The 69,027-nt window shown below is 59.3% G+C and overlaps 1 protein-coding gene across 10 annotated transcripts; it reads right to left on the bottom strand.

The window, feature by feature from the left end:
- Nucleotides 1-11,077: 11,077 nt before the first annotated feature.
- On the bottom strand, nucleotides 11,078-40,520 carry TLE3 (TLE family member 3, transcriptional corepressor). 10 transcript variants are annotated; one of them, XM_064455982.1, is made up of 21 exons: nucleotides 40,132-40,520; nucleotides 39,567-39,700; nucleotides 39,375-39,475; nucleotides 39,190-39,253; nucleotides 38,260-38,304; nucleotides 29,943-30,005; nucleotides 29,378-29,482; nucleotides 22,557-22,761; nucleotides 21,169-21,185; nucleotides 18,171-18,290; nucleotides 17,867-17,917; nucleotides 17,546-17,701; nucleotides 17,274-17,406; nucleotides 16,791-16,987; nucleotides 16,057-16,133; nucleotides 15,563-15,812; nucleotides 15,146-15,393; nucleotides 14,674-14,821; nucleotides 13,293-13,443; nucleotides 12,768-12,844; nucleotides 11,078-12,517 (listed from the first exon to the last, which is right to left on the bottom strand). In XM_064455982.1, the coding sequence occupies exons 2-21, from the start codon at nucleotides 39,588-39,590 to the stop codon at nucleotides 12,410-12,412; spliced, it is 2,340 nt and encodes a 779-aa protein (XP_064312052.1). In that variant the 5' UTR covers nucleotides 39,591-39,700; nucleotides 40,132-40,520; the 3' UTR covers nucleotides 11,078-12,409. The 10 variants fall into 10 exon arrangements, with proteins under 10 accessions (XP_064312052.1, XP_064312050.1, XP_064312055.1 ...); XM_064455980.1 differs by having other exon boundaries at nucleotides 40,191-40,520; XM_064455985.1 differs by having other exon boundaries at nucleotides 16,806-16,987; nucleotides 40,191-40,520.
- Nucleotides 40,521-69,027: the final 28,507 nt, after the last annotated feature.

The following is a 69,027-nucleotide window of genomic DNA, read 5'->3' as shown; positions in this document are numbered from 1 at the left end:
CACCAGTGACCCGGAGGAAGAAGAGATGTTGTTCCCTGGGGGGTTACAAGGAGCATGAAGGAGTGGGAGCTCCCTGAGCGTGTGTATTTAACCCAGCCAAAAGTGAAACCCCCTCACGTAGGGATTGGATATTGGAAATGTGGGTTTTGGGGGGGTCTCTTTGGGGATGGGCAGGGGTCGGCTCGCTCCTGGCTCTGCTGGGGGGCTGTGGCTTGCAGGAAGAGCAGAGGCCCATGGCCGGCCCCCAGCACGTGTGTCCCTGCGTGTGTGTGTCCCCAAAATCGGTCTAGTTTGGGGGGGGGGGCATGGTGGCAGATGGCCCTCTGCACAGCCGTAGATATTCCTGCCCCTGCTGACCAGCCTTATCAGCAATCGAGATGCTGCTGTGCCCAGCTCCTGACACGCACTTCTGGGGAACCTTTTATTTAAAGTATTAGGCAGGTTATAAAAATGTCAGTGATGATTTGCTCATGTTTTCTAAACTGTCGTTAAAAATTTATAGTCAGGACAAAATGCAAAAGGGAGGGGAGGAAAAAAAAACCCCGCATGTTTTAAGCTGAGCCTCTCCATAAATTAAAGAGATTTGCTTTTGAGGGTGGTCCGCAGAGCTGCGTGCCAAAATTGTGTGTGTTCAAAGACTGAGGATCATGAGGTTAAGTGTTAGGAAAGGGGAGGGGAAAACCAACTTATTTAAGAAAGCGGTGCATAAAGCAGGCAGAGGTCCTTGCATCTGCCAGGGTGTCTGTGCCGTTCCTGGGCCAGGGAGCTGCTCAGGGGGTGGGACACCGGCTAATCCCCGCTGCCCTCCCATTAGCATGCAAAGCTGTGGTCTTGCTTTGAGGAATTTTTGAGCTGCTTTTGGGGATTACAGGGACGTCAGCCGGCGGGGGCTGCGGCATCGAGCTGCAGGGGCACGCACGGCGCAGACCTGCAGAGCAGCACCGCGGCCGTCCTCACCCCATCCTCTGCACCGGGATGGGGTCTTGGGCACAGCAGGGGGGACGAAGCAAGACCTTTATAGAGAAAATAGTCCCTATTTCTGCTGCAAGAAGCAAGCCAGCTGTAAGGGAGCACAGTTCCCATTTATAGACAGGGGTCAGACCGCTGCTGTCTCTCCAAGGATGGGTTTCACGGGTTTGCACAAGCTGGGCAGGCTCAGCTCTTGTTCAGCCTGAGACCAGCCCTTGCAGAGGGCAGCAGGGGTGGTTTGATGGCTCAGGAGAGCTCCTGGGCTCTACGTTAGCTGGGACACTTGCGTTGCCATTCAAGTGGCTCCTGTTCCTTGGAAGGTGTTTATCCAAATAGAGATAAATCTCATTAAAGCTGAGCAGGGGTTGCAAGCACGGTGCGCGAGTGCCAGCTGGTTTCAAAGGAGCATCGGTGCTTTTGGGAGGAGCAGCAACCTCCAGCACGGCCGAACCCAAGCTCGCCGGGAACCCCGCGGCCAGCGGCACGGCCTCTGCCACGTTACAGATATCTCCCCTTTATTCTTGCAATGTTACTAGGAAAAAAACTAAAAAGGAGCCCAAAAGAGCCCCAGCTTTGCCCCACGGGAGAAGTGGGGGCTCACCCATGAAGTTATCCTGGGGGGCTGGCTGGGCTGGGTGGGAGCTCCCCGGCCGGGACAGCAGCACGGGGGAGCATGCGGCAGGGACTGCCCCAGATGTTGCTTCCACAGATGTTTTGAGCTCTGAGATACTGCGCAGAGCAAAGCAGCGGCGGGTGGGATAGTGTCAGCCCTCCGCGAGGGCTTTGATGGCTGCGGACCCACAGCGCTGCCTGGCCCCGCAGCGGCCGCCCCCCCGGGCACGGTGCCAGCGATGCGTGCACAGCTCGGGGCAGCACCGCTGCCTCCCCCAGCCCCGTCCCACCCCCAGCACCCCCCCAGCAGCCATGGGACGGCCACCCCCCACGGCATGAGCCACCCCGGGAGCTGGAGCCGCTCCGGCCCCACGCGGCCGTCCAGGCTGCGATGCTGCAGTTTGACCTTGCTGCCTTTGATCTTTATCTTTCTTTGAAAGTCAGTGTTTTCAGAAACATGCTGACTTTTACAGTTTTCCCTCCTACAGAAGAGCAAGCTGAAGGCAGCTGGTGGCTTTGCGGTTTGTCCAGCAGCGATCGGGAGGACACAGCTGACGCCAGCGTGCCGTGCCGTGCCGTGCCGTGCCGTGCCGTGCCGTGCCTGTTGACCTTGCAAGGGCCAGGCAGGGACTCCCAGACCTGCTCTTGGTGCATCTGATGGAGCACCATCCCGCTCCCACGCTCCGCTCTCCTGCTGACCTTGTGAAGAAGACAGACTCATCCCTGCTTTGAAATTTTGCACCTTTGCCTTCATTTCTATTATCCAAACTATCAGGGGAGTGTTACGTGTACGGATTGAGCAGCGTCGGTGGAAGACTGCCCCGGCCCATCGCCTCCCCCTCCGCCCCCCTTGGCAGGAGGGGTGAAAGCTGTTTCATAAAAATGAGTGGTTAAGCAAAGGAGACAGACCCATCGCGCGCTGGCTGCGGGACCAGCGACCCCGCGGGGAGGGCAGTGCACCGGGAGCAGCTCTGCCAGGTCTCCCCGTACCCGTGCCCAGCCCCCTCGGCTCCCCGTGGTGCCCAAGGCCGAGTGACCCTCCACCGAGGGCGGCTGGGACACCAAGGACGTGTCCCCGCCACGCTGGGATCAAAGCAATGAGCCTTCATAAATACCGCATCTCTCAGCACATTGCGGGCTCACTGGCTCCCCCAGATAGGCTGTACCAGGGGATAATATATTTATCTGCAAGTAAGGTATAAGGCCGCAAGTCCAAAGCTACAAATCCTCACAAGTGAGTATTAATGGATTAGGCCTCAGCAATCCATTGCATGTTCTAGTTATACAACAAAAATTGGGATAATAAAACAGCTCTTAGTGTCAAAATGTAATTAAACTGCTTCAATACGCCTTGAGAACAGCACAGCTGCTTTGTGCTGCCATAAAGCATTTTAAAACTGCTGGGCCATTTGCTTGGGTGCCTAAACGAGAGCTCCTGCATTCAGCCGTGGCTCCCGCACCCCGGCGTCGGCGGGGAGGTGAACCTCTCCTCCAATAAATCAGCCCTGTCGTGCCTGCGTGTGTAAACGCGGGTCCCAGCACCCCGCTGACGGATGCTCTCCCCCGCCAGCGCCCCAGCGTGCTGCTGCAGGGCGCGGGGGCCGAGCCCCAGCCCTGCTGCCGCGTCCTGCCAGCGGCAAAGCCTTGCTCGCTGCCACGGGGACGGTGCTGCCTGCGCTGGAGGGGGATCCCCGCACCCCAAAACGTGCACGGGAGGGGCTGCTGCCGGTGCCGGTCGGAAGGTAAATGCCAAGTGAACAAGACCTGTCAATAGACTCTTGTTTAGTTCTTCTGGGGGATAAATGAACCGTTAATTAACCTCCCAGCAGAAGTTATCAAACCTGCACGCATGAAATACCAGTCACCAGCCAGTCGCAGCATTTATTCTCATCAGCCTCATCAGCGTCCCAGGTGTGTCCGGGGCCCGCGCTGCAGCTCCCAGGGGTAGCACGAGGTGCTGCCCACGCCGCCGCGCGCCCCCGGCGTCCCCCGGTGTCCTCGTCCCCGACCCCACCGCGGTCGCTCGTGGGGCCAGCCCTGCCGAGCAGTCCCGCCTCGGAAGGTGCCGGCTCCGCAGGCGAGGGCGTGGAAGCAGAGCGACGCCGGGCATGGCGCACCAGGCACGGTTCTGCCCGTGGGGGCTGCAGGCGAGGGGCTACGGCGCGTCCCGCTACCCAGAGTCCCACTGGTTCCTTGGAGACGTCTCCCTGGCAGGCACACGCTGGGCTTGTGGGTCCCCGAGGCTGCCCCACAGCACCCCCAGACGCCGCAGGGTCCGGTCCCGCTGCCGAACCTGCTCCGGGGTCTGTTTTTTGTTTTAAATCTTGAAGTCTATAGCACAGGACCCCCACCCCCGGTGCCCAAGCCGCCACATGCAGGATGCCCAGGCTGAGCCGCCCGGTGCTCCTGCATCCAGCTGAGACCAGGGCATCCCTGACCGCTGCCCAGGAATGAGGGCTTTTCCCCATGGCACGGCCTATCCAGGGTTCAGGAATGACAGGATGATTATCCTGGGCTGTGGGGGGGCACCTTCCTCAGACAGCCGTGGGGGGCAGCCGCGTCCCGGGGGCTGCAGAGGAGCGTGTGCCTGTGTGTGTGTGTGTGTGTGCGTGCACACGTGCGCCCGTGCACGCAGTTACCTTTATCATCTCACCCATCTTCTCCCCAGGGGTGCCGGGGGTTTTGACTTTTATGTGTAACAATAAAAACTTTCATTGTAGCAAAACATTGGCTGGTCAAAATTAGACTAGTTAATTCCAGAGAATTGTTTCATCTCAGCTCAACAGTAATAATGAATCTTTTTTACAAGATGAATTGGTGAACAGCCAACTTCCTCCGGGGCAATTCCTGTGTAGTGTTGATCCCGCTGGAATTTACCTTGGGAAAAAATAAAAAAGGGGGGGGGGAGGAGAAAAGAAAAGAAAAAAGAAAAGGTTTAAAGCTATCAAATGCTACTATTCATAACAACATGTTATTTAGCTCAGCCATTTACTGACAGCGTACAGATGGAGCCAAGTCTTTTACAAAAAACGCTCACACAACACTTTTCTCCTAAGCCAGCCGCAGCCGAAAAGAAATATTAGGTGCACACAGGCACGTTATTATCCTCGCAGAAGCCAAGAAGCGTGATGGGCGCTCACCGAATGCAGAGCTGCCTTCGAAAATTAATATGATCTTGGCCTCTACCTCAAAATTCAAAAGGGTCCTCCTTGAAGGCTCGGTGCTCCCCTGTCCCCCCGCAGAGCTGCGTCCCTTGGTCATGGATTGAGACCCCCAAATCTGCAGGAGTGGTCCCTGGGGGTGCGGGGCTGGGCTCGTCGGAGTGGCTGAGTGCTTGGAAGGTATTTATCAGAAAAGAGATAAATCTCAGTAAAGCACTGCTGCACCACCAGTCCCCCACCAAAGCTCTGGCTTTACTGCAATTTTTTTTGAGACTTTTCATGCTTTAATAAGACTTTGCATGCATTTTAGCGCCAGGAGAGCATGCAGCAGCCACCTCACCCAAGGTGTTTGCAGCAGAGGCGGTGGCACGTCGGCTGGCACCGCGTCCCCTTTCATTCCCTCCTGGGTTGCTTTGCAGGGGACAGGCACGGTACGCGCCGGCACTTGCGGCGAGTGGCCGTGACCGAGGCTGGCAGCTCGCCTCCGCCGGCTCTGCACCGCGCTGCCCACAGGGCGGCGGGTCTGCAGGTGGCTTTGGGAGGATGCGGACGGAGCAGCTGGGCCATGGGAAGAGCAGAGCTTCCTCCTTGGGGGCTGGCATCAGCGCCTCGCCAGCACCCGTGCACCCTCGGCAGGGCCAGGAGAGAGCAGAGCATCTCACCCCAGCCCGCTGCCTGCATCCCAGCGCAGGGGGACGTTGGCTGGGAAAGGCCACTGTTTCCCATGTCGATAATACCCCTTTCCTAGAGCAGCAGAGACCCTTGAAGCTACGGCGAGTCTCCACGTTGAAGCTGGCCCTTCGGGTGCTCCGTAAGCACCAGCACGGAGGATTCCGGCTGGTTGCAGCGGGGTTTAGCCATGTCAGGGGCTTTGCAAATGGCCCAGGTGAGCACTGAGATGTCACCATCAGAAACAGCCCCAAGGGCTGGGGCCATCCCCACGCTGGGGTCCTGATGCTTCCCTGTGCCCCTGTCTCCCAGCCCGTGCCAGGAGCAGCCCCGTCCCCAGCAGCAAAGGCGAGGGCGGCTGCGAGCACCACGCACGGGCCAGGCGGTGGGCACGGGCAAAGCAGGGCCAGGCGCCTTTCCCGGGGCTCCAGGCGCCCGTGTCACCTGCAGGGCGGCCCGGCTGGCAGCCACCAGCCCCCCAGCGCAGCGAGCGGCGGCTGGCAGGGGCGAGCCCCCTCCGCGAGAGGCTCCCGGCGGTGCCGCCTGCCGTGGGCGGTGTGTGTCAACCCGCGCTAATGATTTTTTTCAGCGGGCAAAAGCGCTGCAGGGTTTTGTTTTTTTTGGTTTTTTTTTGCTGTTGTGGTGTTTTGTGGGTTTTTTGTGTGTTGGGTTTGGGTTGGTTGTTGGTGGTTTTTGTTTTTTTTTTTTTTCAAGAGGGATTAAGCCAAATTAGTTTTTATCTGTTTCTGCAGTTTTCCGCCGGGATTCAGTGAAGCACCAGTGCCTGAGAACAGAAAAACGATAAACATCTAAACGCAGACACTCTGAGTACTGTTTTATCTCTGCCATTTGAAGTGATGACACCCTTCAACCAGATAAACAAAGCAATGAGGAGGGGCATGTTGTTAGATGGAGTGTGTAACGAACAGAATACTCCCTGCCACATTACAGACAATGGTAATGCACAATCATTCATTATAACTCAATTACAGTAATTAAAACTGGTGGGATGCAGAGGCAGAACAGACGAAGGGAGTAGTGCCAACAGAATTTACACTCCGTGTCATCAGCTAGCGATAACAACAGCTGATGGTGTCCCAGAGCCTCCTCCCGCCATCTGTTCGGAGAGCCGGCGACGAGGGATGGCGTTAGGTGCTGCAGCAACCGAGCGGGCGGCGGATGAAAAGGGGGTAGGAAAGGGCTCTGCGCCCCCCAACACCGGCACGGCACCCGGCCCAGGCGCTGCCCCACACACCCCAAAGGGTGACCCACCCCGCCGCCCCGGGGCCCAGAGCCCTGGGAAACTGAAAGGGGAAGGGGGCACCCCGTTGTCCCTGTCCCCGCGGTACAAACTGCACGGCCGGCTGCCTGGGGAGCGCAGCCCGCAGCGGTGGGGTCTGGGGTGGGCACGGCACGGCACGGCACGGCATGGGTGACACGCAGAGCATGGGAAAAGCTGCTTGGCCAGGTTGGCTCCTCGGGGCAGGCGTTCCCGGGGGGTCACCGTCCCCCTTCTCCGCCTGCTCGGGCGCCCCATGGGCTGCGCGGGAGCCCCAGAGCAGCTCTGCCGAAGCCCTCGCTGTCGGGGTGCATCAGGGTGACCGTGAGAGCTGCAGCATGAGCATCCACCCCACAACCTCAGGCCGTTGGGTTGGTTAGTTATTTCATGGCAAGCTCACAACCTCTGCCTCAGCGCTGCAATTTGATAATTACGGGTTACTCAAAGCGCAATCCGGGCTGACTGCCGCCCTGGAGAGCTGGGCCGGGGAGCGGGAGCGCTGCCCAGCCCCGGGCGGCTGCGGAGCCGAGCACCCAGCACCCAGCCACCGCACCCTCTCAGTGCAACCGCCGTCTTCACCTGCGAGGGCTCCGGGATCGGCACTGCTGTGGGGAGTCAGCCGGGAGGGGTGTCGGGGTGCGCCCGAAAGCGCCACGGCTAAAGGGTGCACCCAAAAGGGTCATGGCTAAGGGTGCGCCCAGAAGGGTGATGGCTAAGGGTGCGCCCGAAAGGGTCATGGCTAAAGGGTGCACCCAAAAGGGTGATGGCTAAGGGTGCACCCGAAAGGGTGATGGCTAAGGGTGCGCCCAAAAGGGTCATGGCTAAGGGTGCGCCCAAAAGGGTCATGGCTAAGGGTGCGCCCAAAAGGGTCATGGCTAAAGGGTGCACCCAAAAGGGTGATGGCTAAGGGTGCGCCCAAAAGGGTCATGGCTAAGGCTGCACCCAAAAGGGTCATGGCTAAGGGTGCGCCCAAAAGGGTCATGGCTAAGGTGCGCCCAAAAGGGTGATGGCTAAGGGTGCGCCCAGAAGGGTGATGGCTAAAGGGTGCACCCAAAAGGGTGATGGCTAAGGGTGCACCCAAAAGGGTGATGGCTAAGGGTGCGCCCAAAAGGGTCATGGCTAAGGGTGCGCCCAAAAGGGTCATGGATAAGGGTGCGCCCAAAAGGGTCATGGCTAAAGGGTGCACCCAAAAGGGTGATGGCTAAGGGTGTGCCCAGAAGGGTGATGGCTAAGGCTGCACCCAAAAGGGTCATGGCTAAGGGTGCGCCCAAAAGGGTCATGGCTAAGGTGCGCCCAAAAGGGTGATGGCAAAAAGTGCACCCAAAAGGGTCATGGCTAAAGGGTGATGGCTAAAGGGTGCGCCCAAAAGGGTGATGGCTAAAGGGTGCACCCAAAAGGGTCATGGCTAAAGGGTGCACCCAAAAGGGTGATGGCTAAAGGGTGCGCCCAAAAGGGTCATGGCTAAAGGGTGCGCCCAAAAGGGTCATGGCAAAAAGTGCACCCAAAAGGGTCGTGGCTAAGGTGCGCCCAAAAGGGTCATGGCTAAAGGGTGCACCCAAAAGGGTGATGGCTAAAGGGTGCGCCCAAAAGGGTCATGGCAAAAAGTGCACCCAAAAGGGTCGTGGCTAAGGTGCGCCCAAAAGGGTCATGGCTAAAGGGTGCACCCAAAAGGGTCATGGCTAAGGCTGCACCCAAAAGGGTGATGGCTAAGGGTGCACCCGAAAGGATCATGGCTAAAGGGTGCGCCCAAAAGGGTCATGGCTAAAGGGTGCGCCCGAAAGGGTCATGGCTAAGGGTGCGCCCGAAAGGGTGATGGCTAAAGGGTGCGCCCAAAAGAGTAACAACTCACTTTTGATGCTCAGCAGCTGCCGGGATCAAAGATCTTGCAATGCTCCTTGGTGGGAGCCCTTCCTTGCAGCAGCGCGCTGCTGCGGCGCTCACAGGGGGAGATGGCTAACGAAAAGTGGGTAACGCAGCCCAAAAGGTGCCGTTTGCTGGGGGCGCAGCCCACCTGCACCGGCGCACCGGGGCTTGCGGGACGGGCGGGCGTCGGCACCGGTGTTTCTCGGTGCCCCACTGCTACTCCCACCCGATTTGCTTGCTGATGTGCGAGGTCCTGGCCTTCACGCCCTGGTGTGTCATGGCAGCATCAGCTGAGGCTGAACTAAAAGCATGTTAAAAGAAAAAAAGCCCTTATGAATATATAATTTTTAAAAAAATTAGTCTGTGGGGCTTGGAATACTTTAATTATAAAAGTACGGGCGTTCGGCGCCTGGCTGATAGAGTAAATGGGAATCGGCGAGACCGCGCGCGGCTTTAACACCTCCTCCGTCAGCACTTCCAGAAAGGTTGTAGTCAAACCAAATTAATTGCAAAGGGCAACAGTTTGCTGGGAACTGTTGAAAGCAGAAGCTGCAGCGGATCAAGTGCCCGAAGGGGCAGCACCGGGGGCTGCCGGGCCCCACCGAACCCTTCCGCTCCCCTGCGCCGGGCTCTCCGAAATCTTACAACAAAGGATTTCTTGCAGTTTTTATCTTTTAATGGTCCCCTGTGTAAGCCCCTCATTCCACCCAGCTTAAAATCAGATTTAAATGCACTCATAACCATTTACCGCTGTACATTATCGGGAAACCAAGCAGTTAGAGTGCTGCTCCTGCTTTTTATTTCTCCCTCGCAGCAGGCTCTGTCATGTTCAATACATCACGGGGAAGCCCCCGTAGGACGGTACATATGTCCTAGTTCAAGGAAAGTGCTTTGTCTCTGTCAGGGGCGCCCGAGCCCAGTGGAGGAACGCGGGTGCTGGCGTCCCGAGGTCCCTGAGCCCCGGCGAGCACGTCGCCCGCAGCCACGGGCACCCCGAGGGCTGGCACCCTGCCTCGGCATCCCCGCGGGGCGCAGGCTCCCCTGCTCCCAGCCTTCTCTGCACCCCCAAGCCCTCGCTGCAGGGGAAACAAAGCAGCTGGGTGATGCTTTTGGGAAGAAAATAAAAAAAAGCAGCGGTGGGGCTCGGGGTGCCCACGGGCTCCTCGCCCCAGGGGAGATGGGGGGACGCCCAAGGAGCCCCGGGCACGGCCAGAGCCGCGGGAAGGGAGAGGAGCCGAGGGCTGGGGGCTGCAGGTCGCTGCTCCCACCAGTCCTGCGCTCGCTTCTTCCTCCAGCCGACCTCCACGGGCAAGGGGGGCCCGGGGCGTCCTGTGCCCCCCAGCCCCGCCGCACAGCAACAACGGCCCCTCGCTCTCTTTGCTTGCTTTTATTAACAACTCAGTGCAGGTTTTCAGAGATCAAATGGTTTATAGACACTTTGCTTTCATTTCAGCTTCATCACATTTACTTTTTATTCTTTTTTCCTTTTTTTTTTTCCTTTTTTTTCTCCCTTTTTTACAAAAAACAGTTGTTATTAACAGCTGTACATATTCTGCTACATACTTTGGTGTAAAGTTGAGAAGTCTGACTCAGTAACCCTCTGCCAGCTCCGGTACATGCAGTTCCTTTATTATTTTTTTCTCTTTTTCTTGGAGGAAAACCTTGCAAAACAGTGACCACGCAGGATGCGAGTTGGTAGTGGCTTTACCGCGGGGCGGGGTGGGGGGGAAGGTTTGCCACGGGGGCAGTTCAAAGCCCCCCCCCCAGCCCTTTCCAAGGCACCCCGCAATCAATGCAAAGCGGGGAGGGGGGGATGCTCCAAGCGCCGCGGGGTGGGACGCCGCGCCCGGGTCTGGGGGCGCAGGGGGACGGGCAGAGCTGCCCCCGCACCCACCCGTGCCGGCCATGGGAAGCGAACACGAACCCCAAAACACAGGCAGGGCAGCGCTGAGCCCCCCAGCAGGCGCCAGCACGGGCTCCGTTGGCACCAGGGGCGTTTTCAGAGTTGTTTTTTCCAAGCCAAACCACCCTTAAAACCACTTTCCCTAAATGCAGTTTTAAAGAGCTTGTTTTTCCCTTCGCTGGGCGATTATCGCCCGAGATCGATCCCGTCGCCTCCCCGGCAGCACGCAGGGAGCACGGACCAGCTGCGCAGGGCAGGCACCCCTTGCCCGGGACATTCCCCTTCCTGTTTCTGTTGAACAGAAAAAGGGCAAAAATCTCAAAACCCTCTTATTTTCGACTTGGGGGGGGGGAAAGACCCACGCCTTTCCCATGAAATCTCCTTCCGACCCCATCTCGCCTCTCCCCGCCCCAGCGCGGCCGCTCGGAGGGACGCGACGCCGACCACGCGCCCCAGAACAGCCGGGTACCCATCGCCTCCGCTTCATCCTCCTCTCCGCTGTCTGTACTATGCACGTCTGTAAACCAGGCAGTTCTCACCTGAACCCTAAGCCTTTAGGTTGTTTGTTTTTTTTTTTTGGACCAGATTAAAATCAAAAAATTAAAAAATAATCCATAAAAATGCAGTATAAAAATTCTCTTCCATATGCTACAATACAGGGTGAGCGCTTCTGCTACACAAATACTTTTATTTCCCGTTATGTCTTTTTTTTTTTTTTTTTTTTTTTTAAACCCCTTTAGTACAAAACGCTGAAACGCAGCCTGTGCGGGGAGGGGGTTTGCTTCATCGGAACCTATATACCAGAAGACACGAGACCATATAGCCCACAGGACCCTACCAAAGCCAGCCCCTTCCCCCCACCACACACAAACCCTACTTGTTAGTAAACTTTGCTTTTAAAAAAACTGTATTTTAAAGGTTATCAATTCTAATTCTTTACTTTCATTTGAATACAAAACACATAAGTTGCTATTATCTTTCGTGGCTCCCTGAGCTGAATTTACTATGCTTTCTTTGAAATCACTCCTCATTGCTTCTGTCCGAAGACCAAGAAGGGCTTGCGCAGACGATCCCGCAGCATGGGCTTCCCCTTTTCTTCAAACATACGAGCACAAAAAAAAACAAAACAAAAAAAAAACCAAAAAAAAAAAAAAAAGAAAATCCATATATAAAAAAAGGTGATTGTGTTGCTGATGTCCCGTCAGTAGCTGAGGATCCGACCGAGTCCCCCGCGGTCCCAGCAGCGTCCCACCATCACTAACACACCGAACAACGCACGGGTACGACAGTAGGAACAACTTTCACCAGTGGACATCTTTGCTCAGCCTGGTTACGCGCTGCACGGCAAAGGCGCGTCCCCACGGACGCTTCGGGGAGGGGGAGGGAAAAAAAAAATAAAAAAAAAAAATTGCCACCACCAAAACCATCAGTGGAATACAATTACAGCAGACGAAAAATACACAACTAGTGTACCGGGAGGGGTCCCCCACCCTTCCAATGCTATTTACTAGTCCATTATTTACATTTTTCACAAGTCTTATGCAGGATGCACAAAAAAAAAAAAAAGTCACAATAAAAAATAAGTCCTTTATAGTGCCACCAAAGCGCAGATGGAAAGAACCAGAAAACCAGGAAAAAAAAAAAAAAAGGTTGTTTTGTTGTTTGTTTTTTTTTCAAAATAAAACCCAAAACCCTAAAACCAACCAACAAAAAAAAAAAAAAATTCATTTAGGGCTTCAATGTGTGCCATATTTGCAGACCTCCAAATAAATCCGTGTGTATTGTACGCCGGGCCCTCGAGGCAGAGCCGCGCCGGAGCGTGCCGGTCCGTGGCCGAGCCCCGGGGGCCGCCCCGCGGCAGCCCCCCCCGAGCCCCCGGCCGCTCCTCGGCGGCCACCCGAGTCCTGCCACCGCCGGTGCCGGGAGTTGCCAGCCCTGCTATAAAATCCGGGGTTAGTAGATGACCTCGTAGACTGTGGCCTTCTTGTCACCAGAGCCCGTGACGATGTACTTGTCATCCGCTGAAATGTCACAACTTAAGACGGACGAGGATTCCTTGGACTGGAAAAAGGGGAGGGGGTGGGGGGAGAAAAGGCAAACCATCAGTTTGGTTTCCCGACGAGGCAGCCGCGTTGCGCCGAGCGGCATCCACGCCGGTGGCACCACCCCATCCCGCACGCTGGGTAGCGCGATCTGGCCACCCCAACAAGGATATTCCCCCCTCCCCAGGGCCGGCAGCCCCCCCAGGATGACGCCGAGAGGGGGGTGCAGGCGCTGCCTACCCCCGTGCCCTGCCCAAGCAGCCTCCTACCTGGAAGATGCTCGCTCCGTAGGGCGTCCTCCAGGCGTTGAGCAGGTTGTCTTTTCCAGTACTCACAAACCATTTACCTGTGCCCGGGGAAACACGGTGTCAGCAGCCGAAAGCTGCCGCTGGTGACCCCCACCCACCCCACCCAGCCCCGCGGCCGGCCTTCCCCCTGCCCCGGGAGGCTTCTGGCTGTTTACCCTCAGAAATTGGGAGATTTTGGAGAAATTGGAACATCCAGAGATTCTCCAGAGAGGCTCGCCCCAGCCCCTCCCGACGGGACACACCCCGGCGGGCAAGCGTGCGGCAATGGGCAGCCGCGACCGGGTAGAGCAGGAGGATCCTTCCCAGGGATAACCCTCGTGTCTCCACCATCCGTGGGACGGATCCTGCTGGAAGCCTCCGCGCTCCCCCACCCCACCGTGCATCACCCCCCCCTTGACGCGGCGCTCGCGCGCATCCCCGGCTGTCACCGAAGGAGCCAGGGGAGCGGAATTTAGGGCCGGATCCGCTGAATTTAGGGCCGCTTACCGCAGTAGGCAAACTTGAGGGAGAGGACGCAGCTCTCGTGGAGGTGCAGCTGGTACTTGTCGGGTTTCGTGTGGTGCAGCACTTCCACGTTGCTGCTCTCCATGCCCACTGCCAGCCACTCGCCCGTCGGGCAGTACCCCAGCGAGAAGATCTGCAGGGGGACGGAGGGGTGCTCAGGGGGGTGGCTTCGCACCCACCAGCTCTGCCTGCAGCCGCCTCCGCGCCCCCGACAACTCCCCATCGGGGAGAGACTCTGATCGCCCGGCCACGAGCCGCGCTGGGGGCGATCCCGCTGACCATTGTAACAACGCGATGCTTCGCCCGCAGCGCTGGCAAGGCCAGCAATTCAGAAGAGAAACAGCCCGACAGACAGGGGACGGACGCAGCCTGGTCCTCTTAAATCACCGAGTGGCCCCAGCCGCTGAAACGCGGGCACAGCAAAGCCAGGAGCCGGCTCTTGCCCTGGATGAGGTTGAAACGCAGCCTCTCCCAGGGACAGCACTTCTGTCTTTGGACGGAAAGCACCTTCCAAGCATCCTCCAGAGGAGGAAAACTCAGCGTGGAAGGCAGCGAGACTAAATAAGCTCTAAGCCGTGGCTACTCCTGCGCTGTAAACCACAACGGCACGGCTTCTGGATGCCCGGCGTTAACGCAGCGGGAAGTCCCGACCGCCAGCGCCGTGGGGTCGGCGGCTGGGACGCAGCAGAGACCCCGGCCACGCCGCTGCCTTTCTGCACCCTGATGACGCAACTCCAGCTTCACCAGCCGTACGGCACCGGCGGAGGTTGCTGGCCAGCCCTGGAGGGGCGCAGCAGGATTTGGGAGAGGCACATCCACGTGTTTGCAGCAGCCGCACGAGACCTGTGAACGCCGGGGCGGCTCCCGGCCCACGGAGCCTGCTGCACTTGCCAAGAGGACACGAGGTCCCAGCTTTGCCCCTTTGGACAGGGGCTCTGGGAGGGTCTGCAGGAGGCGGCAGATGCCCGAGTCCTGCAGCTGGGACACCCAGAGCCAGCCTGCAACGCCCACGGGCATCCCTAGGCAAGCACTGCTTTCTTAATGGCAGCCTAGTCTTGCAGCGGAAGAAAAAGCAATGGTAAAGAGCTGAAACAAGAGCCAGGGGGGCCCTGCGGCTCTTACTGCCTTGAACACTCTTGGGTTACACTTAAAGCAGCGAGGACAGGCACGCACAGAGCTAACAGGGGCAAGTGCAGGGCACTTTCCCAGCAGAAATTGCCCCCTGCCACGGCCACGCACGGACCAGCTGCCGAGCAGGCTGCCCTGGCTTCCGTGGATGGATAAACCGCTGCACAGGGACTCCAGGAGGAGCTGCACGATGAGGCCAGGACGATCCTCCCTGCCAAGGGCACCCTGCGCTCACCTGGGAGGTAAAGTCGTGCTGCTGGAGCTGCCTCCCTTCCCGCAGGTCCCAGGAGCGCACTGTGTTGTCCAGACCCCCCGTCCACAACTTCGTACCGTCGTGCGAGATATCTATGCAGCTGGCACCGTCTGTGTGGCCTTGGAATTGCCTTCAAACAACAGAGAGTAATGCAGATCAAGGGGAACGCGAGCAAAAAGCGCATAAGTTGCTTCGAGGGAGGTAGCGTTCAGGCTGTGTTTACAAGGCTTCCGTACGCCAAGCGCGCCTGGAAATCCATCCAGGGAGCGTCCTTCCCCGGGGCACCAGCCCAGCCGAGGCCGCTGGGCTCGCTTACAGACAAAACATCACGAGATAGCGTTCTTGTCGCCATCCCCCAAGGCCCCCACGCCGAGACACGGCCAGAAAGACCCCGATTTCGGAGAAAAGCCGCCGCCAGGCCTCCCGCCGCGGCCGGGTGCCGAGGCTGGCTCACCTGACGAGCGTCTGGTTGTGCAGGTCCCACACGGCGATGTTGCCGTCGCTGCAGCAGGAGAAGCAGACTTTGGCGTCGGGGCTGATGGCCAGGGCGTAGCAGGCGGGGGCGGAGGAGGTCAGCTCGGCCTTGATGCGGGGCGTGGGGGAAGCCAGGTCCCAGATGGTGAGCGTGCTCGCCTCCCCTCCCACGATCAGCGTGCGGCCGTCGGGGAGGAGTTTGCAGGAGCGAATGTAGTTATCCCTGTTCTGGAGGGAGAAGCGATGTTAGCAGGAGGGTGATGAACGATTCACCGCGTTAGAGGCGGGGGAAAGCGGGGGGGACGACACATCCTTGGGGACCAGGAGCTGTGGCTCGCGCGCTTCAGGGATGCTCCAGCTCCCGGGCACGAGGCAGCGCTGCCCCGAGCCCCCTTACCAGGCAGTCCAGCTGGGAGATGGGGCTCTTGCTGCCCGGCTGGCTGATGTCCCAGATCTTCACGCACCCCTTGCCCCCGGTGTAGACGTGCCTGGTGGGGTTGCTGATGGTGACGGCGCACACCACCTCCCCGTGGCTCAGCGTGTTGATCTGCCGGGCGTGCCGCGGGATGCCGGGACCCGCCAGGGCGTCGTGGGGAAAGGGGACCGGCTGCATCTGCCCGTCGGCGCTCACGTGGAAGGAGTAGGCTCTGCCGGGGGAGGGCAAACAGGGGGGTCAGACCCGGAGGCAGAGGTTTGCTGCAAATCCAGGGTAAGGGGGGGTTGGGTGGGCATTGCAACCTGGCTGCCAGGTCGTGCCTCGCTGGGGGCTGGAGGCCACCGCTGCTCTCCAGGGGCTCGGCCGGAGCCAGCCCCGGGCGAAGCCCCACACTCCTCTCCCTCCCGGGCACCCTCATCCCCGCCCAGAGCATAAAAAGACCAAGAGGGGCTTACGGCTTCCCTCCGGGGATGGACGCCAGGCTCGAGGGCAGGCCGGGGGCTCTCATGGGTGGGTGTGGGTCAAAACCAACCTGCCAAGAGACACACACGTGGGTAAGGCCAGGCACAAGCTGGGCACGCGAGCAAACAGCTTCCCGTCGGCGAGCCCGGGCAGGCACGGGGACACTCGGTGGCTCCCTCTTTTCCCTTGCTGCTCAATAGCTAACCATTACTCTTTCCCTGGCAGAAAGGGGGAGGACTGGGGAATTAGCCAAAGGTTTCTGGTCTGCGAGGACCAGCGTGGGACATGCTCACCCTCCCCTCCCTGTGCTGTCCCCAGCGCCCCAGGGACAGGAGCAGCCAAGCCATGCCCAGCACCCAGGCTGCAGAAACCCACATCTCTGCATTAATGGCAGCGTTTTAGGTCTTGTTTTACCTGTATTTTGCCTTAAAGTGTACAATTGAGTGTTTAGCAAGACTAAGGGGAAGGGGGCTGCACAGCAGGTACTTCCTATGCATGGCGGGGCGGGAAGGATAAACTCCCAATGAAGTGGCACGTGCACGTCACCCCATGGGGAGGCATCTCCATGCCCAGCACCCTTCACTGGTGGCCGATTCAAAATGCAGCCAGCAAGGAGCCCCAGTTTCACAGCTGACATAGGGAAGCCCCCCGCCCCGCACCCCTCTCGACCCTCCCTGCACCCACCACCCCACCGGGAGCGAGAAAAGGAGCTAAAAGTGCTACGTACAGCTCCAAAGCTCACCATTGGCGACCGGCCATAGGCGGCGGCGGCGGCGGCGGCGGCGCTCATCTGCGGGGGGATGTTGTGGAGCCCCGCGTAGGCGCCGGGGCTGGTGAGCGAACCGTTCATCTCGTGGTGCCCCATCATGGCGAAGGGAGCCGCGTAGGAGCCCGCGATGGAGATGGGCGTCCGCAGGGCCGAGGCTGCAGGGGGTTGGGGACACGGTCAGGGGACGGAGCCCACCAGCATCCAGCCCCGCTCGTCCCAGGGGAGGAAATGTGATGGCTGGACCTCCCTCCTCACCCCACCTGTGGTGTGGGGACCACCCGTCCCTGTCCTGAGCTGCATTAGGTCCCCAGTAAGCCTCATACCTCCCCCCACCCAAGGTACTGTGCCCCCAACGGAGGGCACAGGCTGAAGCCGTGCTGGGGACAACTGCAGAGAGGGGGCACCGGGGGACCGCAGGGCACCCAGGGGACCGGTACCCACCCAGGGGGTCCATGCCGGTCGGCTTGCTGGGCATCGGCCGCAGCCCCGGGGTGCTGCTCGTCCCCGGGGTCGGAGCGTCATTCCTCGGCGTCGGAGTGTTTGACTTGAGCCCGGGCGTCGACGATTTGTCATTCTGGATGGAGAAAGGATGTCAAAAAAGGATGGGGTTCGACAACCGTCATCTGCAGCCCCTGCTCGGCAAGCCCCCAGACCCAGTGAGCACCCACGGCTGGCGGGACCCCACCCCCCCCTCGGCAGGACGAAGGACGTACGTGGCCCAGGTCTTTAGTCTTGGAGGAGGGAGTGCTGCTGGAGGAGGCGACTGAGGCCGGGCTGTTTGGCGCGTCCCCCTTCTTCAGCCCGCGGGCTTTGTCTATGCCATTCTCCGGGGGGGAGTGGGCTGGGCTGACCCGGGGGGTGGCAGGGTCCTGCGAGACAGGAGAAAGCATTGGCACCCCCAGCAGCAGTGGGGGGCTCCCTCCGGCTCCTCTTTCAGGCAGGAATTGGGCCCGTGGCAAGGAGCCACTCACCCCCAAACCCCCACCGTGCTGCAGGGAGAGGAGCGGACCTGCCAAAACGCCCCCACGGCTCACCTCGTTGGAGACGTCGACCACCAGGTCATCGCTCTTGTCACCATCGCTGTCCTGAAACACAAAGCCAGTTACATCCCGCAGAGAGCTGCCAAACCCCAGGGTGGGGGGCAGCCCCCCAGGGCGCCGAACCCCCCCAGCAGCAGGACACAGGTCACCCACACCATATTTAGAAAGTTTTACCCAAACCCCGCTTTCTCCCACCCAAAGCCCTGCCCAAACGCGTGCCGCAGACCCCGTGCCTCCTGGCACCGCGTCCCCCCGCGGCTCTCAGCCCCCCCGGCCGCAACCCGTCCCCGCTACTCACATATCGGCTCATGCTGTCCTTCTCCTCTGCTTTCCGCTTCTTGGAGTCGATGCTGTAGTCTGTAGAGCTCCGGTGCTTCTCGCTGGCTCTCAGGCTTTCCGAGGGCGAAACGGAATTATTCTGCAATAACAAGACAAAAGCTTCAAGTTGGAAACAGAAGGAAACGGGAATTCACAAGCAGCAGCTTAGAAGGTGCCACAAACAGCCCTCCAGCCAGCACCGAGCCCGAAATCCAGCCCTGCCCTAGACTGTGAAACCCCAGCAGTGGGGTGAGAGCCCACGGCCCCACCATACTGGGGTGCCGGGGACAGGGTCCAGCCTGGGCTGGAGGATGGCCACGGCTGCCCTGAGCATTGCTTCGAGCCCCGGGGATGCTGCTCCGTTCCAGCAAGGCTGCTCGTGGGCACCCAAGCCTATTTACTGCAACAGCACGGCAGAAAACAGGGAGGAGCTGGTTGTTTAAAAAGGCAAACCCTGGGAGGGAGTGATGTGCAACTGCAGCAGCTCCCAGCAGCCGCTGGGATCCACCAGCAGGTACTGGGCAGTGCAGAGAGGAGAAAAGCTGTGCTCCCCTAAACCAGGCCCATCTCCATCCTCTGCCCCCACGGGGAGCACCAGCCCTGTCTCCATCACCCCACACAGGGAGCACCAGCCCCATCTCCATCACCCCCTGCCCCCCAGAGAGCACCAGCCCTGTCTCCATCACCCTCCACCCCCCCCAGAGAGCACCAGCCCTGTCTCCATCGCCCTCTGCCCCCCACGGGGAGCACCAGCCACGTCTCCACCACCCTCCGCCCCCCATGGGGAGCATCAGCCCTGTCTCCATCACCCTCTGCCCCCCACAGAGAACACCAGCCCCATCTCCATCACCCCCTGCCCCCCCAGAGAGCACCAGCCCTGTCTCCATCACCCTCCACCCCCCCCAGAGAGCACCAGCCCTGTCTCCATCACCCTCTGCCCCCCACAGGGAGCACCAGCCACGTCTCCACCACCCTCCGCCCCCCATGGGGAGCATCAGCCCTGTCTCCATCACCCTCTGCCCCCCACAGAGAACACCAGCCCCATCTCCATCACCCCCTGCCCCCCCAGAGAGCACCAGCCCTGTCTCCATCACCCTCTGCCCCCCACAGGGAGCACCAGCCACGTCTCCACCACCCTCCGCCCCCCAAAGGGAGCACATAGCTTTGCCCCAGCCCTGGGCAGGGGAAAGGCTTTGGACGAGGGCTGGCACCCACGAGAGCCCACAGGTGCTTCCTCCAGCATCAGCAGAGCCGGGGCCTCATCCCCTGCGTTCATTAGGGGAGCAAAGGAGCTGCCTCACCCCGGCCCCGGCTAAGCCGCGCCAGCAGCCGAGCTCTGCCGAGCCAAAGGGCATCCAAAAAACATTTGGAAAATTCCACGTCACCGGGAGCAGCAGAGCCGAGCCCCCCGCGGCGCAGCTCTGCTCGGGGCCGGGGGGGGCTTTCTGTGCCCGCAGCAAAGCCCAGGAGATGCTGGCATTCCCAGGAAAACCCCTCACATGCCGGGATTGGGCTGGGAGCAAAAATGGCAGCACAAAACCTCCTCGAGAGCGCCGGAGAAAGCCCGGCCCCGCATCGCCCTGCGGCACGGCCCCGGCCCCGCGCAGATGCCCTTCAATTAGTTTCTCGGAGCGGCAAAGAGAAATTACCATCATTTCATGTCTCGTAGCAGAGCCTGCCACCCCTGCTAAGCAGAAATGTTCCTAAGCCCCTCTGCCCGCCTTTCTTTCCCGGCTGAAAGGGAGAACTAAAGCAGTTCATGTTTCTCCTCGGTACCCAATAAGCAGCTTTGGATAACACCGGGGTCTTTCTTCTCAGGCAGTCATGCTGAAAAACCTCGCAGCTACCAGAGAATCATGTCAAGCATTTAGAGGCATCGATCCATTCAGCCTGCCGCTGGCCCGCCGCCAAGAAACTAAATATTTTTTATTGCGCAGGCAAGGCTAGGAAAATATGAATGACTAACTCTGATTATCGTGCGCATTAAACCTCCACGGGGAATACCTCGTGTTTTTATTTTATAGATCGGGAAGCTTCCCATCTCTGCCAGACCCCTCCCCGGCGAAGGGGCAGGTTAATGATGCCCAGTTCCCCGCTCCCCCCTTAAATGGCACTTTCCTTCCCATCCGCCCCCGGCTCTCAAAAGGCCCATTTGTGGGCTCGGGGATGGCAGGAAATCGCCGCAAAGCCGCGGCTCAGCCGGGCTTTGTCCTGCCAGCTTTTCCCCGAGACGGCGGCGGCATTGTGCGCCCCAGGGGCGGGGGGCACGGGCTCAGCCCCCTCCATGGGGAGGGCAGCCCCCCTCCAGGCTCCTACCAGCCTCTGCCCACTGGAAAAAAATACATTCGGCACCCTCTCCATCCGCGCTCGGGCACTGCACCCAGCAAAACAAGGACCCAACCCGCTGCTATTGGCGCCGAGACGTCAGGGATGCAAATAAAAAGCAGCCGCGCTGGAGGTGACGGTTGCCCTCCACCACGGTTATTTAGCTGGTTAGTTAACTGCTTGACCTTCCAAGTCCTACTTAACACAGCGTAATAGCCAAACCCATCCCGACAGATTAGATGACCCAAGATAATAGAAGAGCGATCAGGAATAAAATAGCTTTCCTAATCGCCGAAGGATTTTTAGCCGCGCAGACTTGACTGCGCTCATTCACAGGGCTTAGTCAATTGAAACCGAATCTCGAAGCTCTGCGGCAATCAAAAAGATTTAAACCAAATCTCATAACCGGCCCGGAGGAGGCGGCTCCGCTCGCCCTGGCACAGCCGACAGCCCAGCAGCAATTCCAGCCAGGGCGGGTTGGGTTGGTTGGGGTTTTTTTTTTTGCCTCTTGCCTTTTTTTTTTCATTAAATAGGACCTGTGCAAAAGACATCCCTGGTGCTCACACCCACGAGCCTGCTTTTTAGAACAATAGATAAAACAAAAACACGCCGTCACCAGAAACTGAGGAAAAAAGGAGGTTAATGGGACTTACTGCACTTGAGTCTCGCTCTTTTAGAAGAGGATGGTGTCAGAGGCGAGGTCACAGCCAAAATAAAGAGACAGAGAAATAAAGCAAGTTAGAATAAGTCTTAAAACAACAACAAAAAAGAAAAGATCTAGAAGCTCCTCACTGCACGGCCTCCTGCCTCAACTCAAAACCTATCTGGGCTCCCTTCAGCTTTGCTTTAAAATTCATACCCCTTGTTCATCCAGCTCCCGCTGCCTCCTCCCCCTTTTCTTTTTGACAACGTGATTTATTTGGCCAAGCGCACGGAGGAAAGGGGAAATGCCCTGAAACGCAAGAGGAACGGCATCGGCCCGAGGCTGCTGTACCCAAAGTCGTCAACCCAGGAGAAGGTCCCGACCGACCGCCTCTGCGGCCCCATCAGCGGGATGCGGTTTGGCCGTTCATTTGTACAGAAACTGCCCCGTCTTCCCCCGGATCTCCTGGTAATTCGACTCCGTGCAGAAAAATGAACGTAACTGGATAATTGCTACCAAGAGGGTTTTTTTTCCTCACTGGCTTCCACGGGGAGGAAAAAAAACACCCCAAATCCAGCGGCAGAAGAGACCAACAGCTTCGTGAGGCTGTCGGGCAAGTGCCCTGCAGGCGGCCGTATTACGGGGAAGATCTCCGATCTCTGTGTGTTAAACGGGCAGGGGGACTTGCGAGGAAACGCTTCAATCCTGTCCGTTTGCAACGCAACTTATGCATCATTTTTCCTTCTAAGGAGATTGCCTTATCGTTAATAATGAGAAAAAACAAGTTTTCTAGTGAATATTGCTCGTTTCCAGACCATTGAAAGTCTCCGACAGTGATGGAGGAGGAGGAAGGCTGCTTCACCATTAAGGCTTGGCTCAACGAGGAGAGGATTTGCAGGAAGACTCCATCAAAGCCCGCAAGGACTCAAACCCGTGCGCCAACTCGGGGGGCACACGAGCAACTCAACCTGACAGAGGTCATCCCGCCCGGGTCATTTCTTGGGGCTATTTGCATTCCCTGCCCTAAATGAGCAACGAAAGGAGCAGTCTGGAGGCAGGTCCCCTCCTCCCCCACCACCTCAAAAACCCCAGCATCCCTGGGCTGCTCCCAAGGAGCATTTTGACCTCAGTGAACAAGAAAAGCAGGGAAAGCTTTGGGATCGCCTGGAAGCTGCCACTGGGAATTGCTGCAGCAGCACCAGGCTGAGCTAAGGGGCTCAAGCATCGTTATGGGGAAGCCGCATCCCTAAAAACAGAAGCCTGTCCCCTGAAGCCCACTCCCCCGAGGGATGGGGTGGTGGGAGCCGAGCCACGCCTGGACCAGGGCACTTCTAGCACCGCAGGACGCAGCGACGAGCAGCCCCCAGGGACAGCATCGACGCAGCCCCTCGCTCTCACCTCTGTGGTCCAGGTCGTGATGGTTTTTCTCATCCTTGACGGCGAGGTGTGCCTGGCTCCCCAGGGCGCCGAGAGCCAGCAGCCCCGAGCTGCTGCCGGTGACGGGGGGGATGCCCGGCGGCTGGAGGCCCGAGGGGTGCGGCGGCAGCTGGACCGGGGGCCCGTGGGCGGCGTGGGAGAGGTGCTGGGCCTGGAGCTGCTGCTGCTGCAATGAAACCAAGCAGTGAGCCGGGGAGGGGGCAGCGGGACCTGGAGGGGTGGGGAGGGTTTCGAGGCATCGAGTGGTGCTGCGGAGGGGCATGCCCGGCGTCACGCTGGGGGGGCAGCGAGGCGATGCCCCGGGGAGCTGCCCCGCTCGGCTGCCTGGAAGGAGAAGCCCCATTAGCAGGGGTGGGGGGGGACAGAGTGGGGTGCCCCGGGGCTGCTCCCCCACCGCAGCCGCCCAGACACGGCCGGGTGGCAGGAGCGCATGCGTGGGACCCGCACCCTGGGCCAGGCTGCGGGAGTCGTCTTTAATTCAAGGCAATTCACATCATCGCTGCAGGCTTGGCTGGTTTTGCTTTTCGGTAGACGTTAAGTACAAAAAAATAAAGAAATACCACCCAGGATGCAGAAAGCAGATCTGGCTGGAGCACCAGCTGCTAAACCAGAGAAAGAAAACTCGAGCATCCAGAATCCTTGCAGGCCACCTCAGAAAGGAAAAGTTTTGCTTATTTTCTGAGGACTGACTTTAAGGCACCTGATGGTGGGAAGAAAAACAGCCCGCACGGTGCCTACACCCCATCCTGCCACCCTGCTGCTCCTGCCCCGCTCCGACGGCGGCCCAGCACCCCCTGCGCTGGGCTGGGGCTGGCTGAACCGCGGGTGCACCCTCTCCCCCAGCCGTGGGGCCGGGCACCAGCGCCCGCAGCCCCAGCACACGCCAAGCGGCTGCAGCCTGGTGGGGACGGGGCATGGCCCCCCCCAGCCGCTCCCTGCTTCCCCGGGGGGCCTTGGGGAGCTGCGAGCCCCGGCCACCCCAGCACGCACACATCCAGCCGTGGGAATTGCCTGCTCGTTTTTAGGTGGAAAAAGCTGACAGCTTTGGGGAGAGACAGGGGAAAAAACAAACACATCCCCTGCGTTTCTATTTCAAATACAAACTTGAAAAAACAAGCTGAAATCCAAATTGCTATGAGTCAACAGTCTGCCCTCAGGGGTGTCATGTCCAAGGGCCCCAGGCCGCCTCTCCTGCGGCTCCTCCGCCCCAAGGAGAGCTGCGATGCAGCCAGGAGGGTCTCGGACCTGGCCTTCACATTCCCAACGCTCCCGCCTGCACCCACAGCCACCTCGAGCAGCACCCAAGGAGATGCTGGTGAAAGTTGCGTTTGAGCAACTGACCTCTAGCAGGATTCACAGGCTGGGGTGGGGGGGACAGCCGAGCTGCGGCAGAGCCCCCCACGCCTCCCCCGGGTCCCCGTGACCAGCTCAGATCAGGTTTGCTCCCTCCCCGGTGCCGCCAAGAAGCGGTCACCAGAGCCGGCGGCTTCCTGGCAAGCCGGGCTGCGTGCGGCGGAGGGTCCTGTGGCACGGTGAGCGGGTGCATCGCCAGCCCGTGCCCCGGCACCCCGAGGGGCACGGACAGAAAGCAGATGAGGGCCCTTCCTGCAAGGCTCAAAGGGGCTCAGTCCCAGCCCTGCACCACGACAGCCAGGGAGGAAGGGGCTCCCGCCGTGCCATCACAGCGCGGCTCAGCTCAAACCACAGCAGGAATACACCAAAAATGGGGGACCCTACATTTCTAACGCTTCCATCGAGGAAATCTCCGGCACATCTGCCCCAGTGCTGCAAGGGGATGCACCCAGGTGCCCCCAAACCCAGCTCACGCTCTGCAGCGCTGGGGTGACACCCCAGCACAGCCCCACGGGGCAGCACCAGTCGCTGCGACACAGCTCACAAAACACACTGGGAAAGCAGGAGAAGTGGGTTTAACCTCAGAGGTCCTACACTCTTGCTTTGCACAGGGCACAGCTGGACCCCGCCGCGCACGGGAGGGCCCCCTCCAGCCTGCACGAGCCGGCAGCCCCCCACGAGCCGGCGGCGCAGCGGGCGGCGCGGCTGCAAAGCCATGCGCGCAGACCCCCGGACAGCCCCCAGCGAGGCCGCGGGCAGGGGCACCCTGCACCCACCCCGCCGGCCCCCGCAGCCCGGCTGCAGGAGCCAGGATGCAGCTTTTCAGAAAAACCCCCGCACTGAGGCTACGTCTCCAGGGGAAGCACCACTTCCACCCACCCCCCCAACTAAAGGACTTATTTTAGGGGGTAGCAGGAAGGGGTGACTTGCTGTCACATGCTGACGGGCACAGCGGGGACCGAGCAGCCTCTTGCTGCCCGGGGCCCAGCTGGGTGCAGGGAAAGCGGGTGGGCGACCCACACCTGCCAGGCGCTGGTTTCTAAGCCATGTGCGAGGGGAGAGGGAAATCCCCACTCAGGATGCAACCCCGAGCCAGATCTGAAAGGCAGTAGCTGCAGTTTCACGCAGAGGAGATGCATTATCTTAAAACATAGCTTCTTCCGGGCAGCGCAGAGGTCTCAGCTGTGGCAGAAGCCAAATCAGGAAGGCAATTAGGCCTCTGCAGCCGTTATAGGAAAAGCATAAATCATTGTGTCCTCCAAAGCAGGAGCTTTTGGCTTCTGCTGGGCCGCTCCATGCACGGGGCAGAGTGGGGGGAGCATCCCCAAAGCAGCGCGCGCAAGGCAGCAGCGCAAGGAGAGCTTGCTGGCAGGGCGAGGGGAGCACCACGGCTCACGAGGGGGGTCCCCAGCCCCAGGGGCTCTGCTGGACGGTGCCAGCACCGTGCCGGCGTGTCCCTCGACAGCACGGAGCACGGCCCCTGCCTCCTCTCCATGCACACATACTGAGATCGAGATCAATCCCTCGTGACACCAAAGCAAGAGGAACCGAGCCTCGGCTCTTGCTGAAATCAATAAGGCTCTTTACAGTCCCAGTCTCACGTGATTTCCACCCATTTAAGTGAGAGGCAGGGCTGGCCATTATACCGGAGCATCACCCTGGAGAATGGCCCCGATGGTTTTCCAGCACGGTACGCTCCTCTCCCACAAGCCTTGCAGCGGCGCCCACCCCGTGGGGCTGGGATGCGCAGAGACCCCATGCTTTATCCTCAGCAATCTCCCATTTCCACGGTGGGCAGAAACATCTGCAGTGCATAACACTCCTCCCAGGAGCTTTCCACCCCGGGGCGACAACCCCGGGCAGCAGCAGGAGCCCCGGAGAAGGGTCACGGTCTCACAGGCACCCTGGGTCCGTGCAGCAACACTCCAGCCCAGCGATGCTGACGGGGGTCACAGCCTCGGCACGGCCCCCGGAGGCAACGTAGCTCCACCACGAGCAACTGCAGCAGCACCCAGTCGGGGCAGAGCAGGGAAGGCAGGAAGAATCACCACCCTGAGCCTCGCCCTCCAGCAGAGCAGAAAACTGCTGATTTCTTCCTTTTTTCCCTTTTTTTTTTTTTTTTTAAGCTGCCAGCAAATACATCCATCCAGCTCGGTGAGCTGCGTGGGACCGGCCCCGCAGGGTCTGAGCCGCCCTGCTCCAGCGCAGGGGAGTGGAAATGAATGTCAAGACAGAACATCCCACTGTGGCCTGAGATAACGTTTAAAGATGGTTTCCTCCGCTTTGGCAGCCAGGAGCCGGTGAGCAGAATCCATCTGGAAAGCCTCCTGGCTGAGCAGCTCCGGTTTGAAGCCTCATCCCTCCGTCCGGCGTCATGGCTGGGCTGCCCAAGCTCCACGAGGTAGCAAAGATCACGTCTCGGGGCTGCAGACCTCCATCGCGGCACCGCTGGAAGCAGCCGTGCCCCGGCCGGGTCACTCCCGTGGCAAGGAGAGGATGATGAGCCGCGAGCCCAGCGCACATCCCCGCAGGGGTGCTGGAGGATCCCCAGGCTCTGCTCGCAGCTCCCCGCAGCCATCTCTGCCATCCTTCCCGGCTGCACCGCTCCGCTGCGTGTCGGCCCGGGGAGCGGCCGATGCACGTCCCTCCTGCACAGCGCTCGGGAATCGCATCCTGGAGACTCCACCGAGGGGCATAAAACCCATCTGGGACACTCCACGGCGCAGCAGAGCTCAGCAATGCTGCTTGCTCAGTGCCTTCTCTGCTGAAAAGCCCACCTCCCCTCCCCTTTATTCCCTTCTCTGAAAAAAAGGTTTGTTTTAAAAACCACATCTTGCAGGGGGTTGCGGCAAACAGCCCCAGGAAGCCACGTTCGCCACCCAAAAACACACCCCTGCGCCCAGAGCCAGCCCCCTCAGGTGGGTGCCCACACCCCGGCCGGCAGCAGGGACAAGACTGGGTGGCTCAATCACAGCCCTGCCCGACAAAGCTGTGCACACAGTGGGGTACGTGCGGGGGGACTTGGGGCAGCTTTCTGGGGCCAGGGACCCTCCCGACACCTCCCCAGGGCACCCACGGTGAAGGGCAAGCCCAGACCCGCTCAGGATGCTGCAGTTCAGCTTCTCATCTGCTGGCATGACCCCAGACTGGACCGATGTCCCCGCAGAGCCCAGGACACCAGCAAGGGGCTGCGGAGAAAGGCGCCGCAAAGCCAGGCCCAGGTGACGGCAGGGACATGGGCACTGCCCAGCCCCCGGGTCTGGGCCAGGCGAGAGCTGGTGGAGATGCACAGACACAGAGATGTTTCCCTTCTGGGGTCCCTCGGCATGTGCCAGACAAATATGGTTAAGATATGAAGGAGGTTACAATTTATGAGGAAGCCTGGCAAGGAATATCTTGTATGTAGAGTGTTTTTAATTGGATTATGTACATCATGCTTCATGCCTTTGTTAACCGATTTAATGGTTCACCACTTAAGTTCACCACTTGCGTTAAATTTAGTAAAGTAGTCTAATAATTTCCAGAGCTATAACCAAATCAAGGGCTCAATTTCACAGAAGCCTGAAGCAGAGGAACTGTGAGACAATGGCCTAGATGCATAAAATTAACAGTTCTTGACCTCAAAAGGGGCAAAAAAAAAAAAAAAAAGGTTTTAATGATTTGGTGTGGTGGTTTTTTTTTTTTTCAGTGTGTCAATTTTGTTTGCAGCACCTGCACCAAGGTGCTGGTGCGGTTTATAAATAGAGTTGCCTTCTCTTGCCCCAAGGCACGGCAGGGGAGAGCGGAGCCGCCCGTCCCCCCCGCGTCGGTGGCCCGTCCCCGTGGGACACGGGGTGCAGGGGCGCGGGTCCGTGCACGCCCCAGCGTGCTGCCCTCCTCCGCTCGAGGGGAGCGGACACACACAAGCCATCTGCCCCACATGAGCAACCCTACAATAACAAACCCCTGCGCACGCACAGAGGGGAGAAATTCTGTTTGCTGGAAAAAAACCACCCAAACCCCTCTTGGTTTCGCGTCTCGGGGGGGCACCGGCGCAGGTGCAGCAGCCACCGAGCAGCAGGGAGCCGTGACCCAGAACGGCTCCGCCTCTGCCCGGAGCGGGCGGCACGTCTCAGACACGCTCTGCCCTTCCTCTTCAAGCCATCGGAGCACATGGCATCGCTCGCCCTGCTCCTGCCAGCCCACGTCCCCCGTCCCCCCCCCCTCGGACAAGGCGCCGCGGGGCGAGATGCTCCCCGCTGCCCGTCCTACCCCAGCGCTCGCCCGGGTCAGCTCCGGGCTCTCCCGGCACCTTCCAGGAGCTTCTGCCTCCTGGAAGTTCGTCAGGCAAAGCGATTAGATGGCTGGCTGCTTAATCACAGGACGACACTCGCTCTGATCCGAGGAAGCAATTACCTTGAAAATGGGGGTCACGGGCCCCACTCATTTACCTTAATTGAATTCCAATATCTGCCTCTAGCTGCCTGGGCTCCTGGCTGCGACTTAGAGCAGCTCAAAGCCGAGCATCTCCCTCGCTTGCTGCCTCTGCCACCGGTTCCCACCTCCCAGCCCGCTGGGAAGGTGCGAGGGGCAGGCAGGAGGCCAGGCAGCTGCGCGGTGCTGCCTGCCACCCCAGCACCGACCCAACGAGACACGCTTCCCACGCCCCACCGTAAGGGATCCGGCTGCAGCCGAGGCTTTCCTCGGCCCCAAGGGCTGCAGGAGCCCGGAGCACGTTTCAATGCTTAGCGCTACCCATAAAAACCAGAAAAATGCATAAAAAAGCAAGGTAAATGCCGGGAATCCTAAAGATCCTTGTAGCTTAAGAAAAAAGTGCGAATAAGAAGAGTTTTAAAAAAAATCAGTATTTTTTGGAAAACAAACAGCGAAACCCAGAGGAGCTCTGGAGCCACCTCTCAGGACACTGGCAGGGGACGCTGACGTCCCAGGGTTAAGGGAGCTCCAACAGAGAGCAGGTTTGCTGCAGGACTGAGATCGTTACATCAATTAAAGAGAGAATAAAAATTGTTAGTCTTAAAAACCACCTGAGATCTGTGAGAGAGAGCCCAGTAAGACGGGAGCGGGTAAGTCAATGCATGGAACAACAACTCCGTCAAGTTTACAGCACATTTCACATCAACAGCACACGCAGAGGCATGCCTGGGCTCAGGGGGCTCCGGGAGGGCTGCCGGGCACCCAGCCCCACTCCCCAGTCTTATGGAGAACATCAAATTTGGCCGGCGGAGGCCCCCGGTGCTGCGTTAGCGCCCAGGGAGGGGGACTGGGCTGCCACCCCCCGTCTCGCTCGATGCCAGATTGGGGGAGTTTTGGTGCTTTGGGGGGGGCTGCGGGGCAGCCGGGGTGCTGCGAGCCGCCCTTCTTTAACCCCACCTGAGCGCAGGATTGCCTCTGGTTATGGTAAATGATAGGAATAAAAGGGGTATACACACGGTGAGAGGCAGATTGGGAAGTCCACGTACCCCGATGATAGCATTCAACTCCGTCATTGTCACTTGCTTGGCACGCTCAACAGCCTGAGCGACTTGCTGTTGGTGCTGCGGGGACAGAGGTGCACGGCCGGGTCAGAGGCGGGCACGGGGGGCACCGGGCCGAGGCATGACCCCCCAACAGACCCACGCAGCAGCTGGTCACCCCCTTTTTTTGTCTGTGTTTTGCTCATGAGAGCAGCAACACCCAGCTCCACCGACCATGGGGTGCAGGGGGAGCCGGAGCAGCTCCCCCGCAGCATTTTCTGCTCCAGGGGCTTGGCACAGACCCCCGTGGCCGAGCAAAGACCCTCGTGGGGTCTGGCTCTCCCCCACCCCGAGGGGTTTGCAATGCCCACGTGGGATCTGAGCCCTGTTTCTCACGGGGCACCCCAGAGCAGTCACACACCCCCAAACCATAAGTTTGTTGGTCCTCATGGGACCCCCCGAGGGGCACAACGCTGCCTTCCTGGGGAAACCCCCCCGGGAGAAGCAGCATCCGCCATCTGGGGTGTGAAAAGATCCTTACCTCTTGTGACAGAAAAGGCATGATCTGGGCTAAAATTGTATTCAGTCTTTTAGCAATTTCTGTCTGAAAAAAGGGAAGAAGAAAAAGCAACAGTTAGTAGCGAGCAGCCTCCCGCAGACTGCACGAGGCTTCCCAGCAGCCACACTGTGCATCCCCTCCCCGTCCCCATCCCCTTCCCTGCATCCCCCCTCCCGTGCATCCCCCTCCCCGTCCCCTCCAGGCTGCGCAAGAGGAAGCGGTGACTCCCAAAAGAGGCACCAAAAGCACCTTTGTGTGCGCTCCGCGCTCGCCAGCGCAGGGACGTGGCCCCGCTCACCACACCCTCGGGTCACTTTGGTCCCCTTCCATCACGGGACTGAGTGTCACGGACCAGCCCCGGCAGCTTTGTGCTAGCCTGGACTTCCCTGGCTTCGGGAAAACGTAGCTGGGTACTAGCACAGCTCCCCCGTCCTCAGAGCAGCCGCTGCGCTCCAAAAAGAGGCCGGATCACATAAAATCAGTTTTACGCACCCAGCCGGGATCACGCGCGGGGAAAGCCCCCCACCACTGCTTTCCGCCCCCGGCGCGTATCTGTGGGCATTAAGTTTCTTCAGAAGCAGCCTCCGCAAACACGCACCGCTCCGCGGTCGAGGTCTTTCCCCACCCCACAGCGAAGCTGTTTCGGGTTCCTTTTGCCATCCTCACGCCACGCTCGGGGAAATTTAACCCGTAACTATTTACGCCCGTCAGCTCGACCACGTTATTTGGGAGCTTAACAACAAATCTACGCTGTCAAACTGCGGTTTCTGCAACACCTCCATTAACTGGGAGTAACGTTTTCCTCGAGTGACAACCCCACGCGTGCCACCCTGCCCCACTCCGCGCGCCCCACGGACGCTCCCGGCCGGCACGCGGAGCCGCGCCGATCGCCGCCGCCCGCCTCCCAAGAGTTAATGCCGGCCGCTCCGCCGGCCGAGGCAGCTGTTAAAACAGCTTTTGGTCCAACTCAAACACGGCCCGAGCAGCCGCGAGGATTCAGCGCTGCAACAATGGCCGGAGCCGAGCCCTGGCGCGGAATCAAACGCCCAGAAATTCCTTCCGACAGCCCTGAGCAGCTCGTTATCGATAACACAAGTGATTAACTGGGTCTCGCTCCAGCCTCCCCGTCGGCACGGTGCCTCCTCCCTATGACGGCCAGCAGCCAACCGCCAACCGCCGCTCCGAGAGCCCCCGTGCGCTCCCCAAATCACCGCCTGCACCCCTCCCCGACCCCCACTGCTCAGCCCCGAGCGTCCCCAGGATGCGCCTTACAGCAGCTCTGAATTTTAACCCCAGCCCTAGTGGGGTGCCGATGCAGAGGGGGGCTCTCAGCTCCACCTGCTCTCAAATACTGTAAGAAAAAAAACTCAAATATCATAGTTTGGAGTGGGAAAAAAAAAACAACTGTACAGACACCCAACCCCTGCTTTGAGGAGCTGGGCAGCGGCTGGGGCACGCCGGTGTTGCTACAAGCCTAGCCTAACAAGCACAACCAACACGCCCCAGGATGACCGCAAGCAAGGAGATGCCAGGAGAACCCCGACCTCCCCCAGCCTAGACTCAGCCCCGCGGAGGGAACCGCCCCGCAGCCACCGGAGCTCGGGGACCTGCTGCAAGGGGTCCCCACGAACCGCCCGCTCGCCGCTCCCGCGGCACCTTTGCACGGGCGTTGCCGGTTTCGGCTTCAAAGGGACGGGGATATTTCTGGCTATCGTCTTTTCCGAGAGCGCCCCGGTGATCGGGTTACACCTGATGCTTTTATTAGCCCTTCCAGAGGTCAGGGGAACGTGCTGGCATGCTGCAGCAAGGCAGAGGCATCTGGAAGTGGCTACGGTTTGGACTCAGGTACCTTGGCTACGGCTACGCGAGCGCTGCAGCCACCGGATTATCATGGACCCGCAAGCGAGGATGCGAGGCTCGCCGGGCAGCTGGCGAAGGCACGATACTCCCAGCAGAAAGGGCTCCGGCCAGCGCAAGCTTTTAAAGACCCAACACGCATGGCATCACCCACCGACCGCTCCGCACCCACCAAAATCGGGCTGCAGACTAAAACGGCAAAAACCAAGCCCAGCCCCGGCGCCACGCGTGCCCCGGCAAAGCGCTGCCGCTTGGAAGCGGCGGCAGGGCCACCGCCGACCACCCCGGCGCTCGCATCACGCGTTGCTCAGCGATAGGTAAACCTCTTTAGGGGCCTTTTTGGCACCAACGCATCGATTAGATTATATATAAACTGCAGCTCCATTAAATATTTATTCCTTCAGATGAAGCCTACTGGATTCTGGACGCAACAACCACTCGGTGCGTCGCTCCTCCGGCACGGTTGCTTCTCCTGCGAGCTCTCTCTCGCCAGCCCCCAACGGGTTCTAGAACAAATTCAATCCTTATCTGAGGTGAAGCCAGCGGTGCCAGCACGAGCAGTCCCTCCAGCCGCGCGTCGCAAAGGTTGTTTGGGCGTAAAGGAAAAAAAAATGCAGCATCCAAACGGGCCACCTCCGCGGAGGAGGGAGGGAGGGAGGGAGGGAAGGCACCGAGTTCCCCCCAGGCGCCATCGAGCGCTAACATGGTCCAGACAAACAAGACACACGACGACCCATCGCCTCCATGTTTAAATCCAATTCTGCCCAAGCTTCCAACAAAGCCTTGAAGAAAAACTTCGCGGTCTGCAAAGAGAGAGACTTCCCACGTGGGATTCAGCGAGCAAGGAGATATTAGATGTCCAAAATATTATGTTTACAACCATGAGGTTTCCTGTTAACATGAGATTCAATAATCTTTAAATATTTGTTCACTTTAACTTTTCCCATTCCCCGGCATATTAAACTCTAGTTGTCCCCATTAAAAGTTTAACCGGGAGCGGAGGGGGATCCTCCAGCGCGCCAGGAACAGGGGAGGGTTTCATGCCCGACACCTTCCCCACAACAGGGCTCATTCATCACCTTGCCCCAGAGCGGCGGAGCCCCCCGACCCCCTCCCGAAGCCGCGCCTGCCAAGAAAAACCTCCATTCCCCGCCGCTGCGGGTTGCCATGGCAATCCCAGCCTCCGCATCCCCTCCCAACGCCCTGCGTCTTCGCTGGACCACGGCGTACGTACATCACCGAGATGGGGGGGCTGCAAACAAGCGGTGGCGAAGAGACCGGGGGCTGCAGGGGGCACCCCAGCAGAGGCACCCACCCACGCAGCCCAGCACCCACGGGAGCACCTCCCAGGACGCTCGCCCCGGGGCGGCAGGATGCTGACGGCAGCTCCGTGCCGCTTGTTAAAAAGGGCAAGGAGTCGGGAGAACCTGAAATCCTGACTAATCCCCCACTGCCCCCCGCCCCTGCCAGGAATCTGACCTGCTGCTAGGCAAGAAACACTTCTGGGGTGGTGTTTCGCGAGCGGGGAGGAGGGGGAAAATCAGAGAAAACATTTGCACTGGTTATAAATCAAGAGACAGACCGCTTGGCCACAGGCTGCAAGTCTTGTCACCCGCTCTTAAAATGGCCAGAGCCGCTACCAGCGCCCAAAGGGCACGGAGAGCCGCTGCTGGAGCCGAGTCAAGAGCCGGGCAGGGGCTCGGGCCGCAGCAGCGCCCGGCGGCATGGTGTTAAATAGCTGCGGGGCTGGCTCTGCCCAGCAGCCCCGGCCCCCCGTCCTCTCGTCTTTACACCTGGACGTGGCAGAGGGAAGTTTAAAAATAGCTCTGCCGGCCGCCAGCCCCGGGATACGCGGAGAGGAGTTGAAAGGAGCAACCTTAAAATCACCCGAAGCACAGCCGAGCGCGAGCAGAGCCCCAGCCTCGACCCGGGGAAAGGGGGTGTGGGGGGATCCTGCACCCCTGCAGACATTGCCCTGGGCAACGGAGATGCTCGCTGCGCCAAAACGCGTCGGTCTTCGCCGAGCAAGCAAACGGGAGCTGCAGGGCTGCCCCAGCCCCGCCGCTGCCCCGGGGGTTGCACCCCTGGGAAGGACCCCGCACCCCTCCCGGGTTCCCTCGGGAGCCGTTGGGGCCAGGGCTCAGCCATGCGCTGGGGATGGAGGCGCTTGCAGAAACCGACCCCGCAGCGAGCACCCGCAGCCTGCCCAAACGCCCGAAGCACGGGCACCCCGCGCGGGACAGACCCTCCACGACCCTGCGAGGGACACCAACGCACCAGACCAGGCCATCTCAGAGAGTCTCAGAACAGACTTCGCGCCACACCAGAGCAACCTGCCCTTGCTTGTTGAGTTACAGTGGTGGGACGCAGGCTGGAGACACGGGGTGGAACGCACAGCATCGCTCGGCTCACCCTTCCCCCTCTTGAAAAAGACGGCAAAAACATTATAAAGGCTTTCCACCGCAAGCCTAAACCCCCGGAGCGATGGGGTTGGTAGGGTGCCCAAAGCAACGGACCACGGGGTGCAGGAACGCGGCATCGGCGTCACCCCACGGTTCCTGCAAGACTCCCGGGGAGAAGCACCCGCCGGCGAGCGCCCAGCTTTCTCCTTGGCTCCGAAACCACAGGTCACGGGTCTGCACCACCACGACCCACCTCCAGCCACCCCACGGTGTCCCCCTCCCCGCACCTCAAGCCCTGGGAGAGGGTGGCAGGGGCGGTCGGAGAAAGGCGAGGAGTAAATCACACCACCGGTGAAGCACCAGAAGCATTTGTTGAAACCAGGATATTGTCTCTTTAAGCACATGAAAATAAGGCCCTTGAGCAGTGTGGTTCTCACTCCGGCGCACAATTATGGGTACTTTCAGCTGTCTACCACTATTTCAAGTGCTCTCTCCAACCAGGCTGTCAATGGCATGTTGAAAGCTATTTGTGGCTGCTATCGTTATTAGCAAAGTGGAGAGCTTCGCTGATGAGAATTAAATTCAGGGAGGGGGTGTGGAGGGGCGGGCCACAACCCCTCATTACGGAATTACCACCAGCACCCGGGCTGCAGGGGGGCAGAGCTCACCCGGGACCCCCAAAACCCACCTGGGACCCCCAAAACCCACCCGGGGGCTCCCAGTGCCTCCCGCAAAGCCAAGGGGAGGGAGAGGTTAAGCTGGCTGACAGCTATTCCCTTCCACCTTAGGAGACCTCAGAGTATCACACTAACAAATTACTTGGCTTCTGAAGTATTTAGCAAATTATTACCTGGCACTCCTTGCTAACGAGCATGACAGAAAGTATATTGTGTTCCTGGAATATTCTAGAAAAAAAGCAGCATGCCTCTCTTCCCCTGGAAGTGTCAGGAGGGTTTAGGTTTGTTCCAAGCATTAAGTGTTTAAGCACAGAAACAAGAAGTGCTTATGTGGAGAGTTCTCAGCCATAACAAAAAATCAGCACAAAGGTTCTCCCCTCCGAGGTGTCCCGTTTCCCCACGCAAAATTAAGTTTTTCTTTTGGAATCGTTACTCCCTCTGACTGCATTCGGCAATTATCTACAGAGATCTGAACAACAACAATGCCAGAACAAGAGGGGAACGAAAGCTGCTTTTGTAAAAATCAATTAACCTTCAAAAAAAAAAAAAAAGGCGTTTTGCTCAGGTTTAAAAAGAAAACTCCTGACCAGCCTCAGGTTTAAGAAAGCTGAGTCCGGCTAAGACAGTGCTTCATTCAGCAGGAAGACTGATGTAAGGAGCAATTCACTGCGTTATAGGCAACAAAGTGGGTAGTCACTTCCTAAATATTTCCTTGCATATGGAGTTGTTTATGAAACTACATTTTTTTCTTAACGAGAAACAAAACAAGAAGAAAGGGGGGGGGAAAAAACCACACGCAGCCACATATGCACACACTTAATATTCAGCGTAGAAGAGATAATCTGTTATATAAGCCCACAGACAGACAATCCCCTTTTGCTTAAAGATGAAGTATCCATCAATGTTTGTCTCAAGCAGATGTAATCACAAGCAGTCAAGTCTGGAGGGCAGGACACTGCATGAATAATTCAAGCACTTCAGTCTACTTGATTGTGTGCAGATAAACACAAGTCAACCGCTAAACAGGTCAGCTGATAAACTTGTTTGTTCAGGACTAGCCACCCTCAACCAGATGCAGGCAGGACCACGCTGCAATTAGCGGCGAGAGATGCCTTTCAGGGTGGGGGGGGGATGCTGCAGCCCAAAAAAGAGGCAAACCCTCCCCTGGCACCCCGAGCTCTCCCATCCCTCCGCTCCCTCGCGCCCCATTTTCGCCTGGAAGCGCGCTCGGAGCAGCTCGGGCTGCTTTGTTTTCCTCCAGCACCATGCACATCGCTGTCAATTAAAGAACAAGACAGCTTCACCTCCCCAAACTTCCCCCGTCAGCCCAGCACTAGGCACGCAGCATATGTCACCAGGAACAACTAAAGCAGGCGGGGGATGCTCCGCGCGGGCTGGAATCATCCGGCGAAGATTTATCTGCTGAGTTGCAAGGCAGCGAAGCTCTCGGCAAGGCACGCCGACCACGCAAGGGCCTCCCCGGGCTGCAAACGCCGCGGCGTGGGAACCGCCACCCTGCAAAATCCGGGGCAGCGAGGGCAGCGGCGGCTCTTGCCCGCGGCTGCCTGCACCGACCCCCGCGGAAAACTGCCCCTGGGCCATTTGAGGCTGCTCAAGTTACCCTCCGAAACCACGCCAGGCACTCGGCCCCGCCGAGCTGCCACGGGGAAGGCACGCTGCGCGGTCACGCCGCGAGACGGAGCGGGTGTCGGCGCCCTCCATCCATCCACACGCCAACGAAGCCAGGGCCCGCGAGGGGCTCTCACCCCCCGGTCCCGATGCTCACCCCGCAGCGCGACAACCCTCTCGGGGCGGATTTTGGTTACAACCACGCGCTGGTGGAAGCCCCGCCGCGCGTCTCGGGAAACCGCAATTGCTTCCAAAGCTTCCATCAAGAGAAAAAGCTCAATATCTTGCAGGATTATTTCAGCGTCTCCACAGAGCGAAGCCGTTCCATCACCAAGGGCTTTCAGAGGCATTCCCCCTCCCGAAAGCAGCCTGCACCAACGCTTGCGTTGCTCCAACCCCTCCAGCATGTCTAAAGAGGCTGCAGGGTCCGCGTCCCTCCGGACACGGGCAAGACAGGGACGGGGGTCCTCGCAGGAGCCCACCACGGGCCTAGGCAGAAATTCGGCCCTCAGGAGCACTCCTGGCCACGCCAAGGCAAAAACCCTGCCCCAGGCTTCCCCCCAGCTGCAAGACCAGCCCCACGTGCCCCGGCTCGCCCCGCGCACGGGGGACCCAGGCTCCTGCGCAGCCCCCCCAGGGCTCCCCGCAAGCAGCGCTGCCTCACAAGGACGCTTGTGTCCAGGCAGAAGCAACAAAGAGAGAAGTCAGGATTATCTGCATGGAAGAAGCTATTTTTAAAAAAAAAAAAAAAGTGAAGACTAAGCAGTAATTATTTTCGTTACCCTGTGACTACGTACCAGAAAGCTACAGGGAAGCGTGTGTGAAGAAGAGGCAGATTCACAGACACGCTGCTCTGAATTTCATCAGTCGGCTAACAACACTTTCTTCCTTCGGGCTGCGATGCTGCTATTAAGCAAAGCCACTCTGGAGTTGAATGGGGCTGATTTGCGAATTGCAAAGTTGATGTCAACTTCTATCTGCCTTAAGTTCTTAATTAGAACTACTTCTAAAACCAGTAAGCAGCAGCAGCAGCACAAATAATCAGGTCTAATCTCAATAATAACTTTATTCCTTTAAGTTTTACTATCATGTGCCCAGCCTTTAGGCTCTTTAACTATAATCTTATCAAGGTAGCACACCACATTCTGCTGTGGCCTTCTATATTTTTCCTTCAGGCAAGTTACATATTAGGAGAGGAGGGAAAAAACAAAAGAGTACCAAATATTGCTTCATTTTCCAGATGCAAAGACAAATCCGTGACATTGAGCAACACAACATAAGATATCAGTATCCCTGAAGATAACTCCCTTCTAAGTCTCACGCTCCAGCACGGCGAGTATCAGGGCTACGACCTTAGAAACAGTCGCGTTGTACCAACAACAAAACCAGAGGAAAGCGCGGGAGATAACAGTATTTTCCAAGCGCCGGGAACAGGCTATTCCAGGTACCGACCTCCCAGCGTGGAAGGCAAGGCTATTTTCACCTCTCATCATAAAGGCTCGTCTCAAAAAAGCCAAGTTTCTCCTGAATATAGGCAAAAAGCCACCGGCCCGCCATCGCAACCTGCGGGTCCCAATGTAACTGGCCGGGCCACGAGATCTCACCTGGGGTCACACCCCTGGCTCCAGCCCCGACTCCCCACTTAGTGCCACCAGGGCCTATTTTATCTCAGGTTGAGAAAAGGGCAACAGGAGATCAATTAATCACAACTTTCCCCCCCTTTAAATTACTCACCTGTTTGTGCATTTCAATATTCAAACCATACGACATTTCATAGTACTGGGGAATAAAAAAAAAAAAAAAAACAAGAGCCAAGAAGAATTTGAATTAATTTAACATAAGGTATTTGCATAAGGTCATTACCAGAAAGCAGCCCGGTCAAAACTGCGCGTAAAGCATTCGTAGCCAAGGAAATTATACCTTATAATAAGCAGATGTTTATAGGGTTTAACTGGCATGCATTTAACAAGAGGACACTCCTTTTTACTCCTGTTTTCTCCTCCTAAGCTACTTAGAAAAACAAAGAGGCGCAGAGCTGTGTGACAGGCGTCTGCACAGCCCTGGCAGAACAGGTAGAGCCCGCAGCCTGGCCAAAAACCCAGTTTCTCATTGGGGGGGGGAGGGGGGGGGTGGATTTACTCCCCCCCCCAGGGTCCAGCACTGCTGCTGGGAGCCCTGGGAACATCCCAGCCCCCTCCCCCCCGCCGGGAAAAGGGGTGCTGGCTCCCGCTACACCCATTTCAAACACAAATGAAACATCGGGGGGGGCCCCCCACGATGCAAATTTCACCAAAAGAGGTTTCTACAGCAACAAAAGGGTCCGTTTTCCCCAGGGTTTTTTGGGGGGGTGCCCTGGGAAGACACCGGGGTGGCCTCACCCCACGCTCCCCCAGTAAACCCCACCTCAGAGGCAACCCCCGGGGTGCTGCTCCCCCCGCCCCCCCAACACCGGGGCTGCAAAAACCGGTAAAAAGGGGTTAACAGGAAACTTGGTATTGCACTTCTTCCAGCGGCCTGGGGCTGGGGGGGGGGAGCGGGGGGGCCCCCGCCCGGTGAGGGTGCCCCCCACCTTGTGTGTCGCGTTCCCCCCCCCCTCCGCGCGCGGCTGGGCTGGCAGCTAATGACATTTACAGCCTGATCCGAAATCTGATTAAAGTCTCTTACCATAACGTAATGGCGCTGCATTTCTGTCTTCTCGTTCGCCAGCTTATCATACTCCACTTTCAGGCTGGAGGGGGGGGTGGGGGGCAGAGCAGAGGGGTGAGACCCCGCCGGCGGGGGGGGGTAGGGGGGTGCGGGGGGGGGGCGCTGCCCTCAGCCGCGCCCCGGGGTCCCCCCCCCGGGCTCACCTGTGGTACTGGGCTTGCAAGAACTGGAACTCGTCCTTGATCCGGTCGCAAGATTCGGCTACGGTGAATTTAAAGCCCGGCTGGCCCGGCTGGTGCGGAGCCTACGGGGAGAATCGGGGCGGGGGGGGGCGCTCAGCGGCCGGGTGCGGGGTTTTGGGGGGGGTGGGGGGGGGTTGGGAGCCCGGGACTCACCGGGTGCCGGCCCTGGGGGTACATGGCAGGGCTGGGGCGCGGTCACTGGGGCCCGCCGCGCCGTGCCTCGCTGGGGCGATGGCGGTGTGAGCTGCTGCCCGCCGGCCACGGAGCGCTCCGGGAGAGGCCGAGAACTGGAACAAAGAGACGAGAGGAAAGTCCGTGCGGGGGGCGGAGAGGGAGGGCGGGGGGGAACGGGGAGGGGGGGGGGGGGAACACCCGGCCGGCCCGGCTCGCTGCGCGACACGCACCCACCCCCCCCACCCCCCGCAAAACACCGCACCGCCGGGGAGGCGCTGCGCGCCCGCGGAGCCGAGCCCAGCCCGGCTAAGCCGAGCCCAGCCCGGGGCCAGGTGCCGACCCCCCCCCCCCTTCCCAGTCCTCCGCTTCCCCCCCCTCCTTCCGGCTGGCGGAAAACCGAAAAAAAAAAAATCACCTAAAAATATTTATATATTAAAAAAAAGCAACAACGACGACAAAACCCAACCAAAACAGCCCCGGAGGAAGGAGGATCCCGCGGTATTCCTGCTGCGAGAAGAAGGGGGAAGCAAAGCCAGGAACTAACGCCGGAGCACGACGGCCATGGAGGAGAGGAGGAGGAGGAGGGGGGGAGGAAGGCCGTACACATCCGACTTCCCGGGCGCCGCGGACATGCGAAGTGCGAGGAGCGGTGCCTCCGCCGCTTCTCCCCCGCGCCGGGGGCGGCCGTTTAGCTTCGTCCAGCCGGTATCGCCGTAACTCCACGAGCCATGGTGCCGCCGGTCCGGGGTGGGGGGGGGGGGGGGGGGGGCCCTGCCGGGGCCCGGGCCGGTGCTGGGGGGGGTGGTGGTGGTGGGGGGGGTGCGGAGCGGAGCCCGCCGCCCCCGGCCCCCGCGATGCCGCCGCCGCGGAGCGGAGCGAGGCCGCCCCGGAGCACGCGGTCCGGCCGCCGCCGCCAGAGCGCTCGGGCGGAGCGGGGAGGGGGGAACAAAACCCGGGCGGCCTCGGCGGCGGCGGCCAATGGCGGGGCGGGGAGCCCACGTGGGGGGGGCGGGGGGGGCGGGGAGGCGCGCGGCGACTGGGGCGCCGCCGGCGGTGACGTCACAATGCCAGCTTGTGTCTCAAACGAGCGGCGGCGGCGGGGCCGCGCCCCCCCCCCACCTCCGCGCAAGCCACGCCCCACACACGCCACGCCCATACGCCCCGCAAAGCCCCGCCCCCCGGTCCCGTTCCACCCCACACACACACACACACCCCCACCCCCCCGGCCCCGAGCGGGACCCGACGACCCCCCGCTCCGCCGGTCGCGGTACCGATAAAGCGGCCGGTGCGGGGGGGGGGAAACCGAGCACACCGAGCCCCGCGCGGCCGGCAGGGTGAACCCCGCCCCGGTGGCCGGGCCCGGTGCTTGGGGGGCGACGGGGACACTGAGGGGGGGGGGGGGCACCGGGGGGGGGGGGCGGCCCTTTCTGCCCCCCAGCGTCTCCTTTCAAGTCTTTAATGAGGAACACGGGTGATGTCACTCCCGTCACACACACCCACCCCCCGGGACGAGAAACCCCCACGCTGGGCTGAGCCGCGCGGGGGCGGGGGGGCGGGGGGGGAACCGGGGTCGGGGGAGCCGCGACCCCACGTTCGGGCCGATCGCGGCGCCGCGGCACAAAATGGCTCCCCTCCGTGACGTCACGCGGAGCCCTCCCCACCCCACGTGGGGCTCCCTCCGACGAAGCCCCACCCCCACATCCCACTGCTGACCAATGACAGCCACGCCGACGGCCGGCTGCTCGGGCCCCATTGGCCGCACCGCCGCGCGCGGCCCGGCGCGGGGAGGGCGGCTGTCAATCAAAGCCACGCGGGGCCGGAGCGGTGACAAGCGGCGCTGCCGTGCGGTCCCCGCTGCCCGCGCCGCCCGCCATGGCGGCCCCCCCCCCCCCGCGCCCCCCGCCCTGCGCCGCCAATCTGTCACTGCCGCGAAAAAGCAAAGCAGGGGCTAAATATCAATTTGGGTTCGTGCATCAAAGGGATATTTTGGGTGGGTTTTTTTTTCCTCGTAATGAAACGTGGCCCTTTAAATAATAAAGGGGAAACCCCCCCCCCCGCTTCGCTCCCCACAACAAGCCCCCCAACGCCCCCCCGCTCGCAGGGGGCGCGTGATGCCCCCCCGCCGCCGGGTCCCCCCCCCGCGGTGGGGGTCCGGGCGGTGCCGGTGGGGGGTGCCCCAGCCCCCCGGGAGCGAAGGGAGCGGGTGGGGGGGGGGGGGGGAGCGGGGGCAGGGGGGTGGCCCCCGCCGCTAATTGGGTGCGTTCCGGTTGTTGACGTGACGAGAAGTGTCAGGGCTCGGCGCTGCCCATTGGTCGCCGCGCACGGCCCCGCCCCGGCCCCACGTGGGGGCCGGCCGAGGCGGCGGGCGCGGCGCGAAACCCGGCGTGGAGTCGGACACGGCGGAGCCGGAGTCACCGCGCTGCGCCCCCCCCCGCCGCCTCCCTTCGGCCTCCGACCCCGTTTCCCCCCCTTTCCTGCTAATTTTTTAATTTCGCCTCCCTTTTGCTTTGCTTTTCCTTCCCTCTGGAGAGGCAGCAAGGCGCTGCAAGGACCCCGCGCGGCGCGGGGTGCACGTCGGGGTGCACAGCCCCCCCGGGACTGCAGCCCCAGGAGACCAGACCCTGCGAGAGCACCCGTGCACACCAGCGTGGGAGAACATGGGCGCACGGTGCGTCCAGCCACGTGGGGAGGGGGGTGCTCCTGAGACCACCTGTGCCCAGGGAAACAGCGAGAATCACTGCCGGCCAGCAACCCTGGAAACACCAGCGGTGAAACCGGTACTTATTTTTCCTGTGAAGTGCTCTTTCTGGCACTTCGTCCTGCAAAGTGCATCCAAGGCGACATCTATTTAGCGGAGAAACGTGACCGGTGCTCCCGGTGTCGCGCGCTCGCGCGGGGCCCAGGAGGATGGCAAAGCAAAGGCAGCAGCACCCAAAAATCCTCCCCTCCACGAGGCCCTCGGGGTCGGGACACGCGGTGCCCTTCCTCGCCACGCAGCCCCTCCTCGCCGCCCGGCACGGCGGCGGGCTGCCGGAGCTGCCGAGCCTTCCCGCAGGCTGACAGGCGATGGAGTGACCCGTGATAATTCTCCAAATCGCTGCGCTTTGCCCTCAACGCTTGCTCTTGGGTTTGCAGATATTTGTTAATTTTTCACGGCCGGGAAGGTTCACGCCAACCCTGTAGCGGCGGCGCGAGGCCGGGGTTGGTGCTGCTGGGTGCTGAGCCCCTGCGAGCCCGCCCCGTCGCGTTCCCCACGGACCCTCGCTCTGCACCTAACTGAGCTGGGAAAGAGCAAAAAAAATGGGGGGATTCCGGCGGTGGGGCTGAGCCAGACCCTCTGCCCGAGCACCTTTCTGGGGCCTAATTCAGTGGACACCGGGACATGGGGAGAGGAACGGAAAGCAGTGGTTTTGCACTGAAAACTCATTTCGTTGCTCAAAATAGAACACATTAGGCGAGCCGCTTCCCTCCCCCAGTGGTACTTATGGACAAATTCTGATTTTTATTTAATGGTTTCCCCGAAAAGGTTGTAATTTTCTTCACATTCCCATCCAGCCATAGCTCCAGCGCTGTTGTGGTGAACTCAAACGACCGAGAATGCCTCTCATTAATTGATATTCCTCAGGTTAGGACTGTACTGAAATAGCAGATGTTTTATTTTAGCTTATTAAAACTCACCTGGTTGAAAAAAAGAAAAAAAAAGAGCTATTAGGGGTGAAAGGAAACGTTCTGGTTCATATTGATTTAAAATCTACTTAAATTGATATTTGCACATCCCAATTATAAACCGTGATCTTTTCCCATAAGTTATTTTTCTTTTTCTGTGGGTTTTTCCTTTTTTCTTAACAATCTTAGAAAAAAACTCAGCGGGAGAAGCCACCGTCTCCTCTCCCAGCGACAGCCCGTGCTGCCGCGAGAGGCCTTTGGCACCGCAGACGGGGCGATGAGGGGCAGGAGGGGGGCCAGGAGGGAAGCACCCCATCTTCCCCCCTGCCTTTCCTCCTGGCCGCGTGTCCCGAGCCCAGCCGGGGCAGCCGGCGCCGCTGAGTGAGGATGAGGATGAGGACGAGGGCTCTGGGGATGCTCAGCGCCGGCCGGCCGCCCCGTGCAGCCCCGTGCACATCACTGGGGTGCCGGCGAAGGGCAGCTCCCCGCGGGGCCGCGGCAGCGGAGCACCCCAGGGTGAGCGGAGCGCAGGAGGCACTGGGGTCCTTTGGGGGGACGCGGTCACCCCTCCCTTAGCACGTCGCTGGTCCCAAGAGCCGTTTTGGCCAAAATGTGCCCCATCCCCTGTGCTGCGGTGCCGGGGTGCCCGGGCGTGCTGCGGGCTTGCAGCCGCGGCACCCCGCGAGGTCTCACGGCTGGGAGAAAGGAAACAGGAGATGTGCTCACCCACCCTGTCTGGGGAGAAACCTCGGGCTCGGCTTCTGGGCACGGGGTGTTGTGACACCGTCCCGTCCCCACCGTGATGCCACCCTTCGGGGAAACCGTCTGAGCTGCCCTTCCCTTTCCCAAACGGCCTCTGCGGGGGGTGGCGGAAGAGCCGCTGCACCCCATCCGCCCACGGTCGATGCTCCCACATCGGCCACCCCCGGCTGCCCCCGGTGGTCCGGGGTCCCGGCCCCTCGGCGGGTGCTGCCAAGGGCCAGGCCGTCCTGGGGGAAACGGGGGGGAAAGGAACCAGCAGGATAAGGTTTGCTGCAGCTGGCCGGGTCCGAACGTCTGCATGGCCACAGCCTCCCTGCTGGGAAACGGGTCCAGAACACCGGTAGTAGGAAATGCATATTTTTTCCCCCATTCCTTTCTGTCTCCCCTTCACATGCCGTGTGTCCCGCGACTCCTGGAAGAGGCTGGCTATGGCATTAGCACAGCTTCATCAGGACACGCAGACTTGCTGTCAGGGCGCGGAGAAGGCGGCGGGGGAAAGAGGAGAAACCTGTGTGCACACATGCACGCGCACACACGCACATGTACACACGTGTGCACGCAGATGCACGTGCACGCCCACGCGTGCCCACCGGTCCCGGGGTCGCCTCCCGTCCCCACCTCGCTCCCCGGCCGCCGTGACCGGCCGACCTCACCCACGGCGCGAGCGGCGCTGCCGGTGCTCGGCAGCGTGACGGCAGCCGCCCCGAGAGGTGGCTTTATCGTTGACAAGCCGGTCCCGGCCCCAGTCAATAGTGTGTGTTTACATTTCAGGTGACACTATCTGCCCTCCGCGCAGGGCAGGACCCTGCCTGCCAAATTTCCTTTAGCTTTCAAGTTTATCTAAACAAGGATTTCAGAGCTGGGAAGGCAGTGAAACGCATACTAATGACCGACTGCGGAGAGCCAGGAGAGCTATCAGCAAGTTTATTTTGCTTTGTGGGGAAGCTGGGTTTTATCTGCTCTTGGCAGTAAGGTTTTACAGCCCCCCCTGGCAAGAGAGGGTTCAATCCTGCAACGGCTTCTGGCACCGGCATCCCCCGCAGGGCTGGGGACAGCAAAAGCCTCTTTTAGTTTTGGGTGCTCCCGCTAGCGATGCTCTGAGCACCTGAAGCCAGCCTGAGCCAATACCCGTGCATCAGCCCGTGCTCGGGCTTCGAGCTTTTCCAGTTTCTCCTTTTTAGCTTTTCAGAGCAAATCTTGGGGCTCCAGGTGGAAAAATGCACCCGCGCCAACCTGCAAAATGGCAGAGGACTGCGGGTCCCTCCTGCGGGAAAGGGCCTGAACTCCTGATGTATGGGTGAGACCCTTGACCCGAGCCTGCAAATGCAGCCCTCCTCCTCAAACACCTCACGGCAGAACTTCGCACCTACGCCTTTTTCTCTCTGCTCCACTGCAATTCAAGGGCAGTGAAAGCACGGTGCTGGGGGCCCCTGGGTGGCGGCAGGCGCGGGGCGCGGTGGGGGTCACCCTCCGTGGCCGTGTGCGCCCGCTCCCCGCACCCCCAGCCAGCGCCAGCGAGAAGCCGCCGGCAGGTTTCCGAACCTCGGCAGCCAAGGCGCGCAGGCGGGACTGGGAAGAGCCGTCGGTTGCTGGTGTTGCCACAACAGGCCCCGATTACCCCGTCCTTTCACAAGCAAAACTCCCATTGACCTCACCCTCATCCGCGGGATTTGCTTGAGCAATGCCCGTGGCCGCCCAGCCCAGCGGAGCCTGCAGCAGCCGAGGCCGGGGGGCTGCCCCGGCAGGGGGGCCGGGCAGACAGCAAACCTGCTCGGGACCTGCCCCAAACTCCTCCGAGCACCGAACAAAGGCCTGAGCCTCACAAGCAAAATTTTTCTCCCTTGTCCCGCTGTGGTTGGGACGGGAGGTGGGAGGGGGTGGGTGAAGGGTACAGCCAGGGGCAGCAGCGACGTTGGTTTTTCACAAGAACATGCTACAGACCTTCCTTGAGGTCCGAGGTGTGTTTCCCACAGACCTGAGAACCTCTCAGCTCTCACCAGGGCCTGGGGACCGTGTCCAGGTTCCCACGGCAGGGAGCGTTTCTGCAGGCAGCTGCAAACCGTGCCGGAGGGAGGGAGAGCCCCAGGACCCTCCCGGCAGCAGAGGCAGCTCAGCAGAGCCGGACCCAGGCCGGGAGCTGGCGTCCCGCCTGCCGGGAAAGCCTCGGCCCATCCGCTCGCTTGCAAAGGTTTGGCCCAGAGGTTGGGACCAACAGGAGGAGCTGGTGGAGGGATCGAGCCCAGGACTCGCAAACAGGGCTGGGCTGCAGCTCAGGTCCAAACCCAGCAGCTCCGGTACTGTCGGCTCCACCAAACAACTCGCGGGTGTCCAAACCCAGGTGGGGATAACAGGACAGGGCAGAGCTCGCTGCAGGCAGGGAAGTGGTGTTCCTGCGCCTGCCCGCCTCCCTGCCCGCTGCCCGCATCCAGCCCCGGCCCTGCCCCGGTTCCCCGGCACGCAGAGACCCCGTGCATGAGCACAGCCATGAGCCACCGCTGTGCTTCGGCAGAGGATGGTGCAGAGCCCTGCGCCCGGCGCAGCGCTGGCCTTGCACGCTCAACCAGCACCGGTTGCACTGGGGCTCCGGCACCGCATCGGCATAGCAACGCCGTGCACTTATTTATATTTAATGGCAGGCTGCACCCTGGATGGAGGAGGGAGAGCAGGTTCGCCCATGCCCGCAGAGCCTCCCCAGGCTCCGGAGCCGGGGCCAGCCTCTCGCCAGCCTCCCCGGTCCTCGCAGCCGGAGCCAGGGCGCTCATGGACGCTCACGGGTGCTCGTCGCCTCCGGAGCCTGGGCCGCCAGCCCTCTGCTCCCCACGCTCACCTGCCCTCCCTTCCCGGGGCGAGCAGCTCAGCCCAGGCTTTTGCTGTACACTGTCTAATTATAGATATTATATTGCAAATGGCTTTTGGGCCTGCTAATGGTATTACTGGTGTTATTCTTCTACTTGTTAATTATAACCAATTTGTTTGGGATGCCTTCCCAGTTTTCGTCTGTAATTGCTCTCCCCATTCCCTGATGACTGTGACTCAGCAGAAACTCTGCAGTTTCGCTCAGGGATGATATTACTCTTTGTCTCTCCTGCCAAGCGCGGCTGCAGACGTCTGCCTGCGCAGCACGGCTACCGCTCCCGCCCCGCCGGTGGCCGCGCTCCAGCCCGGAGCGGGCGGCTCGGGCACCGGGCGGGATGCGGGACGGCGGTGGCGCGGGGCGGGCATCCGCGCTGGCTCGCTGGGTTTGGAAGCGGGGCGACGGCAGCCTCGCTGCGAAGCTCCGCGTCCTCCGATGCGGCATCGCCTGCCGTAGCTGCCGGGCTCAGGCCTGGGGATGCTCGTAAGCAACTTGCTGAATCAGGGCTGCGGCCCATGAACCATTACAGGCTCCGGCCTGTGAAAACTCCAGCAAGGCTCGGTGTGACTAAAGGCTTAGCCAAGGAAAGAAGAAAATATTAAAGGGATTGTTTTCTTTTTATTATTGCTAAATTCTAAAGAAGCTTGCTCTTCTCCTCTCTCCCGCATTAACTGCAGATAAGTTATTTGGAAAGCGAGTATTTCACCAGAACAGCCGTTCAAGTAGCCTAATACACACATTAGAGTCTATTTGCACTTAAAAGAAGTGGGAGGTATTAAATCAGCCTCTGGCCAGATAGTCATTGTATAAACAAGAGCTGTTAACTCCTACTTGATAGCAGTGATAGCAAGGGAAAGGAAAACAGCCCTGCAGTGTCATGACCAACCTGACACAACATGTTTTAGGTCTGGGGGGGGAAAAAAAAACCCACCCCAAACCCGCGGGAGTTCATGACTTCTGAGGCTGCGGGAGGGTGGTGCCAGCGACGGGCCCGGCCGGGGACGCTCCTCCGGCCCGTCCAGCACCCTCCGAGCCCTGCCCTGCGGCTCCCCCGGCACCTTCCCCGCACGCCCTGGTCCTGGGAGCCGCTCTCCCACCCGGGGCTCCAGCAACGGCGGACGCGGGGGTTACTGGCAGCCGAAACTGCCGCCGGCGCTGGGTCTCCAAGCCCCCGGGTCCTGCGCAGCCGGAGTGCCCCCTCCAGCAGAGCCGGGCTCCGCAGGGGCCGGGGAGGGCTGCACGGCTCCGCTCGCTTCCGAGCAAACCCAGGTATTAATGAAATTTATGAGTCAGAGCAAGCAAAAGAAACTGTTTTCAGCTGACTTCACTCACCACTTCCTCTCCTCGCGTTCATCTCTCCCAGCAGCCCACTTATCTTCCCCCTGGAGCCGTGCCCACCCTCCCCTGCCCGATACGCCTCTATCGCTAACAGGCCAGAGCATTCAGCACCAGGATTGCTTCTGAGTTTGCTCACTCACTCACTCAAGCACTCTCAAGTTGTTCTCTGTGGCTAATCAAATGTCAAAACAAGCTACCCCTGCGATTTTGAGAGCTTTTAAACAGGAAGACATTTACCACTGATACATGAGAGCTGCACACATTTGTCTGGGGCTCAGCCTAGACCGGCTTTCAGTGATAGCTCAGGACGGGTTTCAGTTGCAGCAACTATCTGCTGGGTAGGAGCTATTTTGTGGTCTCTCTTTGGAGGAATAATGACTGTACGAGGCCGTGGCAGCGGTCCCACCGCTCGCCCAACGCCAGCGCCGCTGTCTTTCGTGGGGACGGGGCTCTTTCCCTCCCGCTGATGGGCAGGAGGTGGCTGCCAGCGTGGGCAGGCAGCACCCCTCCATCCCGGCACGCCCCGCTCCCCGGCTAATTAAACCATGTTTTATAGCCCGACTCTAAATCATGCGCTTCGGGACTAAAGCAGTGAGCTTTCACCATTTGAGAAGCGATCACTCTGAGCCGTCCAGAAGGCCAGGAGTCCCCACGAAAGGTGCTGGGGACCTTTTGGCTCCTGTGCAGCCCACAGCGAGGTGCAGCATCCTCAGAGCCCTCTGACCCACCATGGGCCGGGCTGAGCCGATGGCTGCAGAAGAGCAGGACCCTGCGTAAAGAACAATTTTGATTTCAGAGCCGCTTGGCCGGTCTCCCTGCAGCTCTGAAATCAAAGCTGTCCTTTATGCAGGTACCCGCTCTTCCGCAGCCAACGCTCGCCAAGACCCAGCATGTGACTCCCCAAAGGGCCCCGCGCAGCCTCGGTACCCTCCGTCTCCCACCCTGGAGCATCCCCTGCTCAGAGGAAGGGGTCAGAGCCCCTGGTCCCGGGGTGGGCTGTCAGCAGGTCCCCCCCACCGCCATCCCCGGCACGTCCCTGCTCGGCGGGGGGATCCCGTCTCCCCGTACCACCCACATGGGATGAAAGGCTCAGCGTGGGGTTTGGGATGCCCCGACACGCTGGCGGGGTTCCAGCATTGTGCAGCCGGGCTGCCTTGTGCTCTCCAGCCCCGGGAAGGAGCCAGCTGGGAGCCGGGGGCTCGACAAAGGGCTCGTTCTGCCCTGGCGAGGCGCAGCGTTGGGCTCTCGGCAAAAGGGCCAACAATGACGTGCTGCGTGCGAGGACGTGTGAGAAATTTCATCAAAGGAAAAAGAAAATGGAAGAGGTGGAAGATGAAGAGGCCCCTTATCACCCCCAATAAAACATGGCATTTATCTGCAGAGGTCTTGTCCCAAAAGCCGCCTGGGCTGAGGGCTGCTCCCTTCCCCAGGAGCCCATTGGCTCCACTGCGGGCAGCAGGTAATTTCCCTCCTGCAGGATTAGCCTTTATTTAGAGGCTGCCTCAGGTGACAGGGCAGCAGACCCCGCTGCCCAGGCCTCCTCTCCTCCAGCCGGCAGGAGCGGGGCAGCAGCACCGACCCCGGGGGCTCTGTCCCATCCCCGGCCGAGGGCACCCAGCTCCAGGCGGCTCCGGGAGCAGCAGGACTCGCACCCAGCCTTCAATGCCATCACGTATCCCAGCTAAACGCCGAGCACAAGCTGCTCGCAGGAGCTGCCAGGTTTGCACGACGCTCGCCCTGTGTTTTCTGCTTCCCTCCCAGCACATCTCCAACGTCTTTAAAAAAAAAAAAATACCCACAGCTTCCTGAAGGCTCCACAACAGAGAGAGATGCTTCTGTTGCTCAATCTGTTGCTGGTCTGGAAACGAAGCATCTCCCTCCTCGGAAGCATTTAATCAAACACGAAGAGCGCAGGCACGCACGTCAATCGGAGCAGCAAGCCCTGACGCTGCCTTCAGCCGGCAGCACCGCGGTGCGCGCAGGGCCGGCCAAGCCGCTCGCTGCCACGCGGCGCGGCCGGGGAGAGCAAAGCCTCCCGGGATCCGTGGGGGCAAATCCCCCCGGGGATGGGGACATCGTGCCGGGGCTGGACCGCTGGAGGATGGAAGGGACCGAGCCTCGTGCTCACAGCTCGAGCATCAGCCTTGCCGCCTCCCTGCCTCAAATAACAACCAGGCTTTAGCTTCCTTGCTTTGCTAGGGGTCTTTCTTCAACCTCCCGCACCAAGCACCGGCTCGGGGAGCCGGGTTCACGGCCATACCATCCCTCAGAGCCCATCCTCGTGCCCTCGGGGTTAGAAGGGGGCGATGCCCACTGCCATCATAGGAAGGGCGTTGGGAGCAGACAGGCACAGACTTTGTCCCAGCCCGAGACAAGGAGAATGCTGTGGGTTTGCTTTTAGACAAATGAATGGATTTTACTGTTTGACCAACACTCATGAGAATGCCAGTCAGTGTGAATTTGGCAGGAGGTCTGACACTTGTCAGCTTTGGTTTATAACCGGAGAAAAGCAGCCAGCTCTCCGGAGGAGAATGACGTGCGCGCTTTGCTGTGCGGGTTTGTTCTCGGAAGAATGTGTGGCAACAGAAGATCAAGCAAATACTTGGGACCGCTACATCACGGAGGACTTTGTCAGCTAGCCGGAAAGTTTTAGAAGGGCTTCATGCTTTTTACAGACAGCCAGGCCGCTGCCTGGAGCCGGGGCGAAAACACAACTGCGTGGGGTTTGTGAATAACAGAAGCATTACTGTGGCATCCCTAACGAGCGTGGCCTCGCCAGCACGCCCTCGGAAGGGCGATGGGGAGCCGTGGCAGCGAGCAGCCCTGTCGGCCCCACGCAGGAGAGCTGCCTGTCCACGGAGGAGAAGTGGGAGCCGGTGGTGTTTTCCTTTGCAGGGGGGTTTGCCGCAGGCACCTGCCTGCTGCCGGACCCGTGGGAGGGGGGCAGCTCCTGTGCTGGGCATGGCCCCGGTCCAGCTCGCCCCGTCGCAGAGGCAGCCCGAGGAGGGGGCTTCAATCCCTGGGGGGAAAGCCATGGGAATGACTGCTGGGGCACAGCCCTGCACCTGCACCCCAAAAAAAGACCTCAGCCTCAGTGGCATGAGTCGAGGTGGGCAGGAGCCCATCGCCCCCTTCCCTTGCTGCTCGGCAGAGACCTGGGGGGCCACGGGGGGAAGCCGGTGTCCTCCCAGCCCGGCTCTGGGCTGAGCTCAGGTGGGTGTTCCAGTCCAGCCAGCATCAGTGTGGTGTTTCGAGCAGGGGCAGGATGCCCTCCTGCAGCCAGACACAGAATCTCTTTTTATTTAAAGCCGTCGTCCCAGCCACATTTCCCATGCAAAAGCCAGAAGCTGGTGCAAAAGACACATGTGCAATTTACTCTGTTTTGCTTTTTAAAGGCTCTGCAGCGTGCAAAAGGGAATGAGGGTCTCTCTGCCTCGAACAGCTCACCAGAACAGCTTATTCTGCAACATCTATTCCAGGGAGTTTCTCTGTGTTGACAAAGCCTTTGGACAGGGAAGGACAGATATCTGTTGGGGTCATTCCCTCTTCCTCAGCTCTCTCGCTTGCCCAGGGATACGGGGATGCTCAAGGGTCTCCGGTGTGGGAGACGGGCAGTCCCAGTCCCTCCGGCACCCACCGCGTACCCGTATCAGAAGAAACCCGGAGCCGCCGTGCCCAGGGCCCCCGAGGTGATGGTGCACCAGGAACCGAGAGCCCAGCCTGTAAAACGGCCCTGACCAAACAGACCAGACCAACTCCGAATGAATCATTCCAGGCAGCGGAGTAAATCATCCCCCTCTCTAAAAGGACAGCAATTGCCTTTCCCTGGGTTGCTTTGGAGCAGGTCTTAAGGAGCCAGGACTTTCTAGTGAGCATTAGAGAGCTTTATGACTTGCCATGGTGGGAGGGGTGTGTTCCATGCATGGCTGCAGGGCAGGCGCTTGCTTTTCTCCCGGCAAGAGATTTTCTCCAAGGCATGGCAAAGCTCTGGCTTCGACCTGTGGTAACGCAGCTCCTTCTGCTTCCTGCTGACAGCTCAGACTGATGCTGCAGCCCGGCTTTGCTGTGGTCTAGGTGGCCTTTGAGTATGGGTTTGGTAGGCTCCACCTAGCACCTAATGAGTGTTTGCCTGCTTTGCTGTGCAATTTGGCACGATGGGCAGCCTTTGCTCAGGAGCTGCCCCAGTCTGGGAAAGATAAGGGTGTTACAGGCCAGCTCCAAGGCGGGATGACAGAGCTGTTTGCAGGCAGCTCCTCTGATCTGCCCAGCTCTGCTATTACTCCCCGAGCAACCATTAATAACCCGAGTCATTACGGGGTGCTTTTCCATTCAGAGACTTAACAGCTCTCTAAAGCCAAAGGAGCGAGGCGGGAGGTTACGTGCTGCACCCCAGCTGTGCAACGAGTCCAGGGCCGAGCCGGGAACCAAACCCACACCTAATCACCGTCCCCCGGCGCTCGTGCTCAGACCCTGGCCTGGGGCCAGGCTGGGACTCCTCTGCGAGACCACAGCAGCGTGGTGCTCGCAGGCTGGGGGCTGCTCCCCTTCATCCTCAGAGGTCTCGCTCTCCTTCAGACACCTTCGATCTGGGCGCTGTGGTCTGCCTGGCTTTGTGCAGTAGGTGCGTGGAGGAGGATCAAGCTCTGTCTGCCCGGTCCTCATCTGAAATCCCGGCTCACACTGCTCCAAAGACTTGTTTGACCCTCAGCACTGCAGCATCCCCAGACATCTGCTCGGGCTCTGACGAGAAAGGGGGTCCCCGGTTGCTCATTCATACCTCCCTGTCCCCTTCCCCATCACAACCTCGTCCACCTGCAGCCCCCATCGCGTTGTCGTGGCCCCCCAGGACAAAGCTGGGCCCAACACCCGCACGCCTCAGCCCTCCCTGGCCGGGTAGCTGCGAGGCAGGCGCGGTCCAGGACGTTCCCACAACATCTGCATTACAAATAAGCCTCCAGGGATCGCTGTGATGAGGAACATCAACCTGGCACCTACGAGCTCGAGTAGGAGGGAAAGGTGGTTCTTGGGAGCCAAGCAAACATCTCCTGGGTTTGCCTGCACGAGCCCACCGACCGCCTGGGATGAAGGAGGAAAGGGGGGCACTCACGGGCGCTGGGTGGTTTCGCGATTTCCCCGGCGTGGGGTGAGAGCCCTGTGCCACGCGAGGCTGCAGCCCTGCACCCCGGCAGCCCTCGCTGGGTAAGGGGCAGCCCAGCAGCCCGCGGAGGCTGGCGGTGCCTTGTCCTCCAGCAAGGGACGACTGATTGTCCCCCCGCTCCTAACCCGCGTCAGGGGTGGCCGCTCCGAGGGCAGTGTCGGTCGCAGCAGCCTCCTGCTACAAGGGATCATCGGTCCTTAAAACAGCTGTATATCATTAGTTACATCTAATTGAAGGTGTTTTGAATGCAGCCTCCACAACACACAAACCAAATAGGAAATGACATACCATCAAATTAATGCCCCCAAACCATGATAAATGACTGGTTAGATGATTAATGTTTCTATTTCTTGGTTTAAGAGAGAACAATACCGCCTGGCCCACCATTTATCTGCGTTGCCTGCAAAAGGTCACCAGGCATCCTCAAAATAAATAGGACTATCGCCCTGCTGTTACGCCTCCAGATGCACCGCGGCTCTCGCACCCCTACACACGCCGCAGCCGCTGCGCTCGGCGGTGGAGCAGGGCCAGCTTTGACCATCGCCACGCTTGGGGACGATGCGGGGACAAGCGGCTGCCCCAGGCGGAGCCGGCGAGCGGCAGCGACCCTTCTCGGGTCCCTTGCAGCTCCGTCATCACGGACATCCCAGCCTGCCTCGGAAAATCATTCCCTGATGATGCAACTGAGGAAGCCGGTCGTCAGAGCGGTGGTTTATTGGACTGGGGTTTTGACATCTGAGAGGACTCATTGCTACGCTGGCTATTTTATTAAACCATTAAAAGACACTTCTTTAATAGTTCCAGAAATATCAACTATTCATGTGGCTGGGGCAGCTTGCTGCTGTGCACCTGGAAACAGCGCAAATCCGCTCTCAGGTTCAAAGCCGTCTGGCTTCTGATACACTGCGTGTAATTAGAGATAATTGAAGCGAGCGCGTTCAAAGGAGCCCGAGGACCGGCGGAGCGGAGTTGCTGCCTGCGCCGTCGCCCGGCACCATCCGCACCGCGCCGGGGCCGCGCCGAGCCCCGCCGGCCCCTCGACACCAGCACCAGCATCGGGGCTGATGCCGCGGGTCTCGGAGACGCCGCGGGAATTCCCAGCGAAGCCCCGCCGAGGGACAGCAAGCCGGGGCGAGGACGGCGGTGCTGCAGCCCAGAGACCCCGCGGCTTGTCCCGACAAGACGCTGTTTGTGTGTGGAGATTAAAGCCTCCTGTTCAGTAGCAGGAAAATGCAAATGCTGTATAAACAAGCTGTTAATTGTTAAACCACGTTATTTAGGGGGTAATAATCACTGGAACACCTTGTACTGCTAAAAGGAGGCCAAGAGCTCTCTGGTCATGGGCTCCACAAGGGGAGGATATCTCTTGTTTATGGGCTGTGCCTGATGAAAATGAGCAGGCGGAGACGTGGGAATGGGGGGGAAAAGGAAATTACTGAAGTGGGAAAGAAGGGGGTGCAGGGGAACAGCTCTGGTGGCCACGCCTCGGGTCCCACGGGGATCCCACGGAAAGCGAGACCCCGGATGGAGAGAGAGAGGGCAGGGATGGAGGGGGTAATCCTGCAGGTGGGAAAGTGATTCTGCAGGTGGAAAAGTGATCCCGCTGATGGAAAAGGCTGATCCCGCTGGCTTGGCCACACGCTGGGAGTTTCCCTGGCTGGCGGCATCGAGGCTTTGGCTGGTGCTGGCACCTCTTCGTGAGGGCAGGGGTGTTCCCAGCTGGCTGTCACCGCAGGAGCAGACACCTTGCCCTTTGCACCGAGACTCCTCTGGTCCTGCCGTGCTTTGCATTCGTTTGCCGTGTTCCCAGGCCTGGAGGCAGCTGCCCCCAGGAGGGTTTGCCTGCGGGATGGGTGCTGTTGGGAGCCCGGGAGAGCTGGTCTCCTTCAGAGCCCTGGTGACCACGTCAAGGCTGGCACAATCCTTGGCAGCTCAGAGCCCTGGGACATCCCAGTGTGAGGGTCAGGGAGCGAAGCTGGCTCTCCCTGGTGCCAGATGTTTGGAGACTCCCAGCAGATGGGTTTGCAATTCCTCCCAGCAGGTCCGTGGGTTCAGCCGCACACGGAGGCTTCGGGCATCCCCGTGCAGATGCTGCCAGTGCCATCTCATCCTGCCAGGACATCGCTGAGGGGTCTCTGGCCAAGCCCAGACCCCACCTGAGCTGGGTGATCGAGCAATGCCCAGGGACCGGCACCCAGCACCCACCCTCTTTGCTGTGGATGGAGAGTGGGTCGCGCTCGCGGGGCGCATCCAGCCGTTTGGGTGTCGGAGCTCCGGGGCACGTGCACAGGGCTTTGAGATCCACCATGGCAGAGCCGAGCCGTGCCAGGCCCGTATCTCCCCATCTCCCTGCCGGGAGGAGGTTTTGGCAGGAGCTGCTCTCTCCCCGTGCCGCCCGCCCAGGGGCTGAGCTGTGGAAGGTGTTTCCTACGCGGCTGCAGCAGGAGGGAAAAGGAGGGAGCTATGGCCTGACCCAGCCGAAAAGGGATCCCCAGCTCCTTCACACGGGCGCGGAAACGGTGCAAAACACCCCAAAGGGCAGCCATGAGCCGGCACCGCAGCACCCGTCGGCACCCAGAGGTCCTCGCATGGGGAAACCATTCCAGTGGGCCGGGATTTTTTTCCTTGGGTTTGGGGAAGACGGAGAAACCCCCAGGCAGAAAGCAGCTCGCTCCAGAGCTGGGTTTCGACAACGAGGAACTCATGTATATATTGGATTTTAATCCAACGCGGCTGGGGCCATGTGCAAGATGTAATTTAAGGTCCAGCTCAGGGTCCAAATGCTCTCCAAGTGCGGAGGTTTTGGCACTGAGGTTTTGGTTTAGTCCCAGCTTTCATGGCAAATTGAATAATCATATGAGGGAGAGGAAAGGAGAAAGAGCAAGAGAAAAAAATAAAAACCCTATTGACGGTTCTTCCAAAAGTGGAAAGAACCAAAACACATTTTGGCTTCATCAGCTCTGAAATGGAGTTATTTCCCTCTAGATCTGGAACAGCCTTTCGAACAATGTTTTTCAATTTAGTTTTTTATTAAAATAAAGCCGTGCCCCAGCAAATCTGCGCAGAGCTGCCGCCTGCGACCAGGGAGGTTTCCCACATGTCCCCACGACCGTACCCGGTTTTATAGCTCCTACTTGTGCTGCTGGCATCCAAACAAACATTTCCTTCACTGTTTCAGAGGCCTCTGGGAGTGGCTGCCTAGGAAGTACAGGGAGAGATCCCTGTGCACATATTTAAATCACCTACTGTTGTGCTGACTTTCTGGCCTTGTATATCTTTTAATTATTCCCATGTTTGTAGTTTTCTGTGGCTTAAAGGATTTTTTTTTTTTCCCCTTAAATGCATGTTTTCCTGACAATTAGTCCTGCTGGCTGTAAAAGCGCAGATGAGGAGCTGGAGACGGAGACAAGCCCAGCCCCGAAACCCAAACCTCCCTCCTCGCTGCGGTGCCAGGGGCCATCCCCAGCCCAGCCCCGTCCCGGCTCAGCACCGGGGCCAGCCCCGGCTCAGCACCAAGCCCCGCTCCGTGCATGCCCTGGAGCGGGAGCCACGCGAGCCAGGATCCCGCCAGCCCGGCAGCGCGGTGCAGCCAGAGACTGGGAGATGCTGGGTTTGCGGGGGAGCGAAGGGCGGGCTGCTGGGCAGCCGTGGGGCGGCCGTGGGGCGCGGGTCGTGCAAGCCCAGAGCGTCCCGTGCAAGCTCAGCTCTGACGCTCGCATGCAAGCGAGCAAATTAAAACCATGGCTGGGCACGCTCCCCCACCCTCGCCGGCTCTCCGCCGCCAGCCGGGGCTCACACGGACTTGCTCGGCGGTGGCCGTGCCCTCACCCTCCCTGGGGGGCCCAGCTCCTCCCCCCGGCTGGTCCCCGCTCCCTGGGGGCACCCGGGGGGGCCGTGCGTGCTCGCTGCACCCTGCACCGCAGCAGCCGGGCGGGGGGGTCCGCTTTGCTTGGCTGCATCGTTGCCTGTAACAGAGAAGCAAACCGCAGCGCTGCCCCTCGCCGAGCCTTTCTGGTGGGGAGGCAGCGTGCGACGGCTCGAGGAGGAGGATGCCGGTGCCCGAGGGGACCCCCGAGCCCAGCCGCATTTTCCCCACGGTGTGCAGGAGGGGTGTGGAGAGGTTCATGCACACGAGCGATCTTTGACATCCTCAGCCTCTGGCTGCCCAGCCCTGGTTTGGAGCAGGATACATCCCCAGCGCCCCGGCAACGAGGCCTCAAAGCATCCCAAGCTTGGCTGGAGACCCTGGGGAGTTAGTCTGCTGAAGCACAGCTCGGCCGCGAGCGCGCACCCCATGCACCAGCCAACAGCAAGGCGGGCTGGGCAGCCCCAGGCACATCCCACAGCTCACGCATGGGTTTTATTTTCCTCGCTGCCCCGCGAGACAGCGGCAGGAGGGGAACCCCAGGCCTCCCCCCGAGCCAGTCCTGCCGTTTCTTGCTCTGACTCATCCCGGTGCTTGGCTGCACGGCTGGAAACTCCCGTGGCACACGTGTGCGGGCATGGGGCGGAAAGGTCCTCCGCCGGGAGCAGAGGACTGTGGGCAGACCGCCAGCCCCGGCCCCCCCGCTGCATCCCCAGCCGCAGGTCCCAGCCCCACCGAGCGGTTATCCTCTGCACTTTTGCACCTGAGGAAACTCCAGAAATAACCCCCGAGCTCAGCTGAGTCAGTGGGGATTTACACATGTGCAAACAACCCCGGACCTGGCTGCTGGCCAGAGCGAGGGCACACGGAAGGTGACCCGGAGGGTCCCAGACAGACTGGAGAGCCCTGGGTAGCAGGGACACGTGGCAGGTTGCAGACCCCACAAGCATCCACCCACCCCCGTCCCGGTGCTGTGGGACCCGGGCTGGGAGCATCGCCTGGGATGCTCATCGCCTCCTCCCGTGCAGCTGGGAAACCCTTGGCTCTGCACCAGCCCCTGTGCACCGCAGCCCTGACAACCACCGAAGGCAGCAGGGAGGTATAATCTCATGATTACGGGGGTCTGGAGCTCAGCCCACCGGCCCCGCTCCGAGGCAGAGCCCGTCTGCCTTGCTGCCAGGGGATTCCCAGCGGGGTGCAATAACCCCTCTGCCAAATTTCACTCCAGGCCAAAACACAGCAAGAACGACGTCTTGGGCACAGGGACGTTGTGACAGCCCATCACCCACCGGCCAGGGGTCCTCCTCCCACCGGGGGGCTGTGCATCCGAAGAGGGGCTCCCATGGAGAGGAGACGGGCTTGGCTGTCACCGCCGGTGCTCGTCCTCTGGCTGCGGGCTGGTCTCCTTCACCAGCGCACGCCTGAAGACACCTGGTGCCAGAGACACCCCGGGTTTAAACATCCCACTTGTAAAAGTGCACCTGAGCCCCTGCACCCGTGCAAAGAGCGGCGGCGGGGTGCAGTGGGGTGTCGGGGCCGGGTAGCGGCTCCCGCGGTGCCCCCTCCGTCCCTGCACCGCGCCTGGGCCCTCATGAACCAGCGCTGCCCTGAAATTAGATGGGAGGTTTCTGTTAATCAGCTACAAACTATTAAGTCATTGGCCAAACTACTCTCCTGCTACTTTTGCAAGGAATTAGGCCTCTATAAAATCAAACAGCATGAATCTTAAAGATTTACACGGTGCTTTTTTAACAGTTTTCAGTATATTTCAATAGTTAATAAAACTAAATGCTGCTTTGTGTAAAAGGTAATAGATTACAATCTAGTGTATTTTACTAGCACTCAGTGTGTTCATCTAACACCTAATACGTTAAAGTTGGAATCTATGAAAAGCACTTTGTGGAGATTAAAAGCAGATTTATCACAGATGTGCCTCAACATTATGCTTGGCTTGAACCATTAGACTCCTGGAGTTTAAAGGTTAGACTTTAATGACTTCAAGGAAGTCGGTTACTTTTTAAAGCTTTAAATAAGCAGCTAAGATACTAATGCCATTTACAAAACAGGGAAGACTGGTTAAGAGCTGTTCAGAGGATGCAGGAGTTACCACTTCAATGTCTGCTCTTTAAATCGCTTTGAAGCAGATACACCTCAGCACAGTAGTTTAACCCTCATGCAAATTAATAATACGTTATTTACTAGATGAAAGTGTTTCCTTGAAAACTTTGGTGGCAGAGCTTTGCTTCCACATCTGCGCTCCCCAGATCTCCGAAGGATGGGAGCGATTAGGTGGAAATCGCGCTGCCGGATTGCCGCTGTTGGCGGAGGGCGGGAGGAGGGAAGCTCCGGTTCGTGGCCAGCCGGTGGCCGCCTTATATATTCACGCAGAGAAAATTCAACGGATGGAGGAGTATCAGTTTTGGCCTCCGCCTGCTCCTGCGGTGTTCACACCCCTTCGCAGAGGCCGTCCAAACCTCAGCCCTGATGCAGCGGGTGCCAGCGGAGGGACCCGACGCCTCTCCGCCTGCGTACGAAGCTGCTGCGGCTGCTGACCGTGGCTCCGCTGCCTGCTGGGGGGTGCGGGTCCCCGCAGGCGGGTCCCCGGCGTGGCCAGCGGCTTCCCGTGCCCGCATCCCTGCCCTCGGAGAGGCGAAGGGGCGGCCGCGGCACGGCGACAACCTCCGTGCTCAGCCCGGGTGGCGCCCGCCCCAGGGGCTCCCACTCCCCTCCCCAAATATCCCTCCAACAGGCACCATTTACAGCTCCTGGGGAGCTGGTGGGTCCCGGCGCGTTCCTCTTCATGCACCCCCGGGCTGATGAGCTACAGATGCCCCGGATGTGTCTGTTCCTCGGCTGGGGAATCAAATCAGGCTAAAATCCATTTTGCAGAGCTGGGATGATTAACATCGAAAGCGCTGTGGGGCCGGTCCCTGTGCGGCGTCACTCAGCCTGGGTGCTGCGGCCAGAGGGACGGAGCAGCGCCGGGCACATCGCTGGTGCCCTGGGAGAGTCACCCTCACCACCGCGTCCATTTCTGGTACTTTCTATGGTCTTCCATGCTTTTCTGCCCTAAGGACAGCCGCCGCCGCGGTGTTACAGTACTGGCAGCACATCGTCCGCATTGGGGACATATTTTCCAGCAGCAGATCAATGAACCCTTGTCCTTGTGCTCCGCAAAATGACTCAACTTGTCCTTTGACTGGCGCAGGCGATGCTGGGGAGTGTTTCCCCCAGTTTTCGTGCATTCCCGGTCCCTTGCGCAGGGCGGGCGACCGGGAAGAGGCCCCGGCTTGCAGCACCCCCCCACCCCGCCACTGCTGCTGTTTTAACCCAGCCGCTGCTTGCACACACGAGCATCCTGCTGAAATCCTTCACGAAGGTTTTCCCAGCCGAACCTCTGGAAACATAAGATGACTGCAGAAAATTGCCCTGATAATGCCTTAAAAACCAAGTATTGGCCTTCATAAATACTTTACATGTGTACAATATAAAATAAATACTTTACGACGTGGTAAATAATCATCATTTCTTCTGTCCTGAGGGCAATGACTCTAATTAAACGCTTACAGATATGATTAAAATTTAACCCCAGTGACGCTAACTAAACACTCAAGGACATACTTAACATATTTAGGAAAGGGAAGTACCTATAGGTACGGTGGTCGGGGGATAAATGACACCACACACCTCGCTTAAAGCGCCCGCGTCGCCCGCTCTGTGCTCGGAGGAAGGGGCTCCCTCCAAGGCTTGTGGCTGGGTGCGTTACACACCCGGGGCTCCAGCCCTTCCACGCTCCTTTTCCCACAACGTTTTATGATGTTCAAATGAGTGCCTTTCTATCAATGTTTAAGTGAATAAAAAAGTTATCCCGCCATCCAAATGTCTTTTTTTTTTTTTTAAATAAAAACCCCCTCAGACCACACACCCTTCCTATATCTCACTGGGATTTCACGGGTTAGACTCCCTACGGCAACGGCGTTTGGTACCAAGCAGGGCGGGCGGCCAGCGCTCGGTGCCGACGCCTGCTTGCTGCGCCGTGCCATTGGGGTTGGGTTTTTTTTGCATCCTTCAGTCTAAAAAGATAAAAATAATGTAATAGTTAATAATTTACAAGGTCGTAACAAGGCCAGTCTCTCTCAGGTGGGATCAGGGCACGTGGGTGCTCGTTCCCAGGCACTTTAAGGCGTCCTGTACCACGAGGACCCAGGCGCAAACCCAGAGCACCCAAATTCAGCAGCGAGCAGATTTCCACGATCGAAACCTCAAAACGAACCAGAAGCCTGTTCTTCAAACGGCTGTTGACACATTACTTTTCAACAACTGCAGTAATTTGTCTGGCATGCTTGTCCTTTTTCACCTTCCTCGTTTTCAAAGCGATATTACAGAAATACAGGGAGAAAAATCATCATTCTGGTCTGCTGGTTGCAGCCCGGCCAGCGCGCAGCCCCGCTCGGCGGGGAGGTTAGTGGGTGCTCTGCAAGCACAAACAGCCTGACCCGCCGTCGCAGCCCGTATTAAACTTTCCGCTCTTTGATGGGCATCTTTGAAGTCACCCCGAGATGCTGCAATTAGCAAGAAGTAACACGCAGCATACAAGCTTCATTTTTGAAACTCGTCCCAGGCAGAATTAACCGGTTGCTAAAGGTTTTTCCATTTTGCAACGGCTTTGCCTGGATCGCAGTTGCAAAACGATTATCTGCTGTAACGCCACGATTTCAGAAGATGAAGGAAACCGTAAGATTTCTCCAGAAACTGCATAAAAAGTAGCACCCTCTAAAAAGGAGATATTCCAAACGTGAACAGATTATTAGATTGCTGTATTCATGCCTGTTACTAATTCAAGGTCTTGAGCTGCGCGAGGCTCCGTATCTCCGCCGAGGCGCTGCTTCTCCATAGCTGCCGGTGGCATTGCAGGCCATCAGAAAGGCTCGTGCCTCCGGCAACAAGCAGAAATGGGACTAAAATCCAAACCTGGGCAGCCTCTGCCTGTGCGGGGCTGTGAAACGGCCCCTCGAGTGCACCCGCAACCTGGGAGGGTGCTCTGTGGTTTCCGTGTCAGCGCCGCGGGTGCAGGGCGATGCCGGTGTCTGGGGGTGATGCTGGTGTCTGGGGGTGATGCTGGTATTTGGGGGTGATGCTGCTGTTTGGGGGTGATGCTGGTATTTGGGGGTGATGCTGCTGTTTGGGGGTGATGCTGGTATTTGGGGGTGATGCCGGTGTTTGGGGGTGACACTGGTATTTGGGGGCAATGCTGGTGTTTGGGGGTGACGCTGCTGTTTGGGGGTGATGCTGGTATTTGGGGGTGACTCTAGTGTTTGGGGGTGATGCTGCTGTTTGGGGGTGATGCTGGTATTTGGGGGTGACGCTGCTGTTTGGGGGTGATGCTGGTATTTGGGGGTGACACTGGTATTTGGGGGCAATGCTGGTGTTTGGGAGTGACACCGGTGTGGGCACAGTGTGCTGGCAGCGTCGGTGGCAGAGGTGGTCCGTGGGGCAAGGTGGGAGCCATCCCGGCTGGCAGAGGCTCTGTGAGCGGCTGGGATGGGGGCGCAGGACCAGGATTTGGCCCCTCCGGCTGGGAGCAGCCTGCTTGCAGGCAGCCCACAAGCCGTGCGCGCTAGCAACGGCGCAGCCCCGACTCCACCATGAGAGTCTTGCCAAACCCGGGCTCAGCCCGCAGCCCCACAGAGCTGCCTGATGCGTGGGACCGGGGGCAGCCAGCACCCAGACCCTCTCCTGCCCCATGCACGGCACCTGAGCCCTCTCACTGGCTCGGACGAGGCCCCTTATTTCCCTGTTCCCACAGGATCGGGCCCCCGCCTGCGGGCCGCGGCGCTGGGCAGGTATGGACCGGGCTGGGAGCCCATCCCCTGCGCCGGGCACTCGCCGGCAGCACCTCCCTGCCCGCTGCGGTGGGAACCAGCCCTTCCACTCAGGTACGCAGCTGAAAATTTGCATTGGTCCGTCATTAGGCGGTAGCTCTCATTTAAGTCAATAAAGGTGCTTAATTTCATAGGGAAAACTTAATGGAGCACTTAGTTCCCATGCACTGCTTCCCTGACATTTTATAGTCTTTGAAAGTAAAACTTAATAACGGCCAGAAGCCTGAATCCCCAGGTTCTCCTGACCCCCTCAGGAAACAAAATAAAGCTGTTTGGAAAAAAAAATAAAAAGAACAGGTGTTGTGGAAAAGTCAGAAGATGCAAATTCTTCCTTCTCATTAATTATTGTATTTATTCCACGATTCCACCTGTTCATATGACGTCTCTCCCTCACGGAGACTTCTCACAGCAGATTAAAGTGCACTTTTATCATTATTCTGAAAGACATTTCATAAGGGAACATTAGTTCTCCTACATTATTCTCGCATGTTATAAAAAGTGTCTTTTTAAAATATTAGACAGCAATCGAGATTAATTCAAACCACATCAAACATGCACGGCTGGTTTGCTGGAATATTCACCCCCACCAGCACATGCTCCTCGATGCACCGGTCGCGGGCAGAGCTACCCTTTGGTTTCCAGGATGGTGGGCAGCCTGACCTCCGGGAGACGGTGGAGCGGCAGGGAGGTGACGGTGGTCCTGGCTCTGCTCTGCAGTCTCCAGCCAGAGAAACGCAGAGAGATTTTTGACCATCGGAGCAAGTCTTATCCAAGTGCTTGGGGCCCAGGGTTGCATCCCCTAGAGAGGTGATGGACCTCAGCCAAGCATCTCCTCCAAGCTCCGAAACGCCTCTGGGCAACAGCGACGCTAAGGCAGAGCCACGGGTAGTGTCGGGGCAGGGCGAGGAGGTCCATCACCCACCCCCAGGAGAGCCGAATTGTTCTCCTGGCATGGCTTCCACCACTGCTGCTGCTTCTGCAGCCCAGGCCTGTGTCCCACCGCGGGAGACGCTCGGACCTCACCGGCGTGACTCTTCATCTACCGGTGGCCGGACACCCAGCCCGCGTCTTGCAGCCCAGCGGGGCCGGGCTCGGGCAGCGCTGTTGCTCCTGGGGGAACCAGGAGCATGGAAAACCCAGAGTCACCACGATTTCCCCAGAGCAAGGGAAATTTTTAATCCTCATTTTCAGCCAAAATCATTTCTCTAGGAGCCAAAAGTTTATAGTGCTTTTAAGTATAAATTGTGCCTGCTTTATCAACTCGGCAAACAAGGACTTGGCGCTCAGATCTTGTGGTCATTTTGAGCTGCGGCGTTTTATCGGGCACATCAGAGCAGAGCCATCTCCCCTCCTCGCTGCCCGAGGGGCCGGATTCGGCACTGCTTCGCTTAGCATTCAAGCCACATCCTCCTCATGGAGGACCTATCAGCCAGATACCTGAAAACACATTTTCAACTCCAGTGAGCAATTGACTTTCAAAGCTTGTGATGCTTGTCAGCGTGTCTCCTAGGGCAACAAACAAACTCCGGAGAGCAGCGAGCCGGGCTTCCCACAGAAGAAAAAGAGCATGAAGGTAGAAGAAGATTCTGCTTGTATTTTAACACTATTTATGGACTGTGCGGTACTCAGAGGGAAAAAAAAAAAAGAAAACCTTGCAGAACAAACCTTTGGTCTGTTTTGCTCGGTGGCGCCTTGTCGTAGGAGCATCTTCCTGGCTCAGCGCCTGCGGGGACCGGGGGGATGCTGGTGCCCGCAGCTGGGCGGCAGCGGGGGCTGTGCGGGATCAGTCCTGGCACAGCACCCCACACGAAACACGCACCTGGAAGTTCAAAGGCTGGAAGGAAAGCTGACCCGAGCCGGAGGGATGACGGCTGGCGAGGGATGCTTTTGGGCCTCTCTTCAACTTTGCAGAGCTCTGGGAGTGCACCCCAGAGGACCCCTCCGGCCCCCCAGGGACGTGGGGCTGAGGGAAGGGGATGTGGCGGGTAAAGGGCTGGCATTATGGGGGGGGGCAGCCGTGGGCAGTCCATGCCTCCGGGGCTGCGATGCAGGAATGCTGCCGCAGCAGGAGCTGGGCGGCACTCAGGCATCTGCCCTGCATGCAGCAGTGAAGCCGGGGGCTAAACCCCTCAAAAATCTCACCCCAAGTTACTTATTTGAAGAGCAAAAGACTGGGGCTGCAGCAAAAGACTGGGGCTGCAATAAATAAATGCCTCTGTGCATTTATTTCTGCCGTTGAAACGTGCCTGTTCAAGTGGGCTGTGCCGAAAGCGGCACCTCCATCCCCAGTTCTTGGGTGTGCTCTGGCCCCACCAACCCAGGACCCCGCTGTCCCGGCCTGGGGGTCCACAGGGCTCTGCTGGGGTGCTGGGGGCTGTGGAGGAGGGCTGGGGTGGAGGTGGCAGCGGAGGCACCACCAGCCTGATCTGCTGATGCTCCCGATTCCTTGTGTGATTCCCCGCCAGCTTCCCCTCTTACATGCTCAATTTATAGAAAGGATGAGAAGCGTCTTATTCCCAGCGTCAGGCACGGGGTGAACGCTCCTGGTTGCCACATGTTTTGTTAGACCGTTAAGACATCAAACGGGCACCTAAAGGAACCCCAGTTCAGCATCTGCCTCCCCGGTGCGGGATGGTGGGTGCTGGGGGGAGGCCTGGGGGGACCCGGGGGCAGAGGGAGGGCTGGATCCGGGGGGAACCCCCCTTCCCACTGCCCGGCCATGCCTGCGGCGAGCCCATGGACTCCGTGCCATGGCTGTGAGCTCCTGTGGCTAACGAGGACCATTTTACACATCAACGTTATTACCTGATTCATTGCTGAGTGACACGCAGTCTTCATGAAGTTCCTGTTATTATTGAAATCTCTATTACCGGACTATCCAGGCATGAATCTGCCTGAAACTCCCGAGCACGGGAGGAAGACCAATACCCACGTTTCTCAGCTGGCTTTTGCAGCACAGCGTGCGCCGCTGCCCTCCCTCCCACGCCTGCGTGAGAGGTTCCCACCATGTGCTTTCCATCGAGGTGGCACATTTCTGTCTAGTACGTGCAGTGAAGAGGATATTTGCCACAGGGGCTGCCACGTCCGTAGGCGCCCCTTTCCGTGGTGCAAATGTGGTTTGATGAGAGCAGGGGGGTGGCACGAGACAGAGCCATGGGTCTGGCAGGAGAGAGGAGGATGGAGCTGAGGAACGAGGGGAAGGGGAGCGGAGAGGGATGCAGCCAGGTATCAGCAGGGTGAGAGGATGCAGTCTGGGGCCTGCTTTCCCACCAGGACACACAGAGGGCAGGGAGGGACCGGGGAAGCGATGGGACCTTTTAGAGATCCCTGGGGAGGCGCATTGCTGGACCGAGGGTCCCACCTCTGCCCCTGAGCCCCCACCAGGCAGCGGGACCTCCCAGTAGGACAGAGGGATGTGGGGCCCGGGATGGGGCTGGGTGCAGGACGGAGGGACGTGGAGGGATCCCAGGGCCCGGGCCGGGGTCACGGCGTGGCTCTCCCAGCACACGGGAGACCACAGGCAGCATAAAACCAGCATGGAGAAAAGGCCCTGAGCGGTGCGGGTGAGCCAGCGGGGCGGCTGATGCTCGCTAAATGTTTCGTTGAAATGCTTAACTTGCCGGGTTATAAAAAAAACAAGAGAAAAACTGAACAATAAAAAAAGCGGAGGTTTGCCTTAGCGATGCTGCCGGGAACTGCTGACAAAGCTGCTCCTGACAAAGCCCCAGCAGGAGGGGGGGAACTGTCTCTTTGCTCTGCCTGTCTCCCGCTGAACAAGGATCACTTTTAATGGGCTGAATACATACAACATACAGCTGACAACAAAGATGTTAGACTAACCTAACAAGAGAGTGAAACAGAAACAGCACACAGTGAGTAATTAGAATCTAATTAATTTGCATTTCACAAGAGAGTCAGAGATGTCAGAGGGAAAAAAAAAAAAATAAATTTCCCCAAGATTAAAGGGCTGGTGGAGAAGATCGAGGGGGTGAGTGGAAACACTCGGCGCAGCCGGGACCGACACACGCAGCCCGCAGAGCCGGTCGGGATGGGCAGGATTAAATGGTAGCAGGTGGGGAGATGACAGGTCTGGGAGCAGCGGGCGACAAAGGTGTCTGCGGGTCAGCAAAATTATGCTGAAAATATCCAAACAGCAACTTTTTCTCTTGAACAGCATCCCTTACTTTGCAGTATTCTTCCCCCTGCTGCTCGACGGCTCTGCCGGAGGAAGAGAAGCAGGGGGGGCTGGGGAGGAAGGCGATGGTGTGGTAAGAGCATCCAGCTCTCGGAGCTGCTGGGAAGGCGGCGGCAGCCATGGCGCAGAGCTCGGCAGAGCCGCTAACAGCGTCACCAACCGCGGCTCTCCTCGCAAAGGCAGTTCCTTCCCAAAATTAGTGCTTGCAATATGTTAATCTTTATGTTCAACACCCTATTTCTTAACACTGGCTGTTCCCGTGAGGCAAGCCATCCTGGATCTACATAACATCAAGGGAAGATTTACAGCTTGTTTCCATAATGATGACACCAGGCAGAAGATTATGCTGTCAGAGATGCCGGCGCATCCACACAAGCCCTAGGGAAGAAAAACAACCGTCACCCCCCGTAGTGATCACATAGTGATTATCATCCCTGCCTATCGACAGCTGCCAGGCTGTCCCGCGCCCCTGCCTGCACCCCTGCCTGCACCCCTGCCTGCCTGCCTGCCCCCGGCTCTGCTCCGCCGTGGGAGCGGGTGTGCGGGATGGGGAGGCGTGGGGGAAATGTGCCTGGCTAAATTCAAAGAGCACCAGCCCAATTCAAAGAGCTGCAGGCAGCTGCCTGCCTAGTGAGGAGGATGAGGGTTTAGAGACAAGGGTCTGCTGAGCCCCCAGGTATGAAGTCCCTTTGGGTTTTCATAGCATCACAGAATGGTTTGGGTGGGAAGGGACCTTTCGAGGCCATCCAGTCCAACCCCCTGCCATCAGCAGGGACCTCTTCACCTAGATCAGGTTGCTGGACGGGGGTCCAGCCTGACCTTGGGTGCTTCCAGGGATGGGGCAACTTGTTCCAGTGTCTCAACACCCTCATCGTAAAAAATTTCTTCCTTATATCCAGTCTAAATCTCCCCTCTTTTAGTTTAAAACCATCACCCCTTGTCCTATCGCAATAGGCTCTGCTAAAATGTCGGTCCCCATCTTTTTTGTAAGCCCCTTTTAAGTATTGAGAGGCTGCAATAAGGTGTCCCCAGAGCCTTCTCTTCTCCAGGCTGAACAACCCCAACTCGCTTAGATTTGGGGCATTTTGGGGAAGGAGGAGCAGGGGCTGTTCCTGGCGTTCCCTGGTCTGGGCCAGAGGCATCCATCCCACTGGGCAGCCGTGGGCCAAACCTCCGCGGGCAGGGGAGGGCAGTGAGGAGCGAGCAGCAGCGGTCCCTCCTTCCACCCCAGCACCGGCTCCCAGGCTCTGCATATCCCTGCCTGCCTTCGCTGCTGCTTTCACGAGCCCCGCATCCACCGCTGGGGAGGAACATCTGGCACATCTGCTTGAGCTGCGAGGACGGAAGGTGGCGTGGGGCTGGCTTGCTGCTCCTTGCACCCAGAGACTGGGGAGGTGGCATCAGGAGATGCAAACAAAAGTCAGATGCAAACAAAATGCAAATCTTAAACCTTGCTGTAGGCATACGGGGCTGGGGGCAGCCCGGGGAGGGGAGGCAAGGGGCAGAGGGAGGAACGTGGTCCCCGCAGCCCAGCTCTGCACCCAGAGCAGCGGTGCTGGGGCCCAAGGAAACAGCAAGGGGCATTTCAGCCTGAGAGGAGCCGGCTGCAGCATGCAAATGGGGGAAACCACCCAGGGGAGGGCTGCTTCGGCAGTCACGATGCCGAGGTGGCAGCCGAAAGCCCGTGAGCGAGGGGAAGGGAGAGGAGAAGGGGCCCTGC

This window comes from Phalacrocorax carbo, chromosome 7 (assembly GCF_963921805.1).
Source record: "Phalacrocorax carbo chromosome 7, bPhaCar2.1, whole genome shotgun sequence".
In the NCBI taxonomy this organism is placed as follows: Eukaryota; Metazoa; Chordata; class Aves; order Suliformes; family Phalacrocoracidae; genus Phalacrocorax; species Phalacrocorax carbo.
This window is presented reverse-complemented; position numbering and strand designations above follow the sequence as displayed.

Bases quoted from the DNA above. Each gene is read 5' to 3' on its own strand.
- TLE3 (XM_064455982.1), bottom strand. From the start codon at position 39,590: ATGTACCCCCAGGGCCGGCACCCG. The intron at 39,254-39,374 runs GTGAGCCCGGGG...CCCCCCCTCCAG, and splicing joins TTGCAAGCCCAGTACCACAG to CCTGAAAGTGGAGTATGATA. The intron at 15,813-16,056 runs GTAAGCCCCTCT...CTCCCCCGGCAG, and splicing joins TCCATCCCCGGAGGGAAGCC to AGCCTACTCCTTCCACGTGA.